Raw genomic sequence first — 72,089 nt, 5'->3', positions numbered from 1 at the left:
ATCGGCCTGTAGTTCTCCTTCTTTGTGTTGTCCTTGTCAGGTTTGGGGATCAGAGTGATGTTGGCTTCATAGAATGTGTTAGGGAGTTCTCCATCTTTCTCAATTTTCTGGAACAGTTTGAGGAGAATAGGTACAAAGAACTCACACTGCTTAACAACAAAAAAACAAACAACCCGATCAAAAAATGGGCAGAGGACATGAACAGACATTTCTCCAAAGAAGATATGAATATGGCCAATAGACACATGAAAAGATGTTCATCATCGCTAATCATCAGGGAAATGCAAATCAAAACTACACTAAGATATCACCTTACCCCCGTTAGATTGGCAAAAACATCCAAAACCAAGAACGACAAATGTTGGAGAGGTTGTGGAGAAAGAGGAACCCTCATACACTGTTGGTGGGAATGCAAACTGGTACAGCCACTATGGAAAACAGTATGGAGATTTCTCAAAAAGTTAAAAATAGAAATACCCTATGACCCAGCCATCCCATTACTGGGTATCTATCCTAAGAACCTGATATCAGATATCTCAAGAGTCCGTTGCACCCCTATGTTCATCGCAGCATTATTTACAATAGCCAAGACGTGGAACCAGCCTACGTGCCCAGAAACTGATGATTGGATAAAGAAGATGTGGTATATATACACAACGGAATACTACTCAGCTATAAAAAAAGACGACATTGGCCCATTCACAACAATGTGGATGGACCTCGAGGGCATTATGTTAAGCGAAATAAGTCAGTCAGAGAAAGACAGACTCTATATGACTCCACTCATAGGTGGAAATTAGTATATTGAGAAGGAGATCTGATCGGTGGTTACCAGGGAAAAGGGGGGGTGGGGGGAGGGCACGGAGGGGGAAGTGGTGTTCCCACAACATGACTAACAAAAATGTACAACTGAAATTTCACAAGCTTGTAATCCATCATAACATTAATAAACCAAAAAAAAAAAAAAAAAGATGCTTTGGGGCCCATCTGCCCCTATGGAAAGAACGCAGCACTTTGTGCCTTGCAGCTCTAGGGCAATGTAGCACACCCAGAGCAGAAGTTCTACTTCAGCCAGATCAGGCCCGCAAAGAAACTGCGTTTCACAGGCCTTTGTAAGAGATGTTCCCGGTAGGCTGTTAGAGCACTGTGCAGAGCGAGTTGTTTCTTAGCTTCCCAGAGAGCTGGAAGCAAGATGCTTTGGGGCCCGTTAATTTTATACCCTGCTACTTTGCTGTAGTTGTTGATTATTTCTAATAGTTTTTCTGTGGATTCTTTGGGGTTTTCTATGTATAAGATCATGTCGTCTGCAAACAACGCGAGTTTTACTTCTTCGTTACCTATTTGGATTCCTTTTATTTTTTTTTCCTGCCGAATTCCTCTGGCCAGCACCTCCAGTACTATGTTGAATAGGAGTGGTGAAAGTGGGCACCCTTGTCTTGTTCCTGTCCTCAGAGGGATGGCTTTCAGCTTTTGTCCATTGAGTATGATGTTGGCTGTGGGTCTATCATATATGGCCTTTATTATGTTGAGGTTCTTTCCTTCTATACCCATTTTACTGAGGGTTGTTATCATAAATGGGTGTTGGATCTTGTCGAATGCTTTCTCTGCGTCTATTGAGATGATCATGTGGTTTTTGTTTTTCATTTTGTTGATGTAGTGTATCACGTTGATTGACTTGCGGGTGTTGAACCATCCCTGTGTCCCTGGTATAAATCCCACTTGATCATGGTGTATAATCTTTTTGATGTATTGCTGTAATCGGTTTGCCAAAATTTGGTTGAGGATTTTTGCATCTATGTTCATCAGTGATATCGGCCTGTAGTTCTCCTTCTTTGTGTTGTCCTTGTCAGGTTTGGGGATCAGAGTGATGTTGGCTTCATAGAATGTGTTAGGGAGTTCTCCATCTTTCTCAATTTTCTGGAACAGTTTGAGGAGAATAGCTACAAAGAACTCACACTGCTTAACAACAAAAAAACAAACAACCCGATCAAAAAATGGGCAGAGGACATGAACAGACATTTCTCCAAAGAAGATATGAATATGGCCAATAGACACATGAAAAGATGTTCATCATCGCTAATCATCAGGGAAATGCAAATCAAAACTACACTAAGATATCACCTTACCCCCGTTAGATTGGCAAAAACATCCAAAACCAAGAACGACAAATGTTGGAGAGGTTGTGGAGAAAGAGGAACCCTCATACACTGTTGGTGGGAATGCAAACTGGTACAGCCACTATGGAAAACAGTATGGAGATTTCTCAAAAAGTTAAAAATAGAAATACCCTATGACCCAGCCATCCCATTACTGGGTATCTATCCTAAGAACCTGATATCAGATATCTCAAGAGTCCGTTGCACCCCTATGTTCATCGCAGCATTATTTACAATAGCCAAGACGTGGAACCAGCCTACGTGCCCAGAAACTGATGATTGGATAAAGAAGATGTGGTATATATACACAACGGAATACTACTCAGCCATAAAAAAAGACGACATTGGCCCATTCACAACAATGTGGATGGACCTCGAGGGCATTATGTTAAGCGAAATAAGTCAGTCAGAGAAAGACAGACTCTATATGACTCCACTCATAGGTGGAAATTAGTATATTGAGAAGGAGATCTGATCGGTGGTTACCAGGGAAAAGGGGGGGTGGGGGGAGGGCACGGAGGGGGAAGTGGTGTTCCCACAACATGACTAACAAAAATGTACAACTGAAATTTCACAAGCTTGTAATCCATCATAACATTAATAAACCAAAAAAAAAAAAAAAAAGATGCTTTGGGGCCCATCTGCCCCTATGGAAAGAACGCAGCACTTTGTGCCTTGCAGCTCTAGGGCAATGTAGCACACCCAGAGCAGAAGTTCTACTTCAGCCAGATCAGGCCCGCAAAGAAACTGCGTTTCACAGGCCTTTGTAAGAGATGTTCCCGGTAGGCTGTTAGAGCACTGTGCAGAGCGAGTTGTTTCTTAGCTTCCCAGAGAGCTGGAAGCAAGATGCTTTGGGGCCCGTTAATTTTATACCCTGCTACTTTGCTGTAGTTGTTGATTATTTCTAATAGTTTTTCTGTGGATTCTTTGGGGTTTTCTATGTATAAGATCATGTCGTCTGCAAACAACGCGAGTTTTACTTCTTCGTTACCTATTTGGATTCCTTTTATTTTTTTTTCCTGCCGAATTGCTCTGGCCAGCACCTCCAGTACTATGTTGAATAGGAGTGGTGAAAGTGGGCACCCTTGTCTTGTTCCTGTCCTCAGAGGGATGGCTTTCAGCTTTTGTCCATTGAGTATGATGTTGGCTGTGGGTCTATCATATATGGCCTTTATTATGTTGAGGTTCTTTCCTTCTATACCCATTTTACTGAGGGTTGTTATCATAAATGGGTGTTGGATCTTGTCGAATGCTTTCTCTGCGTCTATTGAGATGATCATGTGGTTTTTGTTTTTCATTTTGTTGATGTAGTGTATCACGTTGATTGACTTGCGGGTGTTGAACCATCCCTGTGTCCCTGGTATAAATCCCACTTGATCATGGTGTATAATCTTTTTGATGTATTGCTGTAATCGGTTTGCCAAAATTTGGTTGAGGATTTTTGCATCTATGTTCATCAGTGATATCGGCCTGTAGTTCTCCTTCTTTGTGTTGTCCTTGTCAGGTTTGGGGATCAGAGTGATGTTGGCTTCATAGAATGTGTTAGGGAGTTCTCCATCTTTCTCAATTTTCTGGAACAGTTTGAGGAGAATAGCTACAAAGAACTCACACTGCTTAACAACAAAAAAACAAACAACCCGATCAAAAAATGGGCAGAGGACATGAACAGACATTTCTCCAAAGAAGATATGAATATGGCCAATAGACACATGAAAAGATGTTCATCATCGCTAATCATCAGGGAAATGCAAATCAAAACTACACTAAGATATCACCTTACCCCCGTTAGATTGGCAAAAACATCCAAAACCAAGAAGGACAAATGTTGGAGAGGTTGTGGAGAAAGAGGAACCCTCATACACTGTTGGTGGGAATGCAAACTGGTACAGCCACTATGGAAAACAGTATGGAGATTTCTCAAAAAGTTAAAAATAGAAATACCCTATGACCCAGCCATCCCATTACTGGGTATCTATCCTAAGAACCTGATATCAGATATCTCAAGAGTCCGTTGCACCCCTATGTTCATCGCAGCATTATTTACAATAGCCAAGACGTGGAACCAGCCTACGTGCCCAGAAACTGATGATTGGATAAAGAAGATGTGGTATATATACACAACGGAATACTACTCAGACATAAAAAAAGACGACATTGGCCCATTCACAACAATGTGGATGGACCTCGAGGGCATTATGTTAAGCGAAATAAGTCAGTCAGAGAAAGACAGACTCTATATGACTCCACTCATAGGTGGAAATTAGTATATTGAGAAGGAGATCTGATCGGTGGTTACCAGGGAAAAGGGGGGGTGGGGGAGGGCACGGAGGGGGAAGTGGTGTTCCCACAACATGACTAACAAAAATGTACAACTGAAATTTCACAAGCTAGTAATCCATCATAACATTAATGAACAAACAAAAAAAAAAAAGATGCTTTGGGGCCCATCTGCCCCTATGGAAAGAACGCATCACTTTGTGCCTTGCAGCTCTAGGGCAATGTAGCACACCCAGAGCAGAAGTTCTACTTCAGCCAGATCAGGCCCGCAAAGAAACTGCGTTTCACAGGCCTTTGTAAGAGATGTTCCCGGTAGGCTGTTAGAGCACTGTGCAGAGCGAGTTGTTTCTTAGCTTCCCAACGAGCTGGAAGCAAGATGCTTTAGGGGCCATCTGCCATTAAGGAAAGAAGGCAGCACTTTGTGCCTTGCAGCTCTAGGGCAAAGTAGCACACCCAGAGCAGAAGTTCTACTTCAGCCAGATCAGGCCTGCAAAGAAACTGCGTTTCACAGGCCTTTGTAAGAGATGTTCCCGGTAGGCTGTTAGAGCACTGTGCAGAGCGAGTTGTTTCTTAGCTTCCCAAAGAGCTGGAAGCAAGATGCTTTGGGGCCCTTCTCACCCTTTGGAAAGAAGGCAGCACTTTGTGCCTTACAGCTCTAGGGCAATGTAGCACACCCAGAGCAGAAGTTGTACTTCAGCCAGATCAGGCCTGCAAAGAAACTGCGTTTCACAGGCCTTTGTAAGAGATGTTCCCGGTAGGCTGTTAGAGCACTGTGCAGAGCGAGTTGTTTCTTAGCTTCCCAGAGAGCTGGAAGCAAGATGCTTTGGGGCCCGTTAATTTTATACCCTGCTACTTTGCTGTAGTTGTTGATTATTTCTAATAGTTTTTCTGTGGATTCTTTGGGGTTTTCTATGTATAAGATCATGTCGTCTGCAAACAACGCGAGTTTTACTTCTTCGTTACCTATTTGGATTCCTTTTATTTTTTTTTCCTGCCGAATTGCTCTGGCCAGCACCTCCAGTACTATGTTGAATAGGAGTGGTGAAAGTGGGCACCCTTGTCTTGTTCCTGTCCTCAGAGGGATGGCTTTCAGCTTTTGTCCATTGAGTATGATGTTGGCTGTGGGTCTATCATATATGGCCTTTATTATGTTGAGGTTCTTTCCTTCTATACCCATTTTACTGAGGGTTGTTATCATAAATGGGTGTTGGATCTTGTCGAATGCTTTCTCTGCGTCTATTGAGATGATCATGTGGTTTTTGTTTTTCATTTTGTTGATGTAGTGTATCACGTTGATTGACTTGCGGGTGTTGAACCATCCCTGTGTCCCTGGTATAAATCCCACTTGATCATGGTGTATAATCTTTTTGATGTATTGCTGTAATCGGTTTGCCAAAATTTGGTTGAGGATTTTTGCATCTATGTTCATCAGTGATATCGGCCTGTAGTTCTCCTTCTTTGTGTTGTCCTTGTCAGGTTTGGGGATCAGAGTGATGTTGGCTTCATAGAATGTGTTAGGGAGTTCTCCATCTTTCTCAATTTTCTGGAACAGTTTGAGGAGAATAGCTACAAAGAACTCACACTGCTTAACAACAAAAAAACAAACAACCCGATCAAAAAATGGGCAGAGGACATGAACAGACATTTCTCCAAAGAAGATATGAATATGGCCAATAGACACATGAAAAGATGTTCATCATCGCTAATCATCAGGGAAATGCAAATCAAAACTACACTAAGATATCACCTTACCCCCGTTAGATTGGCAAAAACATCCAAAACCAAGAAGGACAAATGTTGGAGAGGTTGTGGAGAAAGAGGAACCCTCATACACTGTTGGTGGGAATGCAAACTGGTACAGCCACTATGGAAAACAGTATGGAGATTTCTCAAAAAGTTAAAAATAGAAATACCCTATGACCCAGCCATCCCATTACTGGGTATCTATCCTAAGAACCTGATATCAGATATCTCAAGAGTCCGTTGCACCCCTATGTTCATCGCAGCATTATTTACAATAGCCAAGACGTGGAACCAGCCTACGTGCCCAGAAACTGATGATTGGATAAAGAAGATGTGGTATATATACACAACGGAATACTACTCAGACATAAAAAAAGACGACATTGGCCCATTCACAACAATGTGGATGGACCTCGAGGGCATTATGTTAAGCGAAATAAGTCAGTCAGAGAAAGACAGACTCTATATGACTCCACTCATAGGTGGAAATTAGTATATTGAGAAGGAGATCTGATCGGTGGTTACCAGGGAAAAGGGGGGGTGGGGGAGGGCACGGAGGGGGAAGTGGTGTTCCCACAACATGACTAACAAAAATGTACAACTGAAATTTCACAAGCTAGTAATCCATCATAACATTAATGAACAAACAAAAAAAAAAAAGATGCTTTGGGGCCCATCTGCCCCTATGGAAAGAACGCATCACTTTGTGCCTTGCAGCTCTAGGGCAATGTAGCACACCCAGAGCAGAAGTTCTACTTCAGCCAGATCAGGCCCGCAAAGAAACTGCGTTTCACAGGCCTTTGTAAGAGATGTTCCCGGTAGGCTGTTAGAGCACTGTGCAGAGCGAGTTGTTTCTTAGCTTCCCAACGAGCTGGAAGCAAGATGCTTTAGGGGCCATCTGCCATTAAGGAAAGAAGGCAGCACTTTGTGCCTTGCAGCTCTAGGGCAAAGTAGCACACCCAGAGCAGAAGTTCTACTTCAGCCAGATCAGGCCTGCAAAGAAACTGCGTTTCACAGGCCTTTGTAAGAGATGTTCCCGGTAGGCTGTTAGAGCACTGTGCAGAGCGAGTTGTTTCTTAGCTTCCCAAAGAGCTGGAAGCAAGATGCTTTGGGGCCCTTCTCACCCTTTGGAAAGAAGGCAGCACTTTGTGCCTTACAGCTCTAGGGCAATGTAGCACACCCAGAGCAGAAGTTGTACTTCAGCCAGATCAGGCCTGCAAAGAAACTGCGTTTCACAGGCCTTTGTAAGAGATGTTCCCGGTAGGCTGTTAGAGCACTGTGCAGAGCGAGTTGTTTCTTAGCTTCCCAGAGAGCTGGAAGCAAGATGCTTTGGGGCCCGTTAATTTTATACCCTGCTACTTTGCTGTAGTTGTTGATTATTTCTAATAGTTTTTCTGTGGATTCTTTGGGGTTTTCTATGTATAAGATCATGTCGTCTGCAAACAACGCGAGTTTTACTTCTTCGTTACCTATTTGGATTCCTTTTATTTTTTTTTCCTGCCGAATTGCTCTGGCCAGCACCTCCAGTACTATGTTGAATAGGAGTGGTGAAAGTGGGCACCCTTGTCTTGTTCCTGTCCTCAGAGGGATGGCTTTCAGCTTTTGTCCATTGAGTATGATGTTGGCTGTGGGTCTATCATATATGGCCTTTATTATGTTGAGGTACTTTCCTTCTATACCCATTTTACTGAGGGTTGTTATCATAAATGGGTGTTGGATCTTGTCGAATGCTTTCTCTGCGTCTATTGAGATGATCATGTGGTTTTTGTTTTTCATTTTGTTGATGTAGTGTATCACGTTGATTGACTTGCGGGTGTTGAACCATCCCTGTGTCCCTGGTATAAATCCCACTTGATCATGGTGTATAATCTTTTTGATGTATTGCTGTAATCGGTTTGCCAAAATTTGGTTGAGGATTTTTGCATCTATGTTCATCAGTGATATCGGCCTGTAGTTCTCCTTCTTTGTGTTGTCCTTGTCAGGTTTGGGGATCAGAGTGATGTTGGCTTCAAAGAATGTGTTAGGGAGTTCTCCATCTTTCTCAATTTTCTGGAACAGATGAGGAGAATAGGTACAAAGAACTCACACTGCTTAACAACAAAAAAACAAACAACCCGATCAAAAAATGGGCAGAGGACATGAACAGACATTTCTCCAAAGAAGATATGAATATGGCCAATAGACACATGAAAAGATGTTCATCATCGCTAATCATCAGGGAAATGCAAATCAAAACTACACTAAGATATCACCTTACCCCCGTTAGATTGGCAAAAACATCCAAAACCAAGAACGACAAATGTTGGAGAGGTTGTTTAGAAAGAGGGACCCTCATACACTGTTGGTGGGAATGCAAACTGGTACAGCCACTATGGAAAACAGTATGGAGATTTCTCAAATAGTTAAAAATAGAAATACCCTATGACCCAGCCATCCCATTACTGGGTATCTATCCTAAGAACGTGATATCAGATATCTCAAGAGTCTGTTGCACCCCTATGTTCATCGCAGCATTATTTACAATAGCCAAGACGTGGAACCAGCCTACGTGCCCAGAAACTGATGATTGGATAAAGAAGATGTGGTATATATACACAACGGAATACTACTCAGCCATAAAAAAAGACGACATTTTCCCATTCACAACAATGTGGATGGACCTCGAGGGCATTATGTTAAGCGAAATAAGTCAGTCAGAGAAAGACAGACTCTATATGACTCCACTCATAGGTGGAAATTAGTATATTGAGAAGGAGATCTGATCGGTGGTTACCAGGGAAAAGGGGGGGTGGGGGGAGGGCACGGAGGGGGAAGTGGTGTTCCCACAACATGACTAACAAAAATGTACAACTGAAATTTCACAAGCTTGTAATCCATCATAACATTAATAAACAAAAAAAAAAAAAAAGATGCTTTGGGGCCCATCTGCCCCTATGGAAAGAACGCAGCACTTTGTGCCTTGCAGCTCTAGGGCAATGTAGCACACCCAGAGCAGAAGTTCTACTTCAGCCAGATCAGGCCCGCAAGGAAACTGCGTTTCACAGGCCTTTGTAAGAGATGTTCCCGGTAGGCTGTTAGAGCACTGTGCAGAGCGAGTTGTTTCTTAGCTTCCCAACGAGCTGGAAGCAAGATGCTTTAGGGGCCATCTGCCCTTAAGTAAAGAAGGCAGCACTTTGTGCCTTGCAGCTCTAGGGCAATGTAGCACACCCAGAGCAGAAGTTCTACTTCAGCCAGATCAGGCCTGCAAAGAAACTGCGTTTCACAGGCCTTTGTAAGAGATGTTCCCGGTAGGCTGTTAGAGCACTGTGCAGAGCGAGTTGTTTCTTAGCTTCCCAGAGAGCTGGAAGCAAGATGCTTTGGGGCCCGTTAATTTTATACCCTGCTACTTTGCTGTAGTTGTTGATTATTTCTAATAGTTTTTCTGTGGATTCTTTGGGGTTTTCTATGTATAAGATCATGTCGTCTGCAAACAACGCGAGTTTTACTTCTTCGTTACCTATTTGGATTCCTTTTATTTTTTTTTCCTGCCGAATTGCTCTGGCCAGCACCTCCAATACTATGTTGAATAGGAGTGGTGAAAGTGGGCACCCTTGTCTTGTTCCTGTCCTCAGAGGGATGGCTTTCAGCTTTTGTCCATTGAGTATGATGTTGGCTGTGTGTCTATCATATATGGCCTTTATTATGTTGAGGTACTTTCCTTCTATACCCATTTTACTGAGGGTTTTTATCATAAATGGGTGTTGGATCTTGTCGAATGCTTTCTCTGCGTCTATTGAGATGATCATGTGGTTTTTGTTTTTCATTTTGTTGATGTAGTGTATCACGTTGATTGACTTGCGGGTGTTGAACCATCCCTGTGTCCCTGGTATAAATCCCACTTGATCATGGTGTATAATCTTTTTGATGTATTGCTGTAATCGGTTTGCCAAAATTTCGTTGAGGATTTTTGCATCTATGTTCATCAGTGATATCGGCCTGTAGTTCTCCTTCTTTGTGTTGTCCTTGTCAGGTTTGGGGATCAGAGTGATGTTGGCTTCATAGAATGTGTTAGGGAGTTCTCCATCTTTCTCAATTTTCTGGAACAGTTTGAGGAGAATAGGTACAAAGAACTCACACTGCTTAACAACAAAAAAACAAACAACCCGATCAAAAAATGGGCAGAGGACATGAACAGACATTTCTCCAAAGAAGATATGAATATGGCCAATAGACACATGAAAAGATGTTCATCATCGCTAATCATCAGGGAAATGCAAATCAAAACTACACTAAGATATCACCTTACCCCCGTTAGATTGGCAAAACCATCCAAAACCAAGAACGACAAATGTTGGAGAGGTTGTGGAGAAAGAGGAACCCTCATACACTGTTGGTGGGAATGCAAACTGGTACAGCCACTATGGAAAACAGTATGGAGATTTCTCAAAAAGTTAAAAATAGAAATACCCTATGACCCAGCCATCCCATTACTGGGTATCTATCCTAAGAACCTGATATCAGATATCTCAAGAGTCCGTTGCACCCCTATGTTCATCGCAGCATTATTTACAATAGCCAAGACGTGGAACCAGCCTACATGCCCAGAAACTGATGATTGCATAAAGAAGATGTGGTATATATACACAATGCAATACTACTCAGCCATAAAAAAAGACGACATTGGCCCATTCACAACAATGTGGATGGACCTCGAGGGCATTATGATAAGCGAAATAAGTCAGTCAGAGAAAGACGAACTCTATATGACTCCACTCATAGGTGGAAATTAGTATATTGAGAAGGAGATCTGATCGGTGGTTACCAGGGAAAAGGGGGGGTGGGGGAGGGCACGGAGGGGGAAGTGGTGTTCCCACAACATGACTAACAAAAATGTACAACTGAAATTTCACAAGCTTGTAATCCATCATAATATTAATAAACAACAACAACAAAAAAAAGATGCTTTGGGGCCCATCTGCCCCTATGGAAAGAACGCAGCACTTTGTGCCTTGCAGCTCTAGGGCAATGTAGCACACCCAGAGCAGAAGTTCTACTTCAGCCAGATCAGGCCTGCAAAGAAACTGCGTTTCACAGGCCTTTGTAAGAGATGTTCCCGGTAGGCTGTTAGAGCACTGTGCAGAGCGAGTTGTTTCTTAGCTTCCCAAAGAGCTGGAATCAAGATGCTTTGGGGCCCTTCTCACCCTTTGGAAAGAAGTCAGCACTTTGTGCCTTGCAGCTCTAGGGCAATGTAGCACACCCATAGTAGAAGTTCTACTTCAGCCAGATCAGGCCTGCAAAGAAACTGCGTTTCACAGGCCTTTGTAAGAGATGTTCCCGGTAGGCTGTTAGAGCACTGTGCAGAGCGAGTTGTTTCCTAGCTTCCCAAAGAGCTGGAAGCAAGATGCTTTGGGGCCCTTCTCACCCTTTGGAAAGAAGGCAGCACTTTGTGCCTTGCAGCTCTAGGGCAATGTAGCACACCCAAAGCAGAAGTTCTACTTCAGCCAGATCAGACCTGCAAAGAAACTGCGTTTCACAGGCCTTTGTAAGAGATGTTCCCTGTAGGCTGTTAGAGCACTGTGCAGAGCGAGTTGTTTCTTAGCTTCCCAAGGAGATGGAAGCAAGATGCTTTAGGGGCCATCTGCCCTTAAGGAAAGAAGGCAGCACTTTGTGCCTTGCAGCTCTAGGGCAATGTAGCACACCCAGAGCAGTTGTTCTACTTCTGCCAGGTCAGGCCTGCAAAGAAACTTCGTTTCACAGGCCTTTGTAAGAGATGTTCCCAGTAGGCTGTTAGAGCACTGTGCAGAGCGACTTGTTTCTTAGCTTCCCAAAGAGCTGGAAGCAAGATGATTTGGGGCCAATCTGCCCCTATGGAAAGAACGCAGCACTTTGTGCCTTGCAGCTCTAGGGCAATGCAGCACACCCCGAGCAGAAGTTGTATTTCAGCCAGATCAGGCCTGCAAAGAAACTGCGTTTCACAGGCCTTTGTAAGAGATGTTCCCGGTAGGCTGTTAGAGCACTGTGCAGAGCGAGTTGTTTCTTAGCTTCCCAAGGGGCTGGAAGCAAGATGCTTTAGGGGCCATCTGCCCTTAAGGAAAGAAGGCAGCACTTTGTGCCTTGCATCTCTAGGGCAATGTAGCACACCCAGAGCAGATGTTCTACTTCTCCCAGGTCAGGCCTGCAAAGAAACTGCGTTTCACAGGCCTTTGTAAGAGATGTTCCCGGTAGGCTGTTAGAGCACTGTGCAGAGCGAGTTGTTTCTGAGCTTCCCAAAGAGCTGGAAGCAAGATGCTTTGGGGCCCTCTCACCCTTTGGAAACAAGGCAGCACTTTGTGCCTTGCAGCTCTAGGGCAATGTAGCACACCCAGAGCCGAAGTTCTACTTCAGCTAGATCAGACCTGCAAAGAAACTTCGTTTCACAGGCCTTTGTAAGAGATGTTCCCGGTAGGCTGTAAGAGCACTGTGCAGAGCGACTAGTTTCTTTGCTTCCCAGAGAGCTGGAAGCAAGATGCTTTGGGGCCCATCTGCCCCTATGGAAAGAACGCAGCTCTTTGTGCCTTGCAGCTCTAGGGCAATACAGCACACCCCGAGCAGAAGTTGTACTTCAGCCAGATCAGACCTGCAAAGAAACTGCGTTTCACAGGCCTTTGTAAGAGATGTTCCCTGTAGGCTGTTAGAGAACTGTGCAGAGCGAGTTGTTTCTTAGCTTCCCAAAGACCTGGAAGCCAGATGCTTTGGGGCCCATCGGCCGTTAAGTAAAGAAGGCAGCACTTTGTGCCTTTCAGCTCTAGGGCAATGCAGCACACCCCGAGCAGAAGTTCTACTTCAGCCAGATCAGGCCTGCAAAGAAACTGCGTTTCACAGGCCTTTGTAAGAGATGTTCCCCTTAGGCTGTTAGAGCACTGTGCAGAGCGAGTTGTTTCTTAGCTTCCCAGAGAGCTGGAAGCAAGATGCTTTCGGGCCCGTTAATTTTATACCCTGCTACTTTGCTGTAGTTGTTGATTATTTCTAATAGTTTTTCTGTGGATTCTTTGGGGTTTTCTATGTATAAGATCATGTCGTCTGCAAACAACGCGAGTTTTACTTCTTCGTTACCTATTTGGATTCCTTTTATTTTTTTTTCCTGCCGAATTGCTCTGGCCAGCACCTCCAGTACTATGTTGAATAGGAGTGGTGAAAGTGGGCACCCTTGTCTTGTTCCTGTCCTCAGAGGGATGGCTTTCAGCTTTTGTCCATTGAGTATGATGTTGGCTGTGGGTCTATCATATATGTTCTTTATTATGTTGAGGTACTTTCCTTCTACACCCATTTTACTGAGGGTTTTTATCATAAATGGGTGTTGGATCTTGTCGAATGCTTTCTCTGCGTCTATTGAGATGATCATGTGGTTTTTGTTTTTCATTTTGTTGATGTAGTGTATCACGTTGATTGACTTGCGGGTGTTGAACCATCCCTGTGTCCCTGGTATAAATCCCACTTGATCATGGTGTATAATCTTTTTGATGTATTGCTGTAATCGGTTTGCCAAAATTTGGTTGAGGATTTTTGCATCTATGTTCATCAGTGATATCGGCCTGTAGTTCTCCTTCTTTGTGTTGTCCTTGTCAGGTTTGGGGATCAGAGTGATGTTGGCTTCATAGAATGTGTTAGGGAGTTCTCCATCTTTCTCAATTTTCTGGAACAGTTTGAGGAGAATAGGTACAAAGAACTCACACTGCTTAACAACAAAAAAACAAACAACCCGATCAAAAAATGGGCAGAGGACATGAACAGACATTTCTCAAAAGAAGATATGAATATGGCCAATAGACACATGAAAAGATGTTCATCATCGCTAATCATCAGGGAAATGCAAATCAAAACTACACTAAGATATCACCTTACCCCCGTTAGATTGGCAAAAACATCCAAAACCAAGAACGACGAATGTTGGAGAGGTTGTGGAGAAAGAGGAACCCTCATACACTGTTGGTGGGAATGCAAACTGGTACAGCCACTATGGAAAACAGTATGGAGATTTCTCAAAAAGTTAAAAATAGAAATACCCTATGACCCAGCCATCCCATTACTGGGTATCTATCCTAAGAACCTGATATCAGATATCTCAAGAGTCCGTTGCACCCCTATGTTCATCGCAGCATTATTTACAATAGCCAAGACGTGGAACCAGCCTACATGCCCAGAAACTGATGATTGGATAAAGAAGATGTGGTATATATACACAACGGAATACTACTCAGCCATAAAAAAAGACGACATTTTCCCATTCACAACAATGTGGATGGACCTCGAGGGCATTATGTTAAGCGAAATAAGTCAGTCAGAGAAAGACAGACTCTATATGACTCCACTCATAGGTGGAAATTAGTATATTGAGAAGGAGATCTGATCGGTGGTTACCAGGGAAAAGGGGGGGTGGGGGGAGGGCACGGAGGGGGAAGTGGTGTTCCCACAACATGACTAACAAAAATGTACAACTGAAATTTCACAAGCTTGTAATCCATCATAACATTAATAAACAAAAAAAAAAAAAAAGATGCTTTGGGGCCCATCTGCCCCTATGGAAAGAACGCAGCACTTTGTGCCTTGCAGCTCTAGGGCAATGTAGCACACCCAGAGCAGAAGTTCTACTTCAGCCAGATCAGGCCCGCAAGGAAACTGCGTTTCACAGGCCTTTGTAAGAGATGTTCCCGGTAGGCTGTTAGAGCACTGTGCAGAGCGAGTTGTTTCTTAGCTTCCCAACGAGCTGGAAGCAAGATGCTTTAGGGGCCATCTGCCCTTAAGTAAAGAAGGCAGCACTTTGTGCCTTGCAGCTCTAGGGCAATGTAGCACACCCAGAGCAGAAGTTCTACTTCAGCCAGATCAGGCCTGCAAAGAAACTGCGTTTCACAGGCCTTTGTAAGAGATGTTCCCGGTAGGCTGTTAGAGCACTGTGCAGAGCGAGTTGTTTCTTAGCTTCCCAGAGAGCTGGAAGCAAGATGCTTTGGGGCCCGTTAATTTTATACCCTGCTACTTTGCTGTAGTTGTTGATTATTTCTAATAGTTTTTCTGTGGATTCTTTGGGGTTTTCTATGTATAAGATCATGTCGTCTGCAAACAACGCGAGTTTTACTTCTTCGTTACCTATTTGGATTCCTTTTATTTTTTTTTCCTGCCGAATTGCTCTGGCCAGCACCTCCAATACTATGTTGAATAGGAGTGGTGAAAGTGGGCACCCTTGTCTTGTTCCTGTCCTCAGAGGGATGGCTTTCAGCTTTTGTCCATTGAGTATGATGTTGGCTGTGTGTCTATCATATATGGCCTTTATTATGTTGAGGTACTTTCCTTCTATACCCATTTTACTGAGGGTTTTTATCATAAATGGGTGTTGGATCTTGTCGAATGCTTTCTCTGCGTCTATTGAGATGATCATGTGGTTTTTGTTTTTCATTTTGTTGATGTAGTGTATCACGTTGATTGACTTGCGGGTGTTGAACCATCCCTGTGTCCCTGGTATAAATCCCACTTGATCATGGTGTATAATCTTTTTGATGTATTGCTGTAATCGGTTTGCCAAAATTTCGTTGAGGACTTTTGCATCTATGTTCATCAGTGATATCGGCCTGTAGTTCTCCTTCTTTGTGTTGTCCTTGTCAGGTTTGGGGATCAGAGTGATGTTGGCTTCATAGAATGTGTTAGGGAGTTCTCCATCTTTCTCAATTTTCTGGAACAGTTTGAGGAGAATAGGTACAAAGAACTCACACTGCTTAACAACAAAAAAACAAACAACCCGATCAAAAAATGGGCAGAGGACATGAACAGACATTTCTCCAAAGAAGATATGAATATGGCCAATAGACACATGAAAAGATGTTCATCATCGCTAATCATCAGGGAAATGCAAATCAAAACTACACTAAGATATCACCTTACCCCCGTTAGATTGGCAAAACCATCCAAAACCAAGAACGACAAATGTTGGAGAGGTTGTGGAGAAAGAGGAACCCTCATACACTGTTGGTGGGAATGCAAACTGGTACAGCCACTATGGAAAACAGTATGGAGATTTCTCAAAAAGTTAAAAATAGAAATACCCTATGACCCAGCCATCCCATTACTGGGTATCTATCCTAAGAACCTGATATCAGATATCTCAAGAGTCCGTTGCACCCCTATGTTCATCGCAGCATTATTTACAATAGCCAAGACGTGGAACCAGCCTACATGCCCAGAAACTGATGATTGCATAAAGAAGATGTGGTATATATACACAATGCAATACTACTCAGCCATAAAAAAAGACGACATTGGCCCATTCACAACAATGTGGATGGACCTCGAGGGCATTATGATAAGCGAAATAAGTCAGTCAGAGAAAGACGAACTCTATATGACTCCACTCATAGGTGGAAATTAGTATATTGAGAAGGAGATCTGATCGGTGGTTACCAGGGAAAAGGGGGGGTGGGGGAGGGCACGGAGGGGGAAGTGGTGTTCCCACAACATGACTAACAAAAATGTACAACTGAAATTTCACAAGCTTGTAATCCATCATAATATTAATAAACAACAACAACAAAAAAAAGATGCTTTGGGGCCCATCTGCCCCTATGGAAAGAACGCAGCACTTTGTGCCTTGCAGCTCTAGGGCAATGTAGCACACCCAGAGCAGAAGTTCTACTTCAGCCAGATCAGGCCTGCAAAGAAACTGCGTTTCACAGGCCTTTGTAAGAGATGTTCCCGGTAGGCTGTTAGAGCACTGTGCAGAGCGAGTTGTTTCTTAGCTTCCCAAAGAGCTGGAATCAAGATGCTTTGGGGCCCTTCTCACCCTTTGGAAAGAAGTCAGCACTTTGTGCCTTGCAGCTCTAGGGCAATGTAGCACACCCATAGTAGAAGTTCTACTTCAGCCAGATCAGGCCTGCAAAGAAACTGCGTTTCACAGGCCTTTGTAAGAGATGTTCCCGGTAGGCTGTTAGAGCACTGTGCAGAGCGAGTTGTTTCCTAGCTTCCCAAAGAGCTGGAAGCAAGATGCTTTGGGGCCCTTCTCACCCTTTGGAAAGAAGGCAGCACTTTGTGCCTTGCAGCTCTAGGGCAATGTAGCACACCCAAAGCAGAAGTTCTACTTCAGCCAGATCAGACCTGCAAAGAAACTGCGTTTCACAGGCCTTTGTAAGAGATGTTCCCTGTAGGCTGTTAGAGCACTGTGCAGAGCGAGTTGTTTCTTAGCTTCCCAAGGAGATGGAAGCAAGATGCTTTAGGGGCCATCTGCCCTTAAGGAAAGAAGGCAGCACTTTGTGCCTTGCAGCTCTAGGGCAATGTAGCACACCCAGAGCAGTTGTTCTACTTCTGCCAGGTCAGGCCTGCAAAGAAACTTCGTTTCACAGGCCTTTGTAAGAGATGTTCCCAGTAGGCTGTTAGAGCACTGTGCAGAGCGACTTGTTTCTTAGCTTCCCAAAGAGCTGGAAGCAAGATGATTTGGGGCCAATCTGCCCCTATGGAAAGAACGCAGCACTTTGTGCCTTGCAGCTCTAGGGCAATGCAGCACACCCCGAGCAGAAGTTGTATTTCAGCCAGATCAGGCCTGCAAAGAAACTGCGTTTCACAGGCCTTTGTAAGAGATGTTCCCGGTAGGCTGTTAGAGCACTGTGCAGAGCGAGTTGTTTCTTAGCTTCCCAAGGGGCTGGAAGCAAGATGCTTTAGGGGCCATCTGCCCTTAAGGAAAGAAGGCAGCACTTTGTGCCTTGCATCTCTAGGGCAATGTAGCACACCCAGAGCAGATGTTCTACTTCTCCCAGGTCAGGCCTGCAAAGAAACTGCGTTTCACAGGCCTTTGTAAGAGATGTTCCCGGTAGGCTGTTAGAGCACTGTGCAGAGCGAGTTGTTTCTGAGCTTCCCAAAGAGCTGGAAGCAAGATGCTTTGGGGCCCTCTCACCCTTTGGAAAGAAGGCAGCACTTTGTGCCTTGCAGCTCTAGGGCAATGTAGCACACCCAGAGCCGAAGTTCTACTTCAGCTAGATCAGACCTGCAAAGAAACTTCGTTTCACAGGCCTTTGTAAGAGATGTTCCCGGTAGGCTGTAAGAGCACTGTGCAGAGCGACTAGTTTCTTTGCTTCCCAGAGAGCTGGAAGCAAGATGCTTTGGGGCCCATCTGCCCCTATGGAAAGAACGCAGCTCTTTGTGCCTTGCAGCTCTAGGGCAATACAGCACACCCCGAGCAGAAGTTGTACTTCAGCCAGATCAGACCTGCAAAGAAACTGCGTTTCACAGGCCTTTGTAAGAGATGTTCCCTGTAGGCTGTTAGAGAACTGTGCAGAGCGAGTTGTTTCTTAGCTTCCCAAAGACCTGGAAGCCAGATGCTTTGGGGCCCATCGGCCGTTAAGTAAAGAAGGCAGCACTTTGTGCCTTTCAGCTCTAGGGCAATGCAGCACACCCCGAGCAGAAGTTCTACTTCAGCCAGATCAGGCCTGCAAAGAAACTGCGTTTCACAGGCCTTTGTAAGAGATGTTCCCCTTAGGCTGTTAGAGCACTGTGCAGAGCGAGTTGTTTCTTAGCTTCCCAGAGAGCTGGAAGCAAGATGCTTTCGGGCCCGTTAATTTTATACCCTGCTACTTTGCTGTAGTTGTTGATTATTTCTAATAGTTTTTCTGTGGATTCTTTGGGGTTTTCTATGTATAAGATCATGTCGTCTGCAAACAACGCGAGTTTTACTTCTTCGTTACCTATTTGGATTCCTTTTATTTTTTTTTCCTGCCGAATTGCTCTGGCCAGCACCTCCAGTACTATGTTGAATAGGAGTGGTGAAAGTGGGCACCCTTGTCTTGTTCCTGTCCTCAGAGGGATGGCTTTCAGCTTTTGTCCATTGAGTATGATGTTGGCTGTGGGTCTATCATATATGTTCTTTATTATGTTGAGGTACTTTCCTTCTACACCCATTTTACTGAGGGTTTTTATCATAAATGGGTGTTGGATCTTGTCGAATGCTTTCTCTGCGTCTATTGAGATGATCATGTGGTTTTTGTTTTTCATTTTGTTGATGTAGTGTATCACGTTGATTGACTTGCGGGTGTTGAACCATCCCTGTGTCCCTGGTATAAATCCCACTTGATCATGGTGTATAATCTTTTTGATGTATTGCTGTAATCGGTTTGCCAAAATTTGGTTGAGGATTTTTGCATCTATGTTCATCAGTGATATCGGCCTGTAGTTCTCCTTCTTTGTGTTGTCCTTGTCAGGTTTGGGGATCAGAGTGATGTTGGCTTCATAGAATGTGTTAGGGAGTTCTCCATCTTTCTCAATTTTCTGGAACAGTTTGAGGAGAATAGGTACAAAGAACTCACACTGCTTAACAACAAAAAAACAAACAACCCGATCAAAAAATGGGCAGAGGACATGAACAGACATTTCTCAAAAGAAGATATGAATATGGCCAATAGACACATGAAAAGATGTTCATCATCGCTAATCATCAGGGAAATGCAAATCAAAACTACACTAAGATATCACCTTACCCCCGTTAGATTGGCAAAAACATCCAAAACCAAGAACGACGAATGTTGGAGAGGTTGTGGAGAAAGAGGAACCCTCATACACTGTTGGTGGGAATGCAAACTGGTACAGCCACTATGGAAAACAGTATGGAGATTTCTCAAAAAGTTAAAAATAGAAATACCCTATGACCCAGCCATCCCATTACTGGGTATCTATCCTAAGAACCTGATATCAGATATCTCAAGAGTCCGTTGCACCCCTATGTTCATCGCAGCATTATTTACAATAGCCAAGACGTGGAACCAGCCTACATGCCCAGAAACTGATGATTGGATAAAGAAGATGTGGTATATATACACAACGGAATACTACTCAGCCATAAAAAAAGACGACATTTTCCCATTCACAACAATGTGGATGGACCTCGAGGGCATTATGTTAAGCGAAATAAGTCAGTCAGAGAAAGACGAACTCTATATGACTCCACTCATAGGTGGAAATTAGTATATTGAGAAGGAGATCTGATCGGTGGTTACCAGGGAAAAGGGGGGGTGGGGGCGGGGCACGGAGGGGGAAGTGGTGTTCCCACAACATGACTAACAAAAATGTACAACTGAAATTTCACAAGCTTGTAATCCATCATAACATTAATAAACAAAAAAAAAAAAAAAAGATGCTTTGGGGCCCATCTGCCAATATGGAAAGAACGCAGCACTTTGTGCCTTGCATCTCTAGGGCAATGTAGCACACCCAGAGCAGAAGTTCTACTTCAGCCAGATCAGGCCCGCAAAGAAACTGCGTTTCACAGGCCTTTGTAAGAGATGTTCCCGGTAGGCTGTTAGAGCACTGTGCAGAGCGAGTTGTTTCTTAGCTTCCCAAAGAGCTGGAAGCAAGATGCTTTAGGGGCCATCTGCCCTTAAGGAAAGAAGGCAGCACTTTGTGCCTTGCAGCTCTAGGGCAATGTAGCACACCCAGAGCAGTTGTTCTACTTCTGCCAGGTCAGGCCTGCAAAGAAACTTCGTTTCACAGGCCTTTGTAAGAGATGTTCCCAGTAGGCTGTTAGAGCACTGTGCAGAGCGACTTGTTTCTTAGCTTCCCAAAGAGCTGGAAGCAAGATGCTTTGGGGCCAATCTGCCCCTATGGAAAGAACGCAGCACTTTGTGCCTTGCAGCTCTAGGGCAATGCAGCACACCCCGAGCAGAAGTTGTATTTCAGCCAGATCAGGCCTGCAAAGAAACTGCGTTTCACAGGCCTTTGTAAGAGATGTTCCCGGTAGGCTGTTAGAGCACTGTGCAGAGCGAGTTGTTTCTTAGCTTCCCAAGGGGCTGGAAGCAAGATGCTTTAGGGGCCATCTGCCCTTAAGGAAAGAAGGCAGCACTTTGTGCCTTGCATCTCTAGGGCAATGTAGCACACCCAGAGCAGATGTTCTACTTCTCCCAGGTCAGGCCTGCAAAGAAACTGCGTTTCACAGGCCTTTGTAAGAGATGTTCCCGGTAGGCTGTTAGAGCACTGTGCAGAGCGAGTTGTTTCTGAGCTTCCCAAAGAGCTGGAAGCAAGATGCTTTGGGGCCCTCTCACCCTTTGGAAAGAAGGCAGCACTTTGTGCCTTGCAGCTCTAGGGCAATGTAGCACACCCAGAGCCGAAGTTCTACTTCAGCTAGATCAGACCTGCAAAGAAACTTCGTTTCACAGGCCTTTGTAAGAGATGTTCCCGGTAGGCTGTAAGAGCACTGTGCAGAGCGACTAGTTTCTTTGCTTCCCAGAGAGCTGGAAGCAAGATGCTTTGGGGCCCATCTGCCCCTATGGAAAGAACGCAGCTCTTTGTGCCTTGCAGCTCTAGGGCAATACAGCACACCCCGAGCAGAAGTTGTACTTCAGCCAGATCAGACCTGCAAAGAAACTGCGTTTCACAGGCCTTTGTAAGAGATGTTCCCAGTAGGCTGTTAGAGAACTGTGCAGAGCGAGTTGTTTCTTAGCTTCCCAAAGACCTGGAAGCCAGATGCTTTGGGGCCCATCGGCCGTTAAGTAAAGAAGGCAGCACTTTGTGCCTTTCAGCTCTAGGGCAATGCAGCACACCCCGAGCAGAAGTTCTACTTCAGCCAGATCAGGCCTGCAAAGAAACTGCGTTTCACAGGCCTTTGTAAGAGATGTTCCCCTTAGGCTGTTAGAGCACTGTGCAGAGCGAGTTGTTTCTTAGCTTCCCAGAGAGCTGGAAGCAAGATGCTTTGGGGCCCGTTAATTTTATACCCTGCTACTTTGCTGTAGTTGTTGATTATTTCTAATAGTTTTTCTGTGGATTCTTTGGGGTTTTCTATGTATAAGATCATGTCGTCTGCAAACAACGCGAGTTTTACTTCTTCGTTACCTATTTGGATTCCTTTTATTTTTTTTTCCTGCCGAATTGCTCTGGCCAGCACCTCCAGTACTATGTTGAATAGGAGTGGTGAAAGTGGGCACCCTTGTCTTGTTCCTGTCCTCAGAGGGATGGCTTTCAGCTTTTGTCCATTGAGTATGATGTTGGCTGTGGGTCTATCATATATGGCCTTTATTATGTTGAGGTACTTTCCTTCTACACCCATTTTACTGAGGGTTTTTATCATAAATGGGTGTTGGATCTTGTCGAATGCTTTCTCTGCGTCTATTGAGATGATCATGTGGTTTTTGTTTTTCATTTTGTTGATGTAGTGTATCACGTTGATTGACTTGCGGGTGTTGAACCATCCCTGTGTCCCTGGTATAAATCCCACTTGATCATTGTGTATAATCTTTTTGATGTATTGCTGTAATCGGTTTGCCAAAATTTGGTTGAGGATTTTTGCATCTATGTTCATCAGTGATATCGGCCTGTAGTTCTCCTTCTTTGTGTTGTCCTTGTCAGGTTTGGGGATCAGAGTGATGTTGGCTTCATAGAATGTGTTAGGGAGTTCTCCATCTTTCTCAATTTTCTGGAACAGTTTGAGGAGAATAGGTACAAAGAACTCACACTGCTTAACAACAAAAAAACAAACAACCCGATCAAAAAATGGGCAGAGGACATGAACAGACATTTCTCAAAAGAAGATATGAATATGGCCAATAGACACATGAAAAGATGTTCATCATCGCTAATCATCAGGGAAATGCAAATCAAAACTACACTAAGATATCACCTTACCCCCGTTAGATTGGCAAAAACATCCAAAACCAAGAACGACGAATGTTGGAGAGGTTGTGGAGAAAGAGGAACCCTCATACACTGTTGGTGGGAATGCAAACTGGTACAGCCACTATGGAAAACAGTATGGAGATTTCTCAAAAAGTTAAAAATAGAAATACCCTATGACCCAGCCATCCCATTACTGGGTATCTATCCTAAGAACCTGATATCAGATATCTCAAGAGTCCGTTGCACCCCTATGTTCATCGCAGCATTATTTACAATAGCCAAGACGTGGAACCAGCCTACATGCCCAGAAACAGATGATTGGATAAAGAAGATGTGGTATATATACACAACGGAATACTACTCAGCCATAAAAAAAGACGACATTTTCCGATTCACAACAATGTGGATGGACCTCGAGGGCATTATGTTAAGCGAAATAAGTCAGTCAGAGAAAGACGAACTCTATATGACTCCACTCATAGGTGGAAATTAGTATATTGAGAAGGAGATCTGATCGGTGGTTACCAGGGAAAAGGGGGGGTGGGGGCAGGGCACGGAGGGGGAAGTGGTGTTCCCACAACATGACTAACAAAAATGTACAACTGAAATTTCACAAGCTTGTAATCCATCATAACATTAATAAACAACAACAAAAAAAAAAGATGCTTTGGGGCCCATCTGCCCCTATGGAAAGAACGCAGCACTTTGTGCCTTGCATCTCTAGGGCAATGTAGCACACCCAGAGCAGAAGTTCTACTTCAGCCAGATCAGGCCCGCAAAGAAACTGCGTTTCACAGGCCTTTGTAAGAGATGTTCCCGGTAGGCTGTTAGAGCACTGTGCAGAGCGAGTTGTTTCTTAGCTTCCCAAAGAGCTGGAAGCAAGATGCTTTAGGGGGCATCTGCCCTTAAGTAAAGAAGGCAGCACTTTGTGCCTTGCAGCTCTAGGGCAATGTAGCACACCCAGTGCAGAAGTTCTACTTCAGCCAGATCAGGCCTGCAAAGAAACTGCGTTTCACAGGCCTTTGTAAGAGATGTTCCCGGTAGGCTGTTAGAGCACTGTGCAGAGCGAGTTTTTCTTAGCTTCCCAGAGAGCTGGAAGCAAGATGCTTTGGGGCCCTTCTCACCCTTTGGAAAGAAGGCAGCACTTTGTGCCTTACAGCTCTAGGGCAATGTAGCACACCCAGAGCAGAAGTTCTTCTTCAGCCAGATCAGGCCTGCAAAGAAACTGCGTTTCACAGGACTTTGTGAGAGATGTTCCCTGTAGGCTGTTAGAGCACTGTGCACAGCGAGTTCTTTCTTAGCTTCCCAAAGACCTGGAAGCAAGATGCTTTGGGGGCCATCTGCCCTTAAGGAAAGAAGGCAGCACTTTGTGCCTTTCAGCTCTAGGGCAATGCAGCACACCCCGAGCAGAAGTTCTACTTCAGCCAGATCAGGCCTGCAAAGAAACTGCGTTTCACAGGCCTTTGTAAGAGATGTTCCCGGTAGGCTGTTAGAGCACTGTGCAGAGCGAGTTTTTCTTAGCTTCCCAGAGAGCTGGAAGCAAGATGCTTTGGGGCCCGTTAATTTTATACCCTGCTACTTTGCTGTAGTTGTTGATTATTTCTAATAGTTTTTCTGTGGATTCTTTGGGGTTTTCTATGTATAAGATCATGTCGTCTGCAAACAACGCGAGTTTTACTTCTTCGTTACCTATTTGGATTCCTTTTATTTTTTTTTCCTGCCGAATTGCTCTGGCCAGCACCTCCAGTACTATGTTGAATAGGAGTGGTGAAAGTGGGCACCCTTGTCTTGTTCCTGTCCTCAGAGGGATGGCTTTCAGCTTTTGTCTATTGAGTATGATGTTGGCTGTGGGTCTATCACATATGGCCTTTATTATGTTGAGGTACTTTCCTTCTATACCCATTTTACTGAGGGTTGTTATCATAAATGGGTGTTGGATCTTGTCGAATGCTTTCTCTGCGTCTATTGAGATGATCATGTGGTTTTTGTTTTTCATTTTGTTGATGTAGTGTATCACGTTGATTGACTTGCGGGTGTTGAACCATCCCTGTGTCCCTGGTATAAATCCCACTTGATCATGGTGTATAATCTTTTTGATGTATTGCTGTAATCGGTTTGCCAAAATTTGGTTGAGGATTTTTGCATCTATGTTCATCAGTGATATCGGCCTGTAGTTCTCCTTCTTTGTGGTGTCCTTGTCAGGTTTGGGGATCAGAGTGATGTTGGCTTCATAGAATGTGTTAGGGAGTTCTCCATCTTTCTCAATTTTCTGGAACAGTTTGAGGAGAATAGGTACAAAGAACTCACACTGCTTAACAACAAAAAAACAAACAACCCGATCAAAAAATGGGCAGAGGACATGAACAGACATTTCTCAAAAGAAGATATGAATATGGGCAATAGACACATGAAAAGATGTTCATCATCGCTAATCATCAGGGAAATGCAAATCAAAACTACACTAAGATATCACCTTACCCCCGTTAGATTGGCAAAAACATCCAAAACCAAGAACGACAAATGTTGGAGAGGTTGTGGAGAAAGAGGAACCCTCATACACTGTTGGTGGGAATGCAAACTGGTACAGCCACTATGGAAAACAGTATGGAGATTTCTCAAAAAGTTAAAAATAGAAATACCCTATGACCCAGCCATCCCATTACTGAGTATCTATCCTAAGAACCTGATATCAGATATCTCAAGAGTCTGTTGCACCCCTATGTTCATCGCAGCATTATTTACAATAGCCAAGACGTGGAACCAGCGTACATGCCCAGAAACTGATGATTGGATAAAGAAGATGTGGTATATATACACAATGGAATACTACTCAGCCATAAAAAAAGACGACATTGGCCCATTCACAACAATGTGGATGGACCTCGAGGGCATTATGTTAAGCGAAATAAGTCAGTCAGAGAAAGAAGCACTCTATATGACTCCACTCATAGGTGGAAATTAGTATATTGAGAAGGAGATCTGATCGGTGGTTACCAGGGAAAAGGGGGGGTGGGGGAGGGCACGGAGGGGGAAGTGGTGTTCCCACAACATGACTAACAAAAATGTACAACTGAAATTTCACAAGCTTGTAATCCATCATAAGATTAATAAACAAAAAAAAAAAAAAAAAGATTCTTTGGGGCCCATCTGCCCCTATGGAAAGAACGCAGCACTTTGTGCCTTGCAGCTCTAGGGCAATGTAGCACACCCAGAGCAGAAGTTCTACTTCAGCCAGATCAGGCCTGCAAAGAAACTGCGTTTCACAGGCCTTTGTAAGAGATGTTCCCGGTAGGCTGTTAGAGCACTGTGCAGAGCGAGTTGTTTCTTAGCTTCCCAAAGAGCTGGAAGCAAGATGCTTTGGGGCCCTTCTCACCCTTTGGAAAGAAGTCAGCACTTTGTGCCTTGCAGCTCTAGGGCAATGTAGCACACCCATAGCAGAAGTTCTACTTCAGCCAGATCAGGCCTGCAAAGAAACTGCGTTTCACAGGCCTTTGTAAGAGATGTTCCCGGTAGGCTGTTAGAGCACTGTGCAGAGCGAGTTGTTTCCTAGCTTCCCAAAGAGCTGGAAGCAAGATGCTTTGGGGCCCTTCTCACCCTTTGGAAAGAAGGCAGCACTTTGTGCCTTGCAGCTCTAGGGCAATGTAGCACACCCAAAGCAGAAGTTCTACTTCAGCCAGATCAGACCTGCAAAGAAACTGCGTTTCACAGGCCTTTGTAAGAGATGTTCCCTGTAGGCTGTTAGAGCACTGTGCAGAGCGAGTTGCTTCTTAGCTTCCCAAGGAGATGGAAGCAAGATGCTTTAGGGGCCATCTGCCCTTAAGGAAAGAAGGCAGCACTTTGTGCCTTGCAGCTCTAGGGCAATGTAGCACACCCAGAGCAGTTGTTCTACTTCTGCCAGGTCAGGCCTGCAAAGAAACTTCGTTTCACAGGCCTTTGTAAGAGATGTTCCCAGTAGGCTGTTCGAGCACTGTGCAGAGCGACTTGTTTCTTAGCTTCCCAAAGAGCTGGAAGCAAGATGCTTTGGGGCCAATCTGCCCCTATGGAAAGAACGCAGCACTTTGTGCCTTGCAGCTCTAGGGCAATGCAGCACACCCCGAGCAGAAGTTGTATTTCAGCCAGATCAGGCCTGCAAAGAAACTGCGTTTCACAGGCCTTTGTAAGAGATGTTCCCGGTAGGCTGTTAGAGCACTGTGCAGAGCGAGTTGTTTCTTAGCTTCCCAAGGGGCTGGAAGCAAGATGCTTTAGGGGCCATCTGCCCTTAAGGAAAGAAGGCAGCACTTTGTGCCTTTCAGCTCTAGGGCAATGCAGCACACCCCGAGCAGAAGTTCTACTTCAGCCAGATCAGGCCTGCAAAGAAACTGCGTTTCACAGGCCTTTGTAAGAGATGTTCCCGGTAGGCTGTTAGAGCACTGTGCAGAGCGAGTTGTTTCTTAGCTTCCCAGAGAGCTGGAAGCAAGATGCTTTGGGGCCCGTTAATTTTATACCCTGCTACTTTGCTGTAGTTGTTGATTATTTCTAATAGTTTTTCTGTGGATTCTTTGGGGTTTTCTATGTATAAGATCATGTCGTCTGCAAACAACGCGAGTTTTACTTCTTCGTTACCTATTTGGATTCCTTTTATTTTTTTTTCCTGCCGAATTGCTCTGGCCAGCACCTCCAGTACTATGTTGAATAGGAGTGGTGAAAGTGGGCACCCTTGTCTTGTTCCTGTCCTCAGAGGGATGGCTTTCAGCTTTTGTCCATTGAGTATGATGTTGGCTGTGGGTCTATCATATATGGCCTTTATTATGTTGAGGTACTTTCCTTCTACACCCATTTTACTGAGGGTTTTTATCATAAATTGGTGTTGGATCTTGTCGAATGCTTTCTCTGCGTCTATTGAGATGATCATGTGGTTTTTGTTTTTCATTTTGTTGATGTAGTGTATCACGTTGATTGACTTGCGGGTGTTGAACCATCCCTGTGTCCCTGGTATAAATCCCACTTGATCATGGTGTATAATCTTTTTGATGTATTGCTGTAATCGGTTTGCCAAAATTTGGTTGAGGATTTTTGCATCTATGTTCATCAGTGATATCGGCCTGTAGTTCTCCTTCTTTGTGTTGTCCTTGTCAGGTTTGGGGATCAGAGTGATGTTGGCTTCATAGAATGTGTTAGGGAGTTCTCCATCTTTCTCAATTTTCTGGAACAGTTTGAGGAGAATAGGTACAAAGAACTCACACTGCTTAACAACAAAAAAACAAACAACCCGATCAAAAAATGGGCAGAGGACATGAACAGACATTTCTCAAAAGAAGATATGAATATGGCCAATAGACACATGAAAAGATGTTCATCATCGCTAATCATCAGGGAAATGCAAATCAAAACTACACTAAGATATCACCTTACCCCCGTTAGATTGGCAAAAACATCCAAAACCAAGAACGACGAATGTTGGAGAGGTTGTGGAGAAAGAGGAACCCTCATACACTGTTGGTGGGAATGCAAACTGGTACAGCCACTATGGAAAACAGTATGGAGATTTCTCAAATAGTTAAAAATAGAAATACCCTATGACCCAGCCATCCCATTACTGGGTATCTATCCTAAGAACCTGATATCAGATATCTCAAGAGTCTGTTGCACCCCTATGTTCATCGCAGCATTATTTACAATAGCCAAGACGTGGAACCAGCCTACGTGCCCAGAAACTGATGATTGGATAAAGAAGATGTGGTATATATACACAACGGAATACTACTCAGCCATAAAAAAAGACGACATTTTCCCATTCACAACAATGTGGATGGACCTCGAGGGCATTATGTTAAGCGAAATAAGTCAGTCAGAGAAAGACAGACTCTATATGACTCCACTCATAGGTGGAAATTAGTATATTGAGAAGGAGATCTGATCGGTGGTTACCAGGGAAAAGGGGGGGTGGGGGGAGGGCACGGAGGGGGAAGTGGTGTTCCCACAACATGACTAACAAAAATGTACAACTGAAATTTCACAAGCTTGTAATCCATCATAACATTAATAAACAAACAAAAAAAAAAAGATGCTTTGGGGCCCATCTGCCCCTATGGAAAGAACGCAGCACTTTGTGCCTTGCAGCTCTAGGGCAATGTAGCACACCCAGAGCAGAAGTTCTACTTCAGCCAGATCAGGCCTGCAAAGAAACTGCGTTTCACAGGCCTTTGTAAGAGATGTTCCCGGTAGGCTGTTAGAGCACTGTGCAGAGCGAGTTGTTTCTTAGCTTCCCAAAGAGCTGGAAGCAAGATGCTTTGGGGCCCTTCTCACCCTTTGGAAAGAAGTCAGCACTTTGTGCCTTGCAGCTCTAGGGCAATGTAGCACACCCATAGCAGAAGTTCTACTTCAGCCAGATCAGGCCTGCAAAGAAACTGCGTTTCACAGGCCTTTGTAAGAGATGTTCCCGGTAGGCTGTTAGAGCACTGTGCAGAGCGAGTTGTTTCCTAGCTTCCCAAAGAGCTGGAAGCAAGATGCTTTGGGGCCCTTCTCACCCTTTGGAAAGAAGGCAGCACTTTGTGCCTTGCAGCTCTAGGGCAATGTAGCACACCCAAAGCAGAAGTTCTACTTCAGCCAGATCAGACCTGCAAAGAAACTGCGTTTCACAGGCCTTTGTAAGAGATGTTCCCTGTAGGCTGTTAGAGCACTGTGCAGAGCGAGTTGCTTCTTAGCTTCCCAAGGAGATGGAAGCAAGATGCTTTAGGGGCCATCTGCCCTTAAGGAAAGAAGGCAGCACTTTGTGCCTTGCAGCTCTAGGGCAATGTAGCACACCCAGAGCAGTTGTTCTACTTCTGCCAGGTCAGGCCTGCAAAGAAACTTCGTTTCACAGGCCTTTGTAAGAGATGTTCCCAGTAGGCTGTTCGAGCACTGTGCAGAGCGACTTGTTTCTTAGCTTCCCAAAGAGCTGGAAGCAAGATGCTTTGGGGCCAATCTGCCCCTATGGAAAGAACGCAGCACTTTGTGCCTTGCAGCTCTAGGGCAATGCAGCACACCCCGAGCAGAAGTTGTATTTCAGCCAGATCAGGCCTGCAAAGAAACTGCGTTTCACAGGCCTTTGTAAGAGATGTTCCCGGTAGGCTGTTAGAGCACTGTGCAGAGCGAGTTGTTTCTTAGCTTCCCAAGGGGCTGGAAGCAAGATGCTTTAGGGGCCATCTGCCCTTAAGGAAAGAAGGCAGCACTTTGTGCCTTGCATCTCTAGGGCAATGTAGCACACCCAGAGCAGATGTTCTACTTCTCCCAGGTCAGGCCTGCAAAGAAACTGCGTTTCACAGGCCTTTGTAAGAGATGTTCCCGGTAGGCTGTTGGAGCACTGTGCAGAGCGAGTTGTTTCTGAGCTTCCCAAAGAGCTGGAAGCAAGATGCTTTGGGGCCCTCTCACCCTTTGGAAAGAAGGCAGCACTTTGTGCCTTGCAGCTCTAGGGCAATGTAGCACACCCAGAGCCGAAGTTCTACTTCAGCTAGATCAGACCTGCAAAGAAACTTCGTTTCACAGGCCTTTGTAAGAGATGTTCCCGGTAGGCTGTAAGAGCACTGTGCAGAGCGACTAGTTTCTTTGCTTCCCAGAGAGCTGGAAGCAAGATGCTTTGGGGCCCATCTGCCCCTATGGAAAGAACGCAGCTCTTTGTGCCTTGCAGCTCTAGGGCAATACAGCACACCCCGAGCAGAAGTTGTACTTCAGCCAGATCAGACCTGCAAAGAAACTGCGTTTCACAGGCCTTTGTAAGAGATGTTCCCTGTAGGCTGTTAGAGAACTGTGCAGAGCGAGTTGTTTCTTAGCTTCCCAAAGACCTGGAAGCCAGATGCTTTGGGGCCCATCTGCCGTTAAGTAAAGAAGGCAGCACTTTGTGCCTTTCAGCTCTAGGGCAATGCAGCACACCCCGAGCAGAAGTTCTACTTCAGCCAGATCAGGCCTGCAAAGAAACTGCGTTTCACAGGCCTTTGTAAGAGATGTTCCCGGTAGGCTGTTAGAGCACTGTGCAGAGCGAGTTTTTCTTAGCTTCCCAGAGAGCTGGAAGCAAGATGCTTTGGGGCCCGTTAATTTTATACCCTGCTACTTTGCTGTAGTTGTTGATTATTTCTAATAGTTTTTCTGTGGATTCTTTGGGGTTTTCTATGTATAAGATCATGTCGTCTGCAAACAACGCGAGTTTTACTTCTTCGTTACCTATTTGGATTCCTTTTATTTTTTTTTCCTGCCGAATTGCTCTGGCCAGCACCTCCAGTACTATGTTGAATAGGAGTGGTGAAAGTGGGCACCCTTGTCTTGTTCCTGTCCTCAGAGGGATGGCTTTCAGCTTTTGTCCATTGAGTATGATGTTGGCTGTGGGTCTATCATATATGGCCTTTATTATGTTGAGGTACTTTCCTTCTATACCCATTTTACTGAGGGTTGTTATCATAAATGGGTGTTGGATCTTGTCGAATGCTTTCTCTGCGTCTATTGAGATGATCATGTGGTTTTTGTTTTTCATTTTGTTGATGTAGTGTATCACGTTGATTGACTTGCGGGTGTTGAACCATCCCTGTGTCCCTGGTATAAATCCCACTTGATCATGGTGTATAATCTTTTTGATGTATTGCTGTAATCGGTTTGCCAAAATTTGGTTGAGGATTTTTGCATCTATGTTCATCAGTGATATCGGCCTGTAGTTCTCCTTCTTTGTGTTGTCCTTGTCAGGTTTGGGGATCAGAGTGATGTTGGCTTCATAGAATGTGTTAGGGAGTTCTCCATCTTTCTCAATTTTCTGGAACAGTTTGAGGAGAATAGGTACAAAGAACTCACACTGCTTAACAACAAAAAAACAAACAACCCGATCAAAAAATGGGCAGAGGACATGAACAGACATTTCTCAAAAGAAGATATGAATATGGCCAATAGACACATGAAAAGATGTTCATCATCGCTAATCATCAGGGAAATGCAAATCAAAACTACACTAAGATATCACCTTACCCCCGTTAGATTGGCAAAAACATCCAAAACCAAGAACGACAAATGTTGGAGAGGTTGTGGAGAAAGAGGAACCCTCATACACTGTTGGTGGGAATGCAAACTGGTACAGCCACTATGGAAAACAGTATGGAGATTTCTCAAAAAGTTAAAAATAGAAATACCCTATGACCCAGCCATCCCATTACTGAGTATCTATCCTAAGAACCTGATATCAGATATCTCAAGAGTCTGTTGCACCCCTATGTTCATCGCAGCATTATTTACAATAGCCAAGACGTGGAACCAGCCTACATGCCCAGAAACTGATGATTGGATAAAGAAGATGTGGTATATATACACAATGGAATACTACTCAGCCATAAAAAAAGACGACATTGGCCCATTCACAACAATGTGGATGGACCTCGAGGGCATTATGTTAAGCGAAATAAGTCAGTCAGAGAAAGAAGCACTCTATATGACTCCACTCATAGGTGGAAATTAGTATATTGAGAAGGAGATCTGATCGGTGGTTACCAGGGAAAAGGGGGGGTGGGGGAGGGCACGGAGGGGGAAGTGGTGTTCCCACAACATGACTAACAAAAATGTACAACTGAAATTTCACAAGCTTGTAATCCATCATAAGATTAATAAACAACAACAACAAAAAAAAGATGCTTTGGGGCCCATCTGCCCCTATAGAAAGAACGCAGGACTTTGTGCCTTGCAGCTCTAGGGCAATGTAGCACACCCAGAGCAGAAGTTCTACTTCAGCCAGATCAGGCCTGCAAAGAAACTGCGTTTCACAGGCCTTTGTAAGAGATGTTCCCGGTAGGCTGTTAGAGCACTGTGCAGAGCGAGTTGTTTCTTAGCTTCCCAAAGAGCTGGAAGCAAGATGCTTTGGGGCCCTTCTCACCCTTTGGAAAGAAGTCAGCACTTTGTGCCTTGCAGCTCTAGGGCAATGTAGCACACCCATAGCAGAAGTTCTACTTCAGCCAGATCAGGCCTGCAAAGAAACTGCGTTTCACAGGCCTTTGTAAGAGATGTTCCCGGTAGGCTGTTAGAGCACTGTGCAGAGCGAGTTGTTTCCTAGCTTCCCAAAGAGCTGGAAGCAAGATGCTTTGGGGCCCTTCTCACCCTTTGGAAAGAAGGCAGCACTTTGTGCCTTGCAACTCTAGGGCAATGTAGCACACCCAAAGCAGAAGTTCTACTTCAGCCAGATCAGACCTGCAAAGAAACTGCGTTTCACAGGCCTTTGTAAGAGATGTTCCCTGTAGGCTGTTAGAGCACTGTGCAGAGCGAGTTGCTTCTTAGCTTCCCAAGGAGATGGAAGCAAGATGCTTTAGGGGCCATCTGCCCTTAAGGAAAGAAGGCAGCACTTTGTGCCTTGCAGCTCTAGGGCAATGTAGCACAACCAGAGCAGTTGTTCTACTTCTGCCAGGTCAGGCCTGCAAAGAAACTTCGTTTCACAGGCCTTTGTAAGAGATGTTCCCAGTAGGCTGTTAGAGCACTGTGCAGAGCGAGTTGTTTCTTAGCTTCCCAAAGAGCTGGAAGCAAGATGCTTTGGGGCCAATCTGCCCCTATGGAAAGAACGCAGCACTTTGTGCCTTGCAGCTCTAGGGCAATGCAGCACACCCCGAGCAGAAGTTGTATTTCAGCCAGATCAGGCCTGCAAAGAAACTGCGTTTCATAGGCCTTTGTAAGAGATGTTCCCGGTAGGCTGTTAGAGCACTGTGCAGAGCGAGTTGTTTCTTAGCTTCCCAAGGGGCTGGAAGCAAGATGCTTTAGGGGCCATCTGCCCTTAAGGAAAGAAGGCAGCACTTTGTGCCTTGCATCTCTAGGGCAATGTAGCACACCCAGAGCAGATGTTCTACTTCTCCCTGGTCAGGCCTGCAAAGAAACTGCGTTTCACAGGCCTTTGTAAGAGATGTTCCCGGTAGGCTGTTAGAGCACTGTGCAGAGCGAGTTGTTTCTGAGCTTCCCAAAGAGCTGGAAGCAAGATGCTTTGGGGCCCTCTCACCCTTTGGAAAGAAGGCAGCACTTTGTGCCTTGCAGCTCTAGGGCAATGTAGCACACCCAGAGCCGAAGTTCTACTTCAGCTAGATCAGACCTGCAAAGAAACTTCGTTTCACAGGCCTTTGTAAGAGATGTTCCCGGTAGGCTGTAAGAGCACTGTGCAGAGCGACTAGTTTCTTTGCTTCCCAGAGAGCTGGAAGCAAGATGCTTTGGGGCCCATGAGCCCCTATGGAAAGAACGCAGCACTTTGTGCCTTGCAGCTCTAGGCAAATACAGCACACCCCGAGCAGAAGTTGTACTTCAGCCAGATCAGACCTGCAAAGAAACTGCGTTTCACAGGCCTTTGTAAGAGATGTTCCCTGTAGGCTGTTAGAGAACTGGGCAGAGCGAGTTGTTTCTTAGCTTCCCAAAGACCTGGAAGCCAGATGCTTTGGGGCCCATCTGCCGTTAAGTAAAGAAGGCAGCACTTTGTGCCTTTCAGCTCTAGGGCAATGCAGCACACCCCGAGCAGAAGTTCTACTTCAGCCAGATCAGGCCTGCAAAGAAACTGCGTTTCACAGGCCTTTGTAAGAGATGTTCCCGGTAGGCTGTTAGAGCACTGTGCAGAGCGAGTTGTTTCTTAGCTTCCCAGAGAGCTGGAAGCAAGATGCTTTGGGGCCCGTTAATTTTATACCCTGCTACTTTGCTGTAGTTGTTGATTATTTCTAATAGTTTTTCTGTGGATTCTTTGGGGTTTTCTATGTATAAGATCATGTCGTCTGCAAACAACGCGAGTTTTACTTCTTCGTTACCTATTTGGATTCCTTTTATTTTTTTTTCCTGCCGAATTGCTCTGGCCAGCACCTCCAGTACTATGTTGAATAGGAGTGGTGAAAGTGGGCACCCTTGTCTTGTTCCTGTCCTCAGAGGGATGGCTTTCAGCTTTTGTCCATTGAGTATGATGTTGGCTGTGGGTCTATCATATATGGCCTTTATTATGTTGAGGTACTTTCCTTCTACACCCATTTTACTGAGGGTTTTTATCATAAATGGGTGTTGGATCTTGTCGAATGCTTTCTCTGCGTCTATTGAGATGATCATGTGGTTTTTGTTTTTCATTTTGTTGATGTAGTGTATCACGTTGATTGACTTGCGGGTGTTGAACCATCCCTGTGTCCCTGGTATAAATCCCACTTGATCATGGTGTATAATCTTTTTGATGTATTGCTGTAATCGGTTTGCCAAAATTTGGTTGAGGATTTTTGCATCTATGTTCATCAGTGATATCGGCCTGTAGTTCTCCTTCTTTGTGTTGTCCTTGTCAGGTTTGGGGATCAGAGTGATGTTGGCTTCATAGAATGTGTTAGGGAGTTCTCCATCTTTCTCAATTTTCTGGAACAGTTTGAGGAGAATAGGTACAAAGAACTCACACTGCTTAACAACAAAAAAACAAACAACCCGATCAAAAAATGGGCAGAGGACATGAACAGACATTTCTCAAAAGAAGATATGAATATGGCCAATAGACACATGAAAAGATGTTCATCATCGCTAATCATCAGGGAAATGCAAATCAAAACTACACTAAGATATCACCTTACCCCCGTTAGATTGGCAAAAACATCCAAAACCAAGAACGACGAATGTTGGAGAGGTTGTGGAGAAAGAGGAACCCTCATACACTGTTGGTGGGAATGCAAACTGGTACAGCCACTATGGAAAACAGTATGGAGATTTCTCAAAAAGTTAAAAATAGAAATACCCTATGACCCAGCCATCCCATTACTGAGTATCTATCCTAAGAACCTGATATCAGATATCTCAAGAGTCTGTTGCACCCCTATGTTCATCGCAGCATTATTTACAATAGCCAAGACGTGGAACCAGCCTACATGCCCAGAAACTGATGATTGGATAAAGAAGATGTGGTATATATACACAATGGAATACTACTCAGCCATAAAAAAAGACGACATTGGCCCATTCACAACAATGTGGATGGACCTCGAGGGCATTATGTTAAGCGAAATAAGTCAGTCAGAGAAAGAAGCACTCTATATGACTCCACTCATAGGTGGAAATTAGTATATTGAGAAGGAGATCTGATCGGTGGTTACCAGGGAAAAGGGGGGGTGGGGGAGGGCACGGAGGGGGAAGTGGTGTTCCCACAACATGACTAACAAAAATGTACAACTGAAATTTCACAAGCTTGTAATCCATCATAAGATTAATAAACAAACAAACAAAAAAAAAGATTCTTTGGGGCCCATCTGCCCCTATGGAAAGAACGCAGCACTTTGTGCCTTGCAGCTCTAGGGCAATGTAGCACACCCAGAGCAGAAGTTCTACTTCAGCCAGATCAGGCCTGCAAAGAAACTGCGTTTCACAGGCCTTTGTAAGAGATGTTCCCGGTAGGCTGTTAGAGCACTGTGCAGAGCGAGTTGTTTCTTAGCTTCCCAAAGAGCTGGAAGCAAGATGCTTTGGGGCCCTTCTCACCCTTTGGAAAGAAGTCAGCACTTTGTGCCTTGCAGCTCTAGGGCAATGTAGCACACCCATAGCAGAAGTTCTACTTCAGCCAGATCAGGCCTGCAAAGAAACTGCGTTTCACAGGCCTTTGTAAGAGATGTTCCCGGTAGGCTGTTAGAGCACTGTGCAGAGCGAGTTGTTTCCTAGCTTCCCAAAGAGCTGGAAGCAAGATGCTTTGGGGCCCTTCTCACCCTTTGGAAAGAAGACAGCACTTTGTGCCTTGCAGCTCTAGGGCAATGTAGCACACCCAAAGCAGAAGTTCTACTTCAGCCAGATCAGACCTGCAAAGAAACTGCGTTTCACAGGCCTTTGTAAGAGATGTTCCCTGTAGGCTGTTAGAGCACTGTGCAGAGCGAGTTGCTTCTTAGCTTCCCAAGGAGATGGAAGCAAGATGCTTTAGGGGCCATCTGCCCTTAAGGAAAGAAGGCAGCACTTTGTGCCTTGCAGCTCTAGGGCAATGTAGCACACCCAGAGCAGTTGTTCTACTTCTGCCAGGTCAGGCCTGCAAAGAAACTTCGTTTCACAGGCCTTTGTAAGAGATGTTCCCAGTAGGCTGTTAGAGCACTGTGCAGAGCGACTTGTTTCTTAGCTTCCCAAAGAGCTGGAAGCAAGATGCTTTGGGGCCAATCTGCCCCTATGGAAAGAACGCAGCACTTTGTGCCTTGCAGCTCTAGGGCAATGCAGCACACCCCGAGCAGAAGTTGTATTTCAGCCAGATCAGGCCTGCAAAGAAACTGCGTTTCACAGGCCTTTGTAAGAGATGTTCCCGGTAGGCTGTTAGAGCACTGTGCAGAGCGAGTTGTTTCTTAGCTTCCCAAGGGGCTGGAAGCAAGAAGCTTTAGGGGCCATCTGCCCTTAAGGAAAGAAGGCAGCACTTTGTGCCTTGCATCTCTAGGGCAATGTAGCACACCCAGAGCAGATGTTCTACTTCTCCCAGGTCAGGCCTGCAAAGAAAGTGCGTTTCACAGGCCTTTGTAAGAGATGTTCCCGGTAGGCTGTTAGAGCACTGTGCAGAGCGAGTTGTTTCTGAGCTTCCCAAAGAGCTGGAAGCAAGATGCTTTGGGGCCCTTCTCACCCTTTGGAAAGAAGGCAGCACTTTGTGCCTTACAGCTCTAGGGCAATGTAGCACACCCAGAGCAGAAGTTCTTCTTCAGCCAGATCAGGCCTGCAAAGAAACTGCGTTTCAAAGGACTTTGTGAGAGATGTTCCCTGTAGGCTGTTAGAGCACTGTGCAGAGCGAGTTCTTTCTTAGCTTCCCAAAGACCTGGAAGCATGATGCTTTGGGGGCCATCTGCCCTTAAGGAAAGAAGGCAGCACTTTGTGCCTTTCAGCTCTAGGGCAATGCAGCACACCCCGAGCAGAAGTTCTACTTCAGCCAGATCAGGCCTGCAAAGAAACTGCGTTTCACAGGCCTTTGTAAGAGATGTTCCCGGTAGGCTGTTAGAGCACTGTGCAGAGCGAGTTTTTCTTAGCTTCCCAGAGAGCTGGAAGCAAGATGCTTTGGGGCCCGTTAATTTTATACCCTGCTACTTTGCTGTAGTTGTTGATTATTTCTAATAGTTTTTCTGTGGATTCTTTGGGGTTTTCTATGTATAAGATCATGTCGTCTGCAAACAACGCGAGTTTTACTTCTTCGTTACCTATTTGGATTCCTTTTATTTTTTTTTCCTGCCGAATTGCTCTGGCCAGCACCTCCAGTACTATGTTGAATAGGAGTGGTGAAAGTGGGCACCCTTGTCTTGTTCCTGTCCTCAGAGGGATGGCTTTCAGCTTTTGTCCATTGAGTATGATGTTGGCTGTGGGTCTATCATATATGGCCTTTATTATGTTGAGGTACTTCCCTTCTATACCCATTTTACTGAGGGTTGTTATCATAAATGGGTGTTGGATCTTGTCGAATGCTTTCTCTGCGTCTATTGAGATGATCATGTGGTTTTTGTTTTTCATTTTGTTGATGTAGTGTATCACGTTGATTGACTTGCGGGTGTTGAACCATCCCTGTGTCCCTGGTATAAATCCCACTTGATCATGGTGTATAATCTTTTTGATGTATTGCTGTAATCGGTTTGCCAAAATTTGGTTGAGGATTTTTGCATCTATGTTCATCAGTGATATCGGCCTGTAGTTCTCCTTCTTTGTGTTGTCCTTGTCAGGTTTGGGGATCAGAGTGATGTTGGCTTCATAGAATGTGTTAGGGAGTTCTCCATCTTTCTCAATTTTCTGGAACAGTTTGAGGAGAATAGGTACAAAGAACTCACACTGCTTAACAACAAAAAAACAAACAACCCGATCAAAAAATGGGCAGAGGACATGAACAGACATTTCTCAAAAGAAGATATGAATATGGGCAATAGACACATGAAAAGATGTTCATCATCGCTAATCATCAGGGAAATGCAAATCAAAACTACACTAAGATATCACCTTACCCCCGTTAGATTGGCAAAAACATCCAAAACCAAGAACGACGAATGTTGGAGAGGTTGTGGAGAAAGAGGAACCCTCATACACTGTTGGTGGGAATGCAAACTGGTACAGCCACTATGGAAAACAGTATGGAGATTTCTCAAAAAGTTAAAAATAGAAATACCCTATGACCCAGCCATCCCATTACTGGGTATCTATCCTAAGAACCTGATATCAGATATCTCAAGAGTCCGTTGCACCCCTATGTTCATCGCAGCATTATTTACAATAGCCAAGACGTGGAACCAGCCTACATGCCCAGAAACTGATGATTGGATAAAGAAGATGTGGTATATATACACAATGGAATACTACTCAGCCATAAAAAAGACGACATTGGCCCATTCACAACAATGTGGATAGACCTCGAGGGCATTATGTTAAGCGAAATAAGTCAGTCAGAGAAAGAAGAACTCTATATGACTCCACTCATAGGTGGAAATTAGTATATTGAGAAGGAGATCTGATCGGTGGTTACCAGGGAAAAGGGGGGGTGGGGGAGGGCACGGAGGGGGAAGTGGTGTTCCCACAACATGACTAACAAAAATGTACAACTGAAATTTCACAAGCTTGTAATCCATCATAAGATTAATAAACAACAACAAAAAAAAAAAGATGCTTTGGGGCCCATCTGCCCCTATAGAAAGAACGCAGGACTTTGTGCCTTGCAGCTCTAGGGCAATGTAGCACACCCAGAGCAGAAGTTCTACTTCAGCCAGATCAGGCCTGCAAAGAAACTGCGTTTCACAGGCCTTTGTAAGAGATGTTCCCGGTAGGCTGTTAGAGCACTGTGCAGAGCGAGTTGTTTCTTAGCTTCCCAAAGAGCTGGAAGCAAGATGCTTTGGGGCCCTTCTCACCCTTTGGAAAGAAGTCAGCACTTTGTGCCTTGCAGCTCTAGGGCAATGTAGCACACCCATAGCAGAAGTTCTACTTCAGCCAGATCAGGCCTGCAAAGAAACTGCGTTTCACAGGCCTTTGTAAGAGATGTTCCCGGTAGGCTGTTAGAGCACTGTGCAGAGCGAGTTGTTTCCTAGCTTCCCAAAGAGCTGGAAGCAAGATGCTTTGGGGCCCTTCTCACCCTTTGGAAAGAAGGCAGCACTTTGTGCCTTGCAACTCTAGGGCAATGTAGCACACCCAAAGCAGAAGTTCTACTTCAGCCAGATCAGACCTGCAAAGAAACTGCGTTTCACAGGCCTTTGTAAGAGATGTTCCCTGTAGGCTGTTAGAGCAATGTGCAGAGCGAGTTGCTTCTTAGCTTCCCAAGGAGATGGAAGCAAGATGCTTTAGGGGCCATCTGCCCTTAAGGAAAGAAGGCAGCACTTTGTGCCTTGCAGCTCTAGGGCAATGTAGCACACCCAGAGCAGTTGTTCTACTTCTGCCAGGTCAGGCCTGCAAAGAAACTTCGTTTCACAGGCCTTTGTAAGAGATGTTCCCAGTAGGCTGTTAGAGCACTGTGCAGAGCGACTTGTTTCTTAGCTTCCCAAAGAGCTGGAAGCAAGATGCTTTGGGGCCAATCTGCCCCTATGGAAAGAACGCAGCACTTTGTGCCTTGCAGCTCTAGGGCAATGCAGCACACCCCGAGCAGAAGTTGTATTTCAGCCAGATCTGGCCTGCAAAGAAACTGCGTTTCATAGGCCTTTGTAAGAGATGTTCCCGGTAGGCTGTTAGAGCACTGTGCAGAGCGAGTTGTTTCTTAGCTTCCCAAGGGGCTGGAAGCAAGATGCTTTAGGGGCCATCTGCCCTTAAGGAAAGAAGGCAGCACTTTGTGCCTTGCATCTCTAGGGCAATGTAGCACACCCAGAGCAGATGTTCTACTTCTCCCTGGTCAGGCCTGCAAAGAAACTGCGTTTCACAGGCCTTTGTAAGAGATGTTCCCGGTAGGCTGTTAGAGCACTGTGCAGAGCGAGTTGTTTCTGAGCTTCCCGAAGAGCTGGAAGCAAGATGCTTTGGGGCCCTCTCACCCTTTGGAAAGAAGGCAGCACTTTGTGCCTTACAGCTCTAGGGCAATGTAGCACACCCAGAGCAGAAGTTCTTCTTCAGCCAGATCAGGCCTGCAAAGAAACTGCGTTTCACAGGCCTTTGTAAGAGATGTTCCCTGTAGGCTGTTAGAGAACTGGGCAGAGCGAGTTGTTTCTTAGCTTCCCAAAGACCTGGAAGCCAGATGCTTTGGGGCCCATCTGCCGTTAAGTAAAGAAGGCAGCACTTTGTGCCTTTCAGCTCTAGGGCAATGCAGCACACCCCGAGCAGAAGTTCTACTTCAGCCAGATCAGGCCTGCAAAGAAACTGCGTTTCACAGGCCTTTGTAAGAGATGTTCCCGGTAGGCTGTTAGAGCACTGTGCAGAGCGAGTTGTTTCTTAGCTTCCCAGAGAGCTGGAAGCAAGATGCTTTGGGGCCCGTTAATTTTATACCCTGCTACTTTGCTGTAGTTGTTGATTATTTCTAATAGTTTTTCTGTGGATTCTTTGGGGTTTTCTATGTATAAGATCATGTCGTCTGCAAACAACGCGAGTTTTACTTCTTCGTTACCTATTTGGATTCCTTTTATTTTTTTTTCCTGCCGAATTGCTCTGGCCAGCACCTCCAGTACTATGTTGAATAGGAGTGGTGAAAGTGGGCACCCTTGTCTTGTTCCTGTCCTCAGAGGGATGGCTTTCAGCTTTTGTCCATTGAGTATGATGTTGGCTGTGGGTCTATCATATATGGCCTTTATTATGTTGAGGTACTTTCCTTCTACACCCATTTTACTGAGGGTTTTTATCATAAATGGGTGTTGGATCTTGTCGAATGCTTTCTCTGCGTCTATTGAGATGATCATGTGGTTTTTGTTTTTCATTTTGTTGATGTAGTGTATCACGTTGATTGACTTGCGGGTGTTGAACCATCCCTGTGTCCCTGGTATAAATCCCACTTGATCATGGTGTATAATCTTTTTGATGTATTGCTGTAATCGGTTTGCCAAAATTTGGTTGAGGATTTTTGCATCTATGTTCATCAGTGATATCGGCCTGTAGTTCTCCTTCTTTGTGTTGTCCTTGTCAGGTTTGGGGATCAGAGTGATGTTGGCTTCATAGAATGTGTTAGGGAGTTCTCCATCTTTCTCAATTTTCTGGAACAGTTTGAGGAGAATAGGTACAAAGAACTCACACTGCTTAACAACAAAAAAACAAACAACCCGATCAAAAAATGGGCAGAGGACATGAACAGACATTTCTCCAGGGAAGATATGAATATGGCCAATAGACACATGAAAAGATGTTCATCATCGCTAATCATCAGGGAAATGCAAATCAAAACTACACTAAGATATCACCTTACCCCCGTTAGATTGGCAAAAACATCCAAAACCAAGAACGACGAATGTTGGAGAGGTTGTGGAGAAAGAGGAACCCTCATACACTGTTGGTGGGAATGCAAACTGGTACAGCCACTATGGAAAACAGTATGGAGATTTCTCAAAAAGTTAAAAATAGAAATACCCTATGACCCAGCCATCCCATTACTGGGTATCTATCCTAAGAACCTGATATCAGATATCTCAAGAGTCCGTTGCACCCCTATGTTCATCGCAGCATTATTTACAATAGCCAAGACGTGGAACCAGACTACATGCCCAGAAACTGATGATTGGATAAAGAAGATGTGGTATATATACACAACGGAATACTACTCAGCCATAAAAAAAGACGACATTTTCCCATTCACAACAATGTGGATGGACCTCGAGGGCATTATGTTAAGCGAAATAAGTCAGTCAGAGAAAGACAGACTCTATATGACTCCACTCATAGGTGGAAATTAGTATATTGACAAGGAGATCTGATCGGTGGTTACCAGGGAAAAGGGGGGGTGGGGGGAGGGCACGGAGGGGGAAGTGGTGTTCCCACAACATGACTAACAAAAATGTACAACTGAAATTTCACAAGCTTGTAATCCATCATAACATTAATAAACAAAAAAAAAAAAAAGATGCTTTGGGGCCCATCTGCCCCTATGGAAAGAACGCAGCACTTTGTGCCTTGCAGCTCTAGGGCAATGTAGCACACCCAGAGCAGAAGTTCTACTTCAGCCAGATCAGGCCCGCAAAGAAACTGCGTTTCACAGGCCTTTCTAAGAGATGTTCCCGGTAGGCTGTTAGAGCACTGTGCAGAGCGAGTTGTTTCTTAGCTTCCCAACGAGCTGGAAGCAAGATGCTTTAGGGGCCATCTGCCCTTAAGGAAAGAAGGCAGCACTTTGTGCCTTGCAGGTCTAGGGCAATGTAGCACACCCAGAGCAGAAGTTCTACTTCAGCCACATCAGGCCTGCAAAGAAACTGCGTTTCACAGGCCTTTGTAAGAGATGTTCCCGGTAGGCTGTTAGAGCACTGTGCAGAGCGAGTTGTTTCTTAGCTTCCCAAAGAGCTGGAAGCAAGATGCTTTGGGGCCCTTCTCACCCTTTGGAAAGAAGGCAGCACTTTGTGCCTTGCAGCTCTAGGGCAATGTAGCACACCCAGAGCAGAAGTTCTTCTTCAGCCAGATCAGGCCTGCAAAGGAACTGCGTTTCACAGGCCTTTGTAAGAGATGTTCCCTGTAGGCTGTTAGAGCACTGTGCAGAGCGAGTTCTTTCTTAGCTTCCCAAAGACCTGGAAGCCAGATGCTTTGGGGGCCATCTGCCGTTAAGTAAAGAAGGCAGCACTTTGTGCCTTTCAGCTCTAGGGCAATGCAGCACACCCCGAGCAGAAGTTCTACTTCAGCCAGATCAGGCCTGCAAAGAAACTGCGTTTCACAGGCCTTTGTAAGAGATGTTCCCGGTAGGCTGTTAGAGCACTGTGCAGAGCGAGTTGTTTCTTAGCTTCCCAGAGAGCTGGAAGCAAGATGCTTTGGGGCCCGTTAATTTTATACCCTGCTACTTTGCTGTAGTTGTTGATTACTTCTAATAGTTTTTCTGTGGATTCTTTGGGGTTTTCTATGTATAAGATCATGTCGTCTGCAAACATGCGAGTTTTACTTCTTCGTTACCTATTTGGATTCCTTTTATTTTTTTTTCCTGCCGAATTGCTCTGGCCAGCACCTCCAGTACTATGTTGAATAGGAGTGGTGAAAGTGGGCACCCTTGTCTTGTTCCTGTCCTCAGAGGGATGGCTTTCAGCTTTTGTCCATTGAGTATGATGTTGGCTGTGGGTCTATCATATATGGCCTTTATTATGTTGAGGTACTTTCCTTCTACACCCATTTTACTGAGGGTTTTTATCATAAATGGGTGTTGGATCTTGTCGAATGCTTTCTCTGCGTCTATTGAGATGATCATGTGGTTTTTGTTTTTCATTTTGTTGATGTAGTGTATCACGTTGATTGACTTGCGGGTGTTGAACCATCCCTGTGTCCCTGGTATAAATCCCACTTGATCATGGTGTATAATCTTTTTGATGTATTGCTGTAATCGGTTTGCCAAAATTTGGTTGAGGATTTTTGCATCTATGTTCATCAGTGATATCGGCCTGTAGTTCTCCTTCTTTGTGTTGTCCTTGTCAGGTTTGGGGATCACTGTAATGTTGGCTTCATAGAATGTGTTAGGGAGTTCTCCATCTTTCTCAATTTTCTGGAACAGTTTGAGGAGAATAGCTACAAAGAACTCACACTGCTTAACAACAAAAAAACAAACAACCCGATCAAAAAATGGGCAGAGGACATGAACAGACATTTCTCCAAAGAAGATATGAATATGGCCAATAGACACATGAAAAGATGTTCATCATCGCTAATCATCAGGGAAATGCAAATCAAAACTACACTAAGATATCACCTTACCCCCGTTAGATTGGCAAAAACATCCAAAACCAAGAACGACGAATGTTGGAGAGGTTGTGGAGAAAGAGGAACCCTCATACACTGTTGGTGGGAATACAAACTGGTACAGCCACTATGGAAAACAGTATGGAGATTTCTCAAAAAGTTAAAAATAGAAATACCCTATGACCCACCCATCCCATTACTGGGTATCTATCCTAAGAACCTGATATCAGATATCTCAAGAGTCCGTTGCACCCCTATGTTCATCGCAGCATTATTTACAATAGCCAAGACGTGGAACCAGCCTACATGCCCAGAAACTGATGATTGGATAAAGAAGATGTGGTATATATACACAACGGAATACTACTCAGCCATAAAAAAAGACGACATTTTCCCATTCACAACAATGTGGATGGACCTCGAGGGCATTATGTTAAGCGAAATAAGTCAGTCAGAGAAAGACAGACTCTATATGACTCCACTCATAGGTGGAAATTAGTATATTGACAAGGAGATCTGATCGGTGGTTACCAGGGAAAAGGGGGGGTGGGGGGAGGGCACGGAGGGGGAAGTGGTGTTCCCACAACATGACTAACAAAAATGTACAACTGAAATTTCACAAGCTTGTAATCCATCATAACATTAATAAACAAAAAAAAAAAAAAAGATGCTTTGGGGCCCATCTGCCCCTATGGAAAGAACGCAGCACTTTGTGCCTTGCAGCTCTAGGGCAATGTAGCACACCCAGAGCAGAAGTTCTACTTCAGCCAGATCAGGCCCGCAAAGAAACTGCGTTTCACAGGCCTTTCTAAGAGATGTTCCCGGTAGGCTGTTAGAGCACTGTGCAGAGCGAGTTGTTTCTTAGCTTCCCAACGAGCTGGAAGCAAGATGCTTTAGGGGCCATCTGCCCTTAAGGAAAGAAGGCAGCACTTTGTGCCTTGCAGGTCTAGGGCAATGTAGCACACCCAGAGCAGAAGTTCTACTTCAGCCACATCAGGCCTGCAAAGAAACTGCGTTTCACAGGCCTTTGTAAGAGATGTTCCCGGTAGGCTGTTAGAGCACTGTGCAGAGCGAGTTGTTTCTTAGCTTCCCAAAGAGCTGGAAGCAAGATGCTTTGGGGCCCTTCTCACCCTTTGGAAAGAAGGCAGCACTTTGTGCCTTACAGCTCTAGGGCAAAGTAGCACACCCAGAGCAGAAGTTCTTCTTCAGCCAGATCATGCCTGCAAAGGAACTGCGTTTCACAGGCCTTTGTAAGAGATGTTCCCTGTAGGCTGTTAGAGCACTGTGCAGAGCGAGTTCTTTCTTAGCTTCCCAAAGACCTGGAAGCCAGATGCTTTGGGGGCCATCTGCCGTTAAGTAAAGAAGGCAGCACTTTGTGCCTTTCAGCTCTAGGGCAATGCAGCACACCCCGAGCAGAAGTTCTACTTCAGCCAGATCAGGCCTGCAAAGAAACTGCGTTTCACAGGCCTTTGTAAGAGATGTTCCCGGTAGGCTGTTAGAGCACTGTGCAGAGCGAGTTGTTTCTTAGCTTCCCAGAGAGCTGGAAGCAAGATGCTTTGGGGCCCGTTAATTTTATACCCTGCTACTTTGCTGTAGTTGTTGATTACTTCTAATAGTTTTTCTGTGGATTCTTTGGGGTTTTCTATGTATAAGATCATGTCGTCTGCAAACAACGCGAGTTTTACTTCTTCGTTACCTATTTGGATTCCTTTTATTTTTTTTTCCTGCCGAATTGCTCTGGCCAGCACCTCCAGTACTATGTTGAATAGGAGTGGTGAAAGTGGGCACCCTTGTCTTGTTCCTGTCCTCAGAGGGATGGCTTTCAGCTTTTGTCCATTGAGTATGATGTTGGCTGTGGGTCTATCATATATGGCCTTTATTATGTTGAGGTACTTTCCTTCTACACCCATTTTACTGAGGGTTTTTATCATAAATGGGTGTTGGATCTTGTCGAATGCTTTCTCTGCGTCTATTGAGATGATCATGTGGTTTTTGTTTTTCATTTTGTTGATGTAGTGTATCACGTTGATTGACTTGCGGGTGTTGAACCATCCCTGTGTCCCTGGTATAAATCCCACTTGATCATGGTGTATAATCTTTTTGATGTATTGCTGTAATCGGTTTGCCAAAATTTGGTTGAGGATTTTTGCATCTATGTTCATCAGTGATATCGGCCTGTAGTTCTCCTTCTTTGTGTTGTCCTTGTCAGGTTTGGGGATCAGAGTGATGTTGGCTTCATAGAATGTGTTAGGGAGTTCTCCATCTTTCTCAATTTTCTGGAACAGTTTGAGGAGAATAGGTACAAAGAACTCACACTGCTTAACAACAAAAAAACAAACAACCCGATCAAAAAATGGGCAGAGGACATGAACAGACATTTCTCCAAAGAAGATATGAATATGGCCAATAGACACATGAAAAGATGTTCATCATCGCTAATCATCAGGGAAATGCAAATCAAAACTACACTAAGATATCACCTTACCCCCGTTAGATTGGCAAAAACATCCAAAACCAAGAACGACGAATGTTGGAGAGGTTGTGGAGAAAGAGGAACCCTCATACACTGTTGGTGGGAATGCAAACTGGTACAGCCACTATGGAAAACAGTATGGAGATTTCTCAAAAAGTTAAAAATAGAAATACCCTATGACCCAGCCATCCCATTACTGGGTATCTATCCTAAGAACCTGATATCAGATATCTCAAGAGTCCGTTGCACCCCTATGTTCATCGCAGCATTATTTACAATAGCCAAGACGTGGAACCAGCCTACATGCCCAGAAACTGATGATTGGATAAAGAAGATGTGGTATATATACACAACGGAATACTACTCAGCCATAAAAAAAGACGACATTTTCCCATTCACAACAATGTGGATGGACCTCGAGGGCATTATGTTAAGCGAAATAAGTCAGTCAGAGAAAGACAGACTCTATATGAATCCACTCATAGGTGGAAATTAGTATATTGAGAAGGAGATCTGATCGGTGGTTACCAGGGAAAAGGGGGGGTGGGGGGAGGGCACGGAGGGGGAAGTGGTGTTCCCACAACATGACTAACAAAAATGTACAACTGAAATTTCACAAGCTTGTAATCCATCATAACATTAATAAACAAACAAACAAAAAAAAGATGCTTTGGGGCCCATCTGCCCCTATGGAAAGAACGCAGCACTTTGTGCCTTGCAGCTCTAGGGCAATGTAGCACACCCAGAGCAGAAGTTCTACTTCAGCCAGATCAGGCCCGCAAAGAAACTGCGTTTCACAGGCCTTTGTAAGAGATGTTCCCGGTAGGCTGTTAGAGCACTGTGCAGAGCGAGTTGTTTCTTAGCTTCCCAACGAGCTGGAAGCAAGATGCTTTAGGGGCCATCTGCCCTTAAGTAAAGAAGGCAGCACTTTGTGCCTTGCAGCTCTAGGGCAATGTAGCACACCCAGAGCAGAAGTTCTACTTCAGCCAGATCAGCCCTGCAAAGAAACTGCATTTCACAGGCCTTTGTAAGAGATGTTCCCGGTAGGCTGTTAGAGCACTGTGCAGAGCGAGTTGTTTCTTAGCTTCCCAAAGAGCTGGAAGCAAGATGCTTTGGGGCCCTTCTCACCCTTTGGAAAGAAGGCAGCACTTTGTGCCTTACAGCTCTAGGGCAATGTAGCACACCCAGAGCAGAAGTTCTTCTTCAGCCAGATCAGGCCTGCAAAGAAACTGCGTTTCACAGGCCTTTGTGAGAGATGTTCCCTGTAGGCTGTTAGAGCACTGTGCAGAGCGAGTTCTTTCTTAGCTTCCCAAAGACCTGGAAGCAAGATGCTTTGGGGGCCATCTGCCGTTAAATAAAGAAGGCAGCACTTTGTGCCTTTCAGCTCTAGGGCAATGCAGCACACCCCGAGCAGAAGTTCTACTTCAGCCAGATCAGGCCTGCAAAGAAGCTGCGTTTCACAGGCCTTTGTAAGAGATGTTCCCGGTAGGCTGTTAGAGCACTGTGCAGAGCGAGTTTTTCTTAGCTTCCCAGAGAGCTGGAAGCAAGATGCTTTGGGGCCCGTTAATTTTATACCCTGCTACTTTGCTGTAGTTGTTGATTACTTCTAATAGTTTTTCTGTGGATTCTTTGGGGTTTTCTATGTATAAGAGCATGTCGTCTGCAAACAACGCGAGTTTTACTTCTTCGTTACCTATTTGGATTCCTTTTATTTTTTTTTCCTGCCGAATTGCTCTGGCCAGCACCTCCAGTACTATGTTGAATAGGAGTGGTGAAAGTGGGCACCCTTGTCTTGTTCCTGTCCTCAGAGGGATGGCTTTCAGCTTTTGTCCATTGAGTATGATGTTGGCTGTGGGTCTATCATATATGGCCTTTATTATGTTGAGGTACTTTCCTTCTACACCCATTTTACTGAGGGTTTTTATCATAAATGGGTGTTGGATCTTGTCGAATGCTTTCTCTGCGTCTATTGAGATGATCATGTGGTTTTTGTTTTTCATTTTGTTGATGTAGTGTATCACGTTGATTGACTTGCGGGTGTTGAACCATCCCTGTGTCCCTGGTATAAATCCCACTTGATCATGGTGTATAATCTTTTTGATGTATTGCTGTAATCGGTTTGCCAAAATTTTGTTGAGGATTTTTGCATCTATGTTCATCAGTGATATCGGCCTGTAGTTCTCCTTCTTTGTGTTGTCCTTGTCAGGTTTGGGGATCAGAGTGATGTTGGCTTCATAGAATGTGTTAGGGAGTTCTCCATCTTTCTCAATTTTCTGGAACAGTTTGAGGAGAATAGGTACAAAGAACTCACACTGCTTAACAACAAAAAAACAAACAACCCGATCAAAAAATGGGCAGAGGACATGAACAGACATTTCTCCAAAGAAGATATGAATATGGCCAATAGACACATGAAAAGATGTTCATCATCGCTAAGCATCAGGGAAATGCAAATCAAAACTACACTAAGATATCACCTTACCCCCGTTAGATTGGCAAAAACATCCAAAACCAAGAACGACAAATGTTGGAGAGGTTGTGGAGAAAGAGGAACCCTCATACACTGTTGGTGGGAATGCAAACTGGTACAGCCACTATGGAAAACAGTATGGAGATTTCTCAAAAAGTTAAAAATAGAAATACCCTATGACCCAGCCATCCCATTACTGGGTATCTATCCTAAGAACCTGATATCAGATATCTCAAGAGTCCGTTGCACCCCTATGTTCATCGCAGCATTATTTACAATAGCCAAGACGTGGAACCAGCCTACATGCCCAGAAACTGATGATTGGATAAAGAAGATGTGGTATATATACACAACGGAATACTACTCAGCCATAAAAAAAGACGACATTTTCCCATTCACAACAATGTGGATGGACTTCGAGGGCATTATGTTAAGCGAAATAAGTCAGTCAGAGAAAGACAGACTCTATATGAATCCACTCATAGGTGGAAATTAGTATATTGAGAAGGAGATCTGATCGGTGGTTACCAGGGAAAAGGGGGGGTGGGGGGAGGGCACGGAGGGGGAAGTGGTGTTCCCACAACATGACTAACAAATGTACAACTGAAATTTCACAAGCTTGTAATCCATCATAACATTAATAAACAAACAAAAAAAAAAAGATGCTTTGGGGCCCATCTGCCCCTATGTAAAGAACGCAGCACTTTGTGCCTTGCAGCTCTAGGGCAATGTAGCACACCCAGAGCAGAAGTTCTACTTCAGCCAGATCAGGCCTGCAAAGAAACTGCGTTTCACAGGCCTTTGTAAGAGATGTTCCCGGTAGGCTGTTAGAGCACTGTGCAGAGCGAGTTGTTTCTTAGCTTCCCAAAGAGCTGGAAGCAAGATGCTTTGGGGCCCTTCTCACCCTTTGGAAAGAAGGCAGCACTTTGTGCCTTACAGCTCTAGGGCAATGTAGCACACCCAGAGCAGAAGTTCTTCTTCAGCCAGATCAGGCCTGCAAAGAAACTGCGTTTCACAGGCCTTTGTAAGAGATGTTCCCTGTAGGGTGTTAGAGCACTGTGCAGAGCGAGTTCTTTCTTAGCTTCCCAAAGACCTGGAAGCAAGATGCTTTGGGGGCCATCTGCCGTTAAATAAAGAAGGCAGCACTTTGTGCCTTTCAGCTCTAGGGCAATGCAGCACACCCCGAGCAGAAGTTCTACTTCAGCCAGATCAGGCCTGCAAAGAAACTGCGTTTCACAGGCCTTTGTAAGAGATTTTCCCGGTAGGCTGTTAGAGCACTGTGCAGAGCGAGTTTTTCTTAGCTTCCCAGAGAGCTCTAAGCAAGATGCTTTGGGGCCCGTTAATTTTATACCCTGCTACTTTGCTGTAGTTGTTGATTATTTCTAATAGTTTTTCTGTGGATTCTTTGGGGTTTTCTATGTATAAGAGCATGTCGTCTGCAAACAACGAGAGTTTTACTTCTTCGTTACCTATTTGGATTCCTTTTATTTTTTTTTCCTGCCGAATTGCTCTGGCCAGCACCTCCAGTACTATGTTGAATAGGAGTGGTGAAAGTGGGCACCCTTGTCTTGTTCCTGTCCTCAGAGGGATGGCTTTCAGCTTTTGTCCATTGAGTATGATGTTGGCTGTGGGTCTATCATATATGGCCTTTATTATGTTGAGGTACTTTCCTTCTACACCCATTTTACTGAGGGTTTTTATCATAAATGGGTGTTGGATCTTGTCGAATGCTTTCTCTGCGTCTATTGAGATGATCATGTGGTTTTTGTTTTTCATTTTGTTGATGTAGTGTATCACGTTGATTGACTTGCGGGTGTTGAACCATCCCTGTGTCCCTGGTATAAATCCCACTTGATCATGGTGTATAATCTTTTTGATGTATTGCTGTAATCGGTTTGCCAAAATTTTGTTGAGGATTTTTGCATCTATGTTCATCAGTGATATCGGCCTGTAGTTCTCCTTCTTTGTGTTGTCCTTGTCAGGTTTGGGGATCAGAGTGATGTTGGCTTCATAGAATGTGTTAGGGAGTTCTCCATCTTTCTCAATTTTCTGGAACAGTTTGAGGAGAATAGGTACAAAGAACTCACACTGCTTAACAACAAAAAAACAAACAACCCGATCAAAAAATGGGCAGAGGACATGAACAGACATTTCTCAAAAGAAGATATGAATATGGCCAATAGACACATGAAAAGATGTTCATCATCGCTAATCATCAGGGAAATGCAAATCAAAACTACACTAAGATATCACCTTACCCCCGTTAGATTGGCAAAAACATCCAAAACCAAGAACGACGAATGTTGGAGAGGTTGTGGAGAAAGAGGAACCCTCATACACTGTTGGTGGGAATGCAAACTGGTACAGCCACTATGGAAAACAGTATGGAGATTTCTCAAAAAGTTAAAAATAGAAATACCCTATGACCCAGCCATCCCATTACTGGGTATCTATCCTAAGAACCTGATATCAGATATCTCAAGAGTCCGTTGCACCCCTATGTTCATCGCAGCATTATTTACAATAGCCAAGACGTGGAACCAGCCTACATGCCCAGAAACTGATGATTGGATAAAGAAGATGTGGTATATATACACAATGGAATACTACTCAGCCATAAAAAAAGACGACATTGGCCCCTTCACAACAATGTGGATGGACCTCGAGGGCATTATGTTAAGCGAAATAAGTCAGTCAGAGAAAGACGAACTCTATATGATTCCACTCATAGGTGGAAATTAGTATATTGAGAAGGAGATCTGATCGGTGGTTACCAGGGAAAAGGGGGGGTGGGGGAGGGCACGGAGGGGGAAGTGGTGTTCCCACAACATGACTAACAAAAATGTACAACTGAAATTTCACAAGCTTGTAATCCATCATAAGATTAATAAACAAACAAAAAAAAATATGCTTTGGGGCCCATCTGACCCTATGGAAAGAACGCAGCACTTTGTGCCTTGCAGCTCTAGGGCAATGTAGCACACCCAGAGCAGAAGTTCTACTTCAGCCAGATCAGGCCTGCAAAGAAACTGCGTTTCACAGGCCTTTGTAAGAGATGTTCCCGGTAGGCTGTTAGAGCACTGTGCAGAGCGAGTTGTTTCTTAGCTTCCCAAGGAGCTGGAAGCAAGATGCTTTAGGGGCCATCTGCCCTTAAGTAAAGAAGGCAGCACTTTGTGCCTTGCAGCTCTAGGGCAATGTAGCACACCCAGAGCAGTTGTTCTACTTCTGCCAGGTCAGGCCTGCAAAGAAACTTCGTTTCACAGGCCTTTGTAAGAGATGTTCCCGGTAGGCTGTTAGAGCACTGTGCAGAGCGACTTGTTTCGTAGCTTCCCAAGGAGCTGGAAGCAAGATGCTTTAGGGGCCATCTGCCCTTAAGGAAAGAAGGCAGCACTTTGTGCCTTGCAGCTCTAGGGCAATGTAGCACACCCAGAGCAGTTGTTCTACTTCTGCCAGGTCAGGCCTGCAAAGAAACTTCGTTTCACAGGCCTTTGTAAGAGATGTTCCCAGTAGGCTGTTAGAGCACTGTGCAGAGCGACTTGTTTCTTAGCTTCCCAAAGAGCTGGAAGCAAGATGCTTTGGGGCCAATCTGCCCCTATGGAAAGAACGCAGCAGTTTGTGCCTTGCAGCTCTATGGCAATGCAGCACACCCCGAGCAGAAGTTGTACTTCAGCCAGATCAGGCCTGGAAAGAAACTGCGTTTCACAGGCCTTTGTAAGAGATGTTCCCGGTAGGCCGTTAGAGCACTGTGCAGAGCGAGTTGTTTCTGAGCTTCCCAAAGAGCTGGAAGCAAGATGCTTTGGGGCCCTCTCACCCTTTGGAAAGAAGGCAGCACTTTGTGCCTTGCAGCTCTAGGGCAATGTAGCACACCCAGAGCCGAAGTTCTACTTCAGCTAGATCAGACCTGCAAAGAAACTGCGTTTCACAGGCCTTTGTAAGAGATGTTCCCGGTAGGCTGTAAGAGCACTGTGCAGAGCGACTAGTTTCTTAGCTTCCCAGAGAGCTGGAAGCAAGATGCTTTGGGGCCCATCTGCCCCTATAGAAAGAACGCAGCACTTTGTGCCTTGCAGCTCTAGGGCAATACAGCACACCCCGAGCAGAAGTTGTACTTCAGCCAGATCAGACCTGCAATGAAACTGCGTTTCACAGGCCTTTGTAAGAGATGTTCCCTTTAGGCTGTTAGAGAACTGTGCAGAGCGAGTTGTTTCTTAGCTTCCCAAGGAGCTGGAAGCAAGATGCTTTAGGGGCCATCTGCCCTTAAGGAAAGAAGGCAGCACTTTGTGCCTTGCAGCTCTAGGGTAATGTAGCACACCCAGAGCAGTTGTTCTACTTCTGCCAGGTCAGGCCTGCAAAGAAACTTCGTTTCACAGGCCTTTGTAAGAGATGTTCCCTGTAGGCTTTTAGAGAACTGTGCAGAGCGAGTTGTTTCTTAGCTTCCCAAGGAGCTGGAAGCAAGATGCTTTAGGGGCCATCTGCCCTTAAGGAAAGAAGGCAGCACTTTGTGCCTTGCAGCTCTAGGGCAATGTAGCACACCCAGAGCAGTTGTTCTACTTCTGCCAGGTCAGGCCTGCAAAGAAACTTCGTTTCACAGGCCTTTGTAAGAGATGTTCCCTGTAGGGTGTTAGAGCACTGTGCAGAGCTAGTTGTTTCTTAGCTTCCCAAGGAGCTGGAAGCAAGATGCTTTGGGGCCCTTCTCACCCTTTGGAAAGAAGGCAGCACTTTGTGCCTTGCAGCTCTAGGGCAATGTAGCACACCCAGAGCCGAAGTACTACTTAAGCTAGATCAGACCTGCAAAGAAACTTCGTTTCACAGGCCTTTGTAAGAGATCATTCCGGTAGGCTGTTAGAGCACTGTGCAGAGCGAGTTGTTTCTTAGCTTCCCAGAGAGCTGGAAGCAAGATGCTTTGGGGCCCGTTAATTTTATACCCTGCTATTTTGCTGTAGTTGTTGATTATTTCTAATAGTTTTTCTGTGGATTCTTTGGGGTTTTCTATGTATAAGATCATGTCGTCTGCAAACAACGCGAGTTTTACTTCTTCGTTACCTATTTGGATTCCTTTTATTTTTTTTTCCTGCCGAATTGCTCTGGCCAGCACCTCCAGTACTATGTTGAATAGGAGTGGTGAAAGTGGGCACCCTTGTCTTGTTCCTGTCCTCAGAGGGATGGCTTTCAGCTTTTGTCCATTGAGTATGATGTTGGCTGTGGGTCTATCATATATGGCCTTTATTATGTTGAGGTACTTTCCTTCTACACCCATTTTACTGAGGGTTTTTATCATAAATGGGTGTTGGATCTTGTCGAATGCTTTCTCTGTGTCTATTGAGATGATCATGTGGTTTTTGTTTTTCATTTTGTTGATGTAGTGTATCACGTTGATTGACTTGCGGGTGTTGAACCATCCCTGTGTCCCTGGTATAAATCCCACTTGATCATGGTGTATAATCTTTTTGATGTATTGCTGTAATCGGTTTGCCAAAATTTTGTTGAGGATTTTTGCATTTATGTTCATCAGTGATATCGGCCTGTAGTTCTCCTTCTTTGTGTTGTCCTTGTCAGGTTGGGGGATCAGAGTGATGTTGGCTTCATAGAATGTGTTAGGGAGTTCTCCATCTTTCTCAATTTTCTGGAACAGTTTGAGGAGAATAGGTACAAAGAACTCACACTGCTTAACAACAAAAAAACAAACAACCCGATCAAAAAATGGGCAGAGGACATGAACAGACATTTCTCAAAAGAAGATATGAATATGGCCAATAGACACATGAAAAGATGTTCATCATCGCTAATCATCAGGGAAATGCAAATCAAAACTACACTAAGATATCACCTTACCCCCGTTAGATTGGCAAAAACATCCAAAACCAAGAACGACGAATGTTGGAGAGGTTGTGGAGAAAGAGGAACCCTCATACACTGTTGGTGGGAATGCAAACTGGTACAGCCACTATGGAAAACAGTATGGAGATTTCTCAAAAAGTTAAAAATAGAAATACCCTATGACCCAGCCATCCCATTACTGGGTATCTATCCTAAGAACCTGATATCAGATATCTCAAGAGTCCGTTGCACCCCTATGTTCATCGCAGCATTATTTACAATAGCCAAGACGTGGAACCAGCCTACATGCCCAGAAACTGATGATTGGATAAAGAAGATGTGGTATATATACACAATGGAATACTACTCAGCCATAAAAAAAGACGACATTGGCCCCTTCACAACAATGTGGATGGACCTCGAGGGCATTATGTTAAGCGAAATAAGTCAGTCAGAGAAAGACGAACTCTATATGATTCCACTCATAGGTGGAAATTAGTATATTGAGAAGGAGATCTGATCGGTGGTTACCAGGGAAAAGGGGGGGTGGGGGAGGGCACGGAGGGGGAAGTGGTGTTCCCACAACATGACTAACAAAAATGTACAACTGAAATTTCACAAGCTTGTAATCCATCATAAGATTAATAAACAAACAAAAAAAAAATATGCTTTGGGGCCCATCTGACCCTATGGAAAGAACGCAGCACTTTGTGCCTTGCAGCTCTAGGGCAATGTAGCACACCCAGAGCAGAAGTTCTACTTCAGCCAGATCAGGCCTGCAAAGAAACTGCGTTTCACAGGCCTTTGTAAGAGATGTTCCCGGTAGGCTGTTAGAGCACTGTGCAGAGCGAGTTGTTTCTTAGCTTCCCAAGGAGCTGGAAGCAAGATGCTTTAGGGGCCATCTGCCCTTAAGTAAAGAAGGCAGCACTTTGTGCCTTGCAGCTCTAGGGCAATGTAGCACACCCAGAGCAGTTGTTCTACTTCTGCCAGGTCAGGCCTGCAAAGAAACTTCGTTTCACAGGCCTTTGTAAGAGATGTTCCCTGTAGGCTGTTAGAGCACTGTGCAGAGCGACTTGTTTCGTAGCTTCCCAAGGAGCTGGAAGCAAGATGCTTTAGGGGCCATCTGCCCTTAAGGAAAGAAGGCAGCACTTTGTGCCTTGCAGCTCTAGGGCAATGTAGCACACCCAGAGCAGTTGTTCTACTTCTGCCAGGTCAGGCCTGCAAAGAAACTTCGTTTCACAGGCCTTTGTAAGAGATGTTCCCAGTAGGCTGTTAGAGCACTGTGCAGAGCGACTTGTTTCTTAGCTTCCCAAAGAGCTGGAAGCAAGATGCTTTGGGGCCAATCTGCCCCTATGGAAAGAACGCAGCAGTTTGTGCCTTGCAGCTCTATGGCAATGCAGCACACCCCGAGCAGAAGTTGTACTTCAGCCAGATCAGGCCTGCAAAGAAACTGCGTTTCACAGGCCTTTGTAAGAGATGTTCCCGGTAGGCTGTTAGAGCACTGTGCAGAGCGAGTTGTTTCTTAGCTTCCCAAAGAGCTGGAAGCAAGATGCTTTGGGGCCCTTCTCACCCTTTGGAAAGAAGGCAGCACTTTGTGCCTTGCAGCTCTAGAGCAATGTAGCACACCCAAAGCAGAAGTTCTACTTCAGCCAGATCAGACCTGCAAAGAAACTGCGTTTCACAGGCCTTTGTAAGAGATGTTCCCTGTAGGCTGTTAGAGCACTGTGCAGAGCGAGTTGTTTCTTAGCTTCCCAAGGGGCTGGAAGCAAGATGCTTTAGGGGCCATCTGCCCTTAAGGAAAGAAGGCAGCACTTTGCGCCTTGCATCTCTAGGGCAATGTAGCACACCCAGAGCAGATGTTCTACTTCTCCCAGGTCAGGCCTGCAAAGAAACTGCGTTTCACAGGCCTTTGTAAGAGATGTTCCCGGTAGGCTGTTAGAGCACTGTGCAGAGCGAGTTGTTTCTGAGCTTCCCAAAGAGCTGGAAGCAAGATGCTTTGGGGCCCTCTCACCCTTTGGAAAGAAGGCAGCACTTTGTGCCTTGCAGCTCTAGGGCAATGTAGCACACCCAGAGCCGAAGTTCTACTTCAGCTAGATCAGACCTGCAAAGAAACTTCGTTTCACAGGCCTTTGTAAGAGATGTTCCCGGTAGGCTGTAAGAGCACTGTGCAGAGCGACTAGTTTCTTAGCTTCCCAGAGAGCTGGAAGCAAGATGCTTTGGGGCCCATCTGCCCCTATGGAAAGAACGCAGCACTTTGTGCCTTGCAGCTCTAGGGCAATACAGCACACCCCGAGCAGAAGTTGTACTTCAGCCAGATCAGACCTGCAATGAAACTGCGTTTCACAGGCCTTTGTAAGAGATGTTCCCTTTAGGCTGTTAGAGAACTGTGCAGAGCGAGTTGTTTCTTAGCTTCCCAAGGAGCTGGAAGCAAGATGCTTTAGGGGCCATCTGCCCTTAAGGAAAGAAGGCAGCACTTTGTGCCTTGCAGCTCTAGGGTAATGTAGCACACCCAGAGCAGTTGTTCTACTTCTGCCAGGTCAGGCCTGCAAAGAAACTTCGTTTCACAGGCCTTTGTAAGAGATGTTCCCTGTAGGCTTTTAGAGAACTGTGCAGAGCGAGTTGTTTCTTAGCTTCCCAAGGAGCTGGAAGCAAGATGCTTTAGGGGCCATCTGCCCTTAAGGAAAGAAGGCAGCACTTTGTGCCTTGCAGCTCTAGGGCAATGTAGCACACCCAGAGCAGTTGTTCTACTTCTGCCAGGTCAGGCCTGCAAAGAAACTTCGTTTCACAGGCCTTTGTAAGAGATGTTCCCTGTAGGGTGTTAGAGCACTGTGCAGAGCTAGTTGTTTCTTAGCTTCCCAAGGAGCTGGAAGCAAGATGCTTTGGGGCCCTTCTCACCCTTTGGAAAGAAGGCAGCACTTTGTGCCTTGCAGCTCTAGGGCAATGTAGCACACCCAGAGCCGAAGTACTACTTAAGCTAGATCAGACCTGCAAAGAAACTTCGTTTCACAGGCCTTTGTAAGAGATCTTTCCGGTAGGCTGTTAGAGCACTGTGCAGAGCGAGTTGTTTCTTAGCTTCCCAGAGAGCTGGAAGCAAGATGCTTTGGGGCCCGTTAATTTTATACCCTGCTACTTTGCTGTAGTTGTTGATTATTTCTAATAGTTTTTCTGTGGATTCTTTGGGGTTTTCTATGTATAAGATCATGTCGTCTGCAAACAACGCGAGTTTTACTTCTTCGTTACCTATTTGGATTCCTTTTATTTTTTTTTCCTGCCGAATTGCTCTGGCCAGCACCTCCAGTACTATGTTGAATAGGAGTGGTGAAAGTGGGCACCCTTGTCTTGTTCCTGTCCTCAGAGGGATGGCTTTCAGCTTTTGTCCATTGAGTATGATGTTGGCTGTGGGTCTATCATATATGGCCTTTATTATGTTGAGGTACTTTCCTTCTACACCCATTTTACTGAGGGTTTTTATCATAAATGTGTGTTGGATCTTGTCGAATGCTTTCTCTGCGTCTATTGAGATGATCATGTGGTTTTTGTTTTTCATTTTGTTGATGTAGTGTATCACGTTGATTGACTTGCGGGTGTTGAACCATCCCTGTGTCCCTGGTATAAATCCCACTTGATCATGGTGTATAATCTTTTTGATGTATTGCTGTAATCGGTTTGCCAAAATTTTGTTGAGGATTTTTGCATCTATGTTCATCAGTGATATCGGCCTGTAGTTCTCCTTCTTTGTGTTGTCCTTGTCAGGTTTGGGGATCAGAGTGATGTTGGCTTCATAGAATGTGTTAGGGAGTTCTCCATCTTTCTCAATTTTCTGGAACAGTTTGAGGAGAATAGGTACAAAGAACTCACACTGCTTAACAACAAAAAAACAAACAACCCGATCAAAAAATGGGCAGAGGACATGAACAGACATTTCTCCAAAGAAGATATGAATATGGCCAATAGACACATGAAAAGATGTTCATCATCGCTAATCATCAGGGAAATGCAAATCAAAACTACACTAAGATATCACCTTACCCCCGTTAGATTGGCAAAAACATCCAAAACCAAGAACGACGAATGTTGGAGAGGTTGTGGAGAAAGAGGAACCCTCATACACTGTTGGTGGGAATGCAAACTGGTACAGCCACTATGGAAAACAGTATGGAGATTTCTCAAAAAGTTAAAAATAGAAATACCCTATGACCCAGCCATCCCATTACTGGGTATCTATCCTAAGAACCTGATATCAGATATCTCAAGAGTCCGTTGCACCCCTATGTTCATCGCAGCATTATTTACAATAGCCAAGACGTGGAACCAGCCTACATGCCCAGAAACTGATGATTGGATAAAGAAGATGTGGTATATATACACAATGGAATACTACTCAGCCATAAAAAAAGACGACATTGGCCCCTTCACAACAATGTGGATGGACCTCGAGGGCATTATGTTAAGCGAAATAAGTCAGTCAGAGAAAGACGAACTCTATATGATTCCACTCATAGGTGGAAATTAGTATATTGAGAAGGAGATCTGATCGGTGGTTACCAGGGAAAAGGGGGGGTGGGGGAGGGCACGGAGGGGGAAGTGGTGTTCCCACAACATGACTAACAAAAATGTACAACTGAAATTTCACAAGCTTGTAATCCATCATAAGATTAATAAACAAACAAAAAAAAAATATGCTTTGGGGCCCATCTGACCCTATGGAAAGAACGCAGCACTTTGTGCCTTGCAGCTCTAGGGCAATGTAGCACACCCAGAGCAGAAGTTCTACTTCAGCCAGATCAGGCCTGCAAAGAAACTGCGTTTCACAGGCCTTTGTAAGAGATGTTCCCGGTAGGCTGTTAGAGCACTGTGCAGAGCGAGTTGTTTCTTAGCTTCCCAAGGAGCTGGAAGCAAGATGCTTTAGGGGCCATCTGCCCTTAAGTAAAGAAGGCAGCACTTTGTGCCTTGCAGCTCTAGGGCAATGTAGCACACCCAGAGCAGTTGTTCTACTTCTGCCAGGTCAGGCCTGCAAAGAAACTTCGTTTCACAGGCCTTTGTAAGAGATGTTCCCGGTAGGCTGTTAGAGCACTGTGCAGAGCGACTTGTTTCGTAGCTTCCCAAGGAGCTGGAAGCAAGATGCTTTAGGGGCCATCTGCCCTTAAGGAAAGAAGGCAGCACTTTGTGCCTTGCAGCTCTAGGGCAATGTAGCACACCCAGAGCAGTTGTTCTACTTCTGCCAGGTCAGGCCTGCAAAGAAACTGCGTTTCACAGGCCTTTGTAAGAGATGTTCCCAGTAGGCTGTTAGAGCACTGTGCAGAGCGACTTGTTTCTTAGCTTCCCAAAGAGCTGGAAGCAAGATGCTTTGGGGCCAATCTGCCCCTATGGAAAGAACGCAGCAGTTTGTGCCTTGCAGCTCTATGGCAATGCAGCACACCCCGAGCAGAAGTTGTACTTCAGCCAGATCAGGCCTGCAAAGAAACTGCGTTTCACAGGCCTTTGTAAGAGATGTTCCCGGTAGGCTGTTAGAGCACTGTGCAGAGCGAGTTGTTTCTGAGCTTCCCAAAGAGCTGGAAGCAAGATGCTTTGGGGCCCTTCTCACCCTTTGGAAAGAAGGCAGCACTTTGTGCCTTGCAGCTCTAGAGCAATGTAGCACACCCAAAGCAGAAGTTCTACTTCAGCCAGATCAGACCTGCAAAGAAACTGCGTTTCACAGGCCTTTGTAAGAGATGTTCCCTGTAGGCTGTTAGAGCACTGTGCAGAGCGAGTTGTTTCTTAGCTTCCCAAGGGGCTGGAAGCAAGATGCTTTAGGGGCCATCTGCCCTTAAGGAAAGAAGGCAGCACTTTGTGCCTTGCAGCTCTAGGGCAATACAGCACACCCCGAGCAGAAGTTGTACTTCAGCCAGATCAGACCTGCAATGAAACTGCGTTTCACAGGCCTTTGTAAGAGATGTTCCCTTTAGGCTGTTAGAGAACTGTGCAGAGCGAGTTGTTTCTTAGCTTCCCAAGGAGCTGGAAGCAAGATGCTTTAGGGGCCATCTGCCCTTAAGGAAAGAAGGCAGCACTTTGTGCCTTGCAGCTCTAGGGTAATGTAGCACACCCAGAGCAGTTGTTCTACTTCTGCCAGGTCAGGCCTGCAAAGAAACTTCGTTTCACAGGCCTTTGTAAGAGATGTTCCCTGTAGGCTTTTAGAAAACTGTGCAGAGCGAGTTGTTTCTTAGCTTCCCAAGGAGCTGGAAGCAAGATGCTTTAGGGGCCATCTGCCCTTAAGGAAAGAAGGCAGCACTTTGTGCCTTGCAGCTCTAGGGCAATGTAGCACACCCAGAGCAGTTGTTCTACTTCAGCCAGGTCAGGCCTGCAAAGAAACTTCGTTTCACAGGCCTTTGTAAGAGATGTTCCCTGTAGGGTGTTAGAGCACTGTGCAGAGCTAGTTGTTTCTTAGCTTCCCAAGGAGCTGGAAGCAAGATGCTTTGGGGCCCTTCTCACACTTTGGAAAGAAGGCAGCACTTTGTGCCTTGCAGCTCTAGGGCAATGTAGCACACCCAGAGCCGAAGTACTACTTAAGCTAGATCAGACCTGCAAAGAAACTTCGTTTCACAGGCCTTTGTAAGAGATCTTTCCGGTAGGCTGTTAGAGCACTGTGCAGAGCGAGTTGTTTCTTAGCTTCCCAGAGAGCTGGAAGCAAGATGCTTTGGGGCCCGTTAATTTTATACCCTGCTACTTTGCTGTAGTTGTTGATTATTTCTAATAGTTTTTCTGTGGATTCTTTGGGGTTTTCTATGTATAAGATCATGTCGTCTGCAAACAACGCGAGTTTTACTTCTTCGTTACCTATTTGGATTCCTTTTATTTTTTTTTCCTGCCGAATTGCTCTGGCCAGCACCTCCAGTACTATGTTGAATAGGAGTGGTGAAAGTGGGCACCCTTGTCTTGTTCCTGTCCTCAGAGGGATGGCTTTCAGCTTTTGTCCATTGAGTATGATGTTGGCTGTGGGTCTATCATATATGGCCTTTATTATGTTGAGGTTCTTTCCTTCTATACCCATTTTACTGAGGGTTGTTATCATAAATGGGTGTTGGATCTTGTCGAATGCTTTCTCTGCGTCTATTGAGATGATCATGTGGTTTTTGTTTTTCATTTTGTTGATGTAGTGTATCACGTTGATTGACTTGCGGGTGTTGAACCATCCCTGTGTCCCTGGTATAAATCCCACTTGATCATGGTGTATAATCTTTTTGATGTATTGCTGTAATCGGTTTGCCAAAATTTGGTTGAGGATTTTTGCATCTATGTTCATCAGTGATATCGGCCTGTAGTTCTCCTTCTTTGTGTTGTCCTTGTCAGGTTTGGGGATCAGAGTGATGTTGGCTTCATAGAATGTGTTAGGGAGTTCTCCATCTTTCTCAATTTTCTGGAACAGTTTGAGGAGAATAGGTACAAAGAACTCACACTGCTTAACAACAAAAAAACAAACAACCCGATCAAAAAATGGGCAGAGGACATGAACAGACATTTCTCAAAAGAAGATATGAATATGGCCAATAGACACATGAAAAGATGTTCATCATCGCTAATCATCAGGGAAATGCAAATCAAAACTACACTAAGATATCACCTTACCCCCGTTAGATTGGCAAAAACATCCAAAACCAAGAACGACGAATGTTGGAGAGGTTGTGGAGAAAGAGGAACCCTCATACACTGTTGGTGGGAATGCAAACTGGTACAGCCACTATGGAAAACAGTATGGAGATTTCTCAAAAAGTTAAAAATAGAAATACCCTATGACCCAGCCATCCCATTACTGGGTATCTATCCTAAGAACCTGATATCAGATATCTCAAGAGTCCGTTGCACCCCTATGTTCATCGCAGCATTATTTACAATAGCCAAGACGTGGAACCAGCCTACATGCCCAGAAACTGATGATTGGATAAAGAAGATGTGGTATATATACACAATGGAATACTACTCAGCCATAAAAAAAGACGACATTGGCCCCTTCACAACAATGTGGATGGACCTCGAGGGCATTATGTTAAGCGAAATAAGTCAGTCAGAGAAAGATGAACTCTATATGACTCCACTCATAGGTGGAAATTAGTTTATTGAGAAGGAGATCTGATCGGTGGTTACCAGGGAAAAGAGGGGGTGGGGGGAGGGCACGGAGGGGGAAGTGGTGTTCCCACAACATGACTAACAAAAATGTACAACTGAAATTTCACAAGCTTGTAATCCATCATAACATTAATAAACAAACAAAAAAAAAAAAGATGCTTTGGGGCCCATCTGCCCCTATGGAAAGAACGCAGCACTTTGTGCCTTGCAGCTCTAGGGCAATGTAGCACACCCAGAGCAGAAGTTCTACTTCAGCCAAATCAGGCCTGCAAAGAAACTGCGTTTCACAGGCCTTTGTAAGAGATGTTCCCGGTAGGCTGTTAGAGCACTGTGCAGAGCGAGTTGTTTCTTAGCTTACCAAACAGCCGGAAGCAAGATGCTTTGGGGCCCTTCTCACCCTTTGGAAAGAAGTCAGCACTTTGTGCCTTGCAGCTCTAGGGCAATGTAGCACACCCAGAGCAGAAGTTCTACTTCAGCCAGATCAGGCCTGCAAAGAAACTGCGTTTCACAGGCCTTTGTAAGAGATGTTCCCGGTAGGCTGTTAGAGCACTGTGCAGGCGAGTTGTTTCCTAGCTTCCCAAAGAGCTGGAAGCAAGATGCTTTGGGGCCCTTCTCACCCTTTGGAAAGAAGGCAGCACTTTGTGCCTTGCAGCTCTAGGGCAATGTAGCACACCCAAAGCAGAAGTTCTTCTTCAGCCAGATCAGGACTACAAAGAAACTGCGTTTCACAGGCCTTTGTAAGAGATGTTCCCTGTAGGCTGTTAGAGCACTGTGCAGAGCGAGTTCTTTCTTAGCTTCCCAAAGACCTGGAAGCAAGATTCTTTGGGGGCCATCTGCCATTAAGTAAAGAAGGCAGCACTTTGTGCCTTTCAGCTCTAGGGCAATGTAGCACACCCAGAGCAGATGTTCTACTTCTGCCAGGTCAGGCCTGCAAAGAAACTGCGTTTCACAGGCCTTTGTAAGAGATGTTCCCGGTAGGCTGTTAGAGCACTGTGCAGAGCGAGTTGTTTCCTAGCTTCCCAAAGAGCTGGAAGCATGATGCTTTGGGGCCCTCTCAACCTTTGGAAAGAAGGCAGCACTTTGTGCCTTGCAGCTCTAGGGCAATGTAGCACACCCAGAGCCGAAGTTCTACTTCAGCTAGATCAGACCTGCAAAGAAACTTCGTTTCACAGGCCTTTGTAAGAGATGTTCCCGGTAGGCTGTAAGAGCACTGTGCAGAGCGACTAGTTTCTTAGCTTCCCAGAGAGCTGGAAGCAAGACGCTTTGGGGCCCATCTGCCCCTATGGAAAGAACGCAGCACTTTGTGCCTTGCAGCTCTAGGGCAATGCAGCACACCCCGAGCAGAAGTTCTACTTCAGCCAGATCAGGCCTGCAAAGAAACTGCGTTTCACAGGCCTTTGTAAGAGATGTTCCCGGTAGGCTGTTAGAGCACTGTGCAGAGCGAGTTGTTTCTTAGCTTCCCAGAGAGCTGGAAGCAAGATGCTTTGGGGCCCGTTAATTTTATACCCTGCTACTTTGCTGTAGTTGTTGATTATTTCTAATAGTTTTTCTGTGGATTCTTTGGGGTTTTCTATGTATAAGATCATGTCGTCTGCAAACAACGCGAGTTTTACTTCTTCGTTACCTATTTGGATTCCTTTTATTTTTTTTTCCTGCCGAATTGCTCTGGCCAGCACCTCCAGTACTATGTTGAATAGGAGTGGTGAAAGTGGGCACCCTTGTCTTGTTCCTGTCCTCAGAAGGATGGCTTTCAGCTTTTGTCCATTGAGTATGCTGTTGGCTGTGGGTCTATCATATATGGCCTTTATTATGTTGAGGTACTTTCCTTCTATACCCATTTTACTGAGGGTTTTTATCATAAATGGGTGTTGGATCTTGTCGAATGCTTTCTCTGCGTCTATTGAGATGATCATGTGGTTTTTGTTTTTCATTTTGTTGATGTAGTGTATCACGTTGATTGACTTGCGGGTGTTGAACCATCCCTGTGTCCCTGGTATAAATCCCACTTGATCATGGTGTATAATCTTTTTGATGTATTGCTGTAATCGGTTTGCCAAAATTTTGTTGAGGATTTTTGCATCTATGTTCATCAGTGATATCGGCCTGTAGTTCTCCTTCTTTGTGTTGTCCTTGTCAGGTATGGGGATCAGAGTGATGTTGGCTTCATAGAATGTGTTAGGGAGTTCTCCATCTTTCTCAATTTTCTGGAACAGTTTGAGGAGAATAGGTACAAAGAACTCACACTGCTTAACAACAAAAAAACAAACAACCCGATCAAAAAATGGGCAGAGGACATGAACAGACATTTCTCCAAAGAAGATAAGAATATGGCCAATAGACACATGAAAAGATGTTCATCATCGCTAATCATCAGGGAAATGCAAATCAAAACTACACTAAGATATCACCTTACCCCCGTTAGATTGGCAAAAACATCCAAAACCAAGAACGACAAATGTTGGAGAGGTTGTGGAGAAAGAGGAACCCTCATACACTGTTGGTGGGAATGCAAACTGGTACAGCCACTATGGAAAACAGTATGGAGATTTCTCAAAAAGTTAAAAATAGAAATACCCTATGACCCAGCCATCCCATTACTGGGTATCTATCCTAAGAACCTGATATCAGATATCTCAAGAGTCCGTTGCACCCCTATGTTCATCGCAGCATTATTTACAATAGCCAAGACGTGGAACCAGCCTACATGCCCAGAAACTGATGATTGGATAAAGAAGATGTGGTATATATACACAATGGAATACTACTCAGCCATAAAAAAAGACGACATTTTCCCATTCACAACAATGTGGATGGACCTCGAGGGCATTATGTTAAGCGAAATAAGTCAGTCAGAGAAAGACGAACTCTATATGACTCCACTCATAGGTGGAAATTAGTATATTGAGAAGGAGATCTGATCGGTGGTTACCAGGGAAAAGGGGGGGTGGGGGGAGGGCACGGAGGGGGAAGTGGTGTTCCCACAACATGACTAACAAAAATGTACAACTGAAATTTCACAAGCTTGTAATCCATCATAAGATTAATAAACAACAACAAAAAAAAAAGATGCTTTGGGGCCCATCTGCCCCTATGGAAAGAACGCAGCACTTTGTGCCTTGCAGCTCTAGGGCAATGTAGCACACCCAGAGCAGAAGTTCTTCTTCAGCCAGATCAGGCCTGCAAAGAAACTGCGTTTCACAGGCCTTTGTAAGAGATGTTCCCTGTAGGCTGTTAGAGCACTGTGCAGAGCGAGTTCTTTCTTAGCTTCACAAAGACCTGGAAGCAAGATGCTTTGGGGGCCATCTGCCGTTAAGTAAAGAAGGCAGCACTTTGTGCCTTTCAGCTCTAGGGCAATGTAGCACACCCAGAGCAGAAGTTGTACTTCAGCCAGATCAGGACTGCAAAGAAACTGCGGTCCACAGGCCATTGTAAGAGATTCCCGGTAGGCTGTTAGAGCACTGTGCAGAGCGAGTTGTTTCCTAGCTTCCCAAAGAGCTGGAAGCAAGATGCTTTGGGGCCCTTCTCACCCTTTGGAAAGAAGGCAGCACTTTGTGCCTTGCAGCTCTAGGGCAATGTAGCACACCCAGAGCCGAAGTTCTATTCCAGCTAGATCAGACCTGCAAAGAAACTTCGTTTCACATGCCTTTGTAAGAGATGTTCCCGGTAGGCTGTAAGAGCACTGTTCAGAGCGACTAGTTTCTTAGCTTCCCAGAGAGCTGGAAGCATGATGCTTTGGGGCCCATCTGCCCCTATGGAAAGAACGCAGCACTTTGTGCCTTGCAGCTCTAGGGCAATGCAGCACACCCCGAGCAGAAGTTCTACTTCAGCCAGATCAGACCTGCAAAGAAACTGCGTTTCACAGGCCTTTGTAAGAGATGTTCCCGGTAGGCTGTTAGAGTACTGTGCAGAGCGAGTTGTTTCTTAGCTTCCCAGAGAGCTGGAAGCAAGATGCTTTGGGGCCCGTTAATTTTATACCCTGCTACTTTGCTGTAGTTGTTGATTATTTTTAATAGTTTTTCTGTGGATTCTTTGGGGTTTTCTATGTATAAGATCATGTCGTCTGCAAACAACGCGAGTTTTACTTCTTCGTTACCTATTTGGATTCCTTTTATTTTTTTTTCCTGCCGAATTGCTCTGCCCAGCACCTCCAGTACTATGTTGAATAGGAGTGGTGAAAGTGGGCACCCTTGTCTTGTTCCTGTCCTCAGAGGGATGGCTTTCAGCTTTTGTCCATTGAGTATGATGTTGGCTGTGGGTCTATCATATATGGCCTTTATTATGTTGAGGTACTTTCCTTCTATACCCATTTTACTGAGGGTTTTTATCATAAATGGGTGTTGGATCTTGTCGAATGCTTTCTCTGCGTCTATTGAGATGATCCTGTGGTTTTTGTTTTTCATTTTGTTGATGTAGTGTATCACGTTGATTGACTTGCGGGTGTTGGACCATCCCTGTGTCCCTGGTTTAAATCCCACTTGATCATGGTGTATAATCTTTTTGATGTATTGCTGTAATCGGTTTGCCAAAATTTTGTTGAGGATTTTTGCATCTATGTTCATCAGTGATATCGGCCTGTAGTTCTCCTTCTTTGTGTTGTCCTTGTCAGGTTGGGGGATCAGAGTGATGTTGGCTTCATAAAATGTGTTAGGGAGTTCTACATCTTTCTCAATTTTCTGGAACAGTTTGAGGAGAATAGGTACAAAGAACTCACACTGCTTAACAACAAAAAAACAAACAACCCGATCAAAAAATGGGCAGAGGACATGAACAGACATTTCTCAAAAGAAGATATGAATATGGCCAATAGACACATGAAAAGATGTTCATCATCGCTAATCATCAGGGAAATGCAAATCAAAACTACACTAAGATATCACCTTACCCCCGTTAGATTGGCAAAAACATCCAAAACCAAGAAAGACGAATGTTGGAGAGGTTGTGGAGAAAGAGGAACCCTCATACACTGTTGGTGGGAATGCAAACTGGTACAGCCACTATGGAAAACAGTATGGAGATTTCTCAAAAAGTTAAAAATAGAAATACCCTATGACCCAGCCATCCCATTACTGGGTATCTATCCTAAGAACCTGATATCAGATATCTCAAGAGTCCGTTGCACCCCTATGTTCATCGCAGCATTATTTACAATAGCCAAGACGTGGAACCAGCCTACATGCCCAGAAACTGATGATTGGATAAAGAAGATGTGGTATATATACACAATGGAATACTACTCAGCCATAAAAAAAGACGACATTGGCCCCTTCACAACAATGTGGATGGACCTCGAGGGCATTATGTTAAGCGAAATAAGTCAGTCAGAGAATGAACGACTCTATATGACTCCACTCATATGTGGAAATTAGTATATTGAGAAGGAGATCTGATCGGTGGTTACCAGGGAAAAGGGGGGGTGGGGGGAGGGCACGGAGTGGGAAGTGGTGTTCCCACAACATGACTAACAAAAATGTACAACTGAAATTTCACAAGCTTGTAATCCATCATTACAGTAATCAACAAAAAAAAAAAAAAGATGCTTTGGGGTCCATCTGCCCCTATGGAAAGAACGCAGCACTTTGTTCCTTGCAGCTCTAGGGCAATGTAGCACACCCAGAGCAGAAGTTCTACTTCAGCCAGATCAGGCCCGCAAAGAAACTGCGTTTCACAGGCCTTTGTAAGAGATGTTCCCGGTAGGCTGTTAGAGCACTGTGCAGAGCGAGTTGTTTCTTAGCTTCCCAACGAGCTGGAAGCAAGATGCTTTAGGGGCCATCTGCCCTTATGGAAAGAAGGCAGCACTTTGTGCCTTGCAGCTCTAGGGCAATGTAGCACACCCAGAGCAGAAGTTCTACTTCAGCCAGATCAGGCCTGCAAAGAAACTGCGTTTCACAGGCCTCTGTAAGAGATGTTCCCGGTAGGCTGTTAGAGCACTGTGCAGAGCGAGTTGTTTCTTAGCTTCCCAGAGAGCTGGAAGCAAGATGCTTTGGGGCCCGTTAATTGTATCCCCTGCTACTTTGCTGTAGTTGTTGATTATTTCTAATAGTTTTTCTGTGGATTCTTTAGGGTTTTCTATGTATAAGATCATGTCGTCTGCAAACAACGTGAGTTTTACTTCTTCGTTACCTGTTTGGATTCCTTTTATTTTTTTTTCCTGCCGAATTGCTCTGGCCAGCACCTCCAGTACTATGTTGAATAGGAGTGGTGAAAGTGGGCACCCTTGTCTTGTTCCTGTCCTCAGAGGGATGGCTTTCAGCTTTTGTCCATTGAGTATGCTGTTGGCTGTGGGTCTATCATATATGGCCTTTATTATGTTGAGGTACTTTCCTTCTATATCCATTTTACTGAGGGTTTTTATCATAAATGGGTGTTGGATCTTGTCGAATGCTTTCTCTGCGTCTATTGAGATGATCCTGTGGTTTTTGTGTTTCATTTTGTTGATGTAGTGTATCACGTTGATTGACTTGCGGGTGTTGAACCATCCCTGTGTCCCTGGTATAAATCCCACTTGATCATGGTGTATAATCTTTTTGATGTATTGCTGTAATCGGTTTGCCAAAATTTTGTTGAGGATTTTTGCATCTATGTTCATCAGTGATATCGGCCTGTAGTTCTCCTTCTTTGTGTTGTCCTTGTCAGGTTGGGGGATCAGAGTGATGTTGGCTTCATAGAATGTGTTAGGGAGTTCTCCATCTTTCTCAATTTTCTGGAACAGTTTGAGGAGAATAGGTACAAAGAACTCACACTGCTTAACAACAAAAAAACAAACAACCCGATCAAAAAATGGGCAGAGGACATGAACAGACATTTCTCCAAAGAAGATAGGAATATGGCCAATAGACACATGAAAAGATGTTCATCATCGCTAATCATCAGGGAAATGCAAATCAAAACTACACTAAGATATCACCTTACCCCCGTTAGATTGGCAAAAACATCCAAAACCAAGAACGACAAATGTTGGAGAGGTTGTGGAGAAAGAGGAACCCTCATACACTGTTGGTGGGAATGCAAACTGGTACAGCCACTATGGAAAACAGTACGGAGATTTCTCAAAAAGTTAAAAATAGAAATACCCTATGACCCAGCCATCCCATTACTGGGTATCTATCCTAAGAACCTGATATCAGATATCTCAAGAGTCCGTTGCACCCCTATGTTCATCGCAGCATTATTTACAATAGCCAAGACGTGGAACCAGCCTACATGCCCAGAAACTGATGATTGGATAAAGAAGATGTGGTATATATACACAATGGAATACTACTCAGCCATAAAAAAAAGACGACATTGGCCCCTTCACAACAATGTGGATGGACCTCGAGGGCATTCTGTTAAGCGAAATAAGTCAGTCAGAGAAAGACGAACTCTATATGACTCCACTCACAGGTGGAAATTAGTATATTGAGAAGGAGATCTGATCGGTGGTTACCAGGGAAAAGGGGGGGTGGGGGGAGGGCACGGAGGGGGAAGTGGTGTTCCCACAACATGACTAACAAAAATGTACAACTGAAATTTCACAAGCTTGTAATCCATCATAACATTAATAAACAAACAAACAAAAAAAAGATGCTTTGGGGCCCATCTGCCCCTATGGAAAGAACGCAGCACTTTCTGCCTTGCAGCTCTAGGGCAATGTAGCACACCCAGAGCAGAAGTTCTACTTCAGCCAGATCAGGCCCGCAAAGAAACTGCGTTTCACAGGCCTTTGTAAGAGATGTTCCCGGTAGGCTGTTAGAGCACTGTGCAGAGCGAGTTGTTTCCTAGCTTCCCAAAGAGCTGGAAGCAAGATGCTTTGGGGCCCTTCTCACCCTTTGGAAAGAAGGCAGCACTTTGTGCCTTGCAGCTCTAGGGCAATGTAGCACACCCAAAGCAGAAGTTCTACTTCAGCCAGATCAGACCTGCAAAGAAACTGCGTTTCACAGGCCTTTGTAAGAGATGTTCCCGGTAGGCTGTTAGAGAACTGTGCAGAGCGAGTTGTTTCTTAGCTTCCCAAGGAGCTGGAAGCAAGATGCTTTAGGGGCCATCTGCCCTTAAGGAAAGAAGGCAGCACTTTGTGCCTTGCAGCTCTAGGGCAATGTAGCACACCCAGAGCAGTTGTTCTACTTCTGCCAGGTCAGGCCTGCAAAGAAACTTCGTTTCACAGGCCTTTGTAAGAGATGTTCCCGGTAGGCTGTTAGAGCACTGTGCAGAGTGACTTGTTTCTTAGCTTCCCAAAGAGCTGGAAGCAAGATGCTTTGGGGCCCTTCTCACCCTTGGGAAAGAAGGCAGCACTTTGTGCCTTGCAGCTCTAGGGCAATGTAGCACACCCAGAGCCGAAGTTCTACTTCTGCAAGATCAGACCTGCAAAGAAACTTCGTTTCACAGGCCTTTGTAAGAGATGTTCCCTGTAGGCTGTAAGAGCACTGTGCAGAGCGACTAGTTTCTTAGCTTCCCAGAGAGCTGGAAGCAAGATGCTTTGGGGCCCATCTGCCCCTATGGAAAGAACGCAGCACTTTGTGCCTTGCAGCTCTAGGGCTATGCAGCACACCCCGAGCAGAAGTTCTACTTCAGCCAGATCAGGCCTGCAAAGAAACTGCGTTTCACAGGCCTTTGTAAGAGATGTTCCCGGTAGGCTGTTAGAGCACTGTGCAGAGCGAGTTGTTTCTTAGCTTCCCAGAGAGCTGGAAGCAAGATGCTTTGGGGCCCGTTAATTGTATACCCTGCTACTTTGCTGTAGTTGGTGATTATTTCTAATAGTTTTTCTGTGGATTCTTTGGGGTTTTCTGTGTATAAG

This window comes from Equus asinus, chromosome 1 (assembly GCF_041296235.1).
Source record: "Equus asinus isolate D_3611 breed Donkey chromosome 1, EquAss-T2T_v2, whole genome shotgun sequence".
NCBI lineage: Eukaryota > Metazoa > Chordata > Mammalia > Perissodactyla > Equidae > Equus > Equus asinus.
Note: the sequence above shows the minus strand (reverse complement) of the source record.